This window comes from Denticeps clupeoides, chromosome 5 (genome assembly GCF_900700375.1).
Source record: "Denticeps clupeoides chromosome 5, fDenClu1.1, whole genome shotgun sequence".
Lineage (NCBI taxonomy): Eukaryota > Metazoa > Chordata > Actinopteri > Clupeiformes > Denticipitidae > Denticeps > Denticeps clupeoides.
Window position 1 is genome coordinate 29,460,292 of NC_041711.1, and position 52,628 is coordinate 29,512,919.

The 52,628-nt window shown below is 46.2% G+C and overlaps 5 protein-coding genes across 8 annotated transcripts in view; 3 read left to right on the forward strand and 2 right to left on the reverse strand.

Annotated features, from left to right (window-relative positions):
* Positions 1-3,038, forward strand: part of pnp4b (purine nucleoside phosphorylase 4b) — a 10,254-nt gene extending 7,216 nt beyond the window's left edge. Inside the window, exons 5-6 of the mRNA XM_028980352.1 lie at positions 1-117; positions 1,272-3,038. The exon at positions 1-117 is cut by the window's left edge and continues 74 nt beyond it. Of these exons, the coding sequence (XP_028836185.1) occupies positions 1-117; positions 1,272-1,489 (335 nt within the window). The 3' untranslated portion in view covers positions 1,490-3,038. The remainder of the gene's footprint in view (positions 118-1,271) is intronic.
* Positions 3,039-18,706: 15,668 nt separating this feature from the next.
* Positions 18,707-29,015, forward strand: calb1 (calbindin 1). The gene is made up of 11 exons (XM_028980012.1): positions 18,707-18,863; positions 19,062-19,138; positions 21,755-21,829; positions 22,726-22,806; positions 22,919-22,975; positions 25,235-25,312; positions 26,046-26,101; positions 26,223-26,262; positions 26,604-26,657; positions 27,483-27,554; positions 28,136-29,015. Exons 1-11 carry the CDS (start codon positions 18,785-18,787, stop codon positions 28,247-28,249), a joined length of 783 nt encoding a protein of 260 aa, XP_028835845.1. The 5' UTR covers positions 18,707-18,784; the 3' UTR covers positions 28,250-29,015.
* A 496-nt stretch (positions 29,016-29,511) lies between these two features.
* decr1 (2,4-dienoyl CoA reductase 1, mitochondrial) lies at positions 29,512-35,985 on the reverse strand. The gene is made up of 10 exons (XM_028980499.1): positions 35,853-35,985; positions 35,182-35,381; positions 34,912-34,969; positions 34,742-34,828; positions 34,415-34,562; positions 33,594-33,693; positions 30,970-31,042; positions 30,689-30,835; positions 30,223-30,285; positions 29,512-30,126 (listed from the first exon to the last, which is right to left on the reverse strand). The coding sequence occupies exons 1-10, from the start codon at positions 35,931-35,933 to the stop codon at positions 30,064-30,066; spliced, it is 1,020 nt and encodes a 339-aa protein (XP_028836332.1). The 5' UTR covers positions 35,934-35,985; the 3' UTR covers positions 29,512-30,063.
* A 472-nt stretch (positions 35,986-36,457) lies between these two features.
* Positions 36,458-38,713, forward strand: pmvk (phosphomevalonate kinase). Of its 2 annotated transcripts, none has more exons than XM_028981324.1 (5): positions 36,458-36,577; positions 36,645-36,708; positions 37,175-37,327; positions 37,409-37,538; positions 38,133-38,713. In XM_028981324.1, exons 1-5 carry the CDS (start codon positions 36,489-36,491, stop codon positions 38,309-38,311), a joined length of 615 nt encoding a protein of 204 aa, XP_028837157.1. In that variant the 5' UTR covers positions 36,458-36,488; the 3' UTR covers positions 38,312-38,713. The 2 variants fall into 2 exon arrangements, with proteins under 2 accessions (XP_028837157.1, XP_028837158.1); XM_028981325.1 differs by having other exon boundaries at positions 37,175-37,321.
* Positions 38,714-38,990: 277 nt separating this feature from the next.
* LOC114789780 (tropomyosin alpha-4 chain-like) lies at positions 38,991-50,428 on the reverse strand. 3 transcript variants are annotated; one of them, XM_028979157.1, is made up of 8 exons: positions 49,717-50,426; positions 47,441-47,574; positions 46,204-46,321; positions 46,024-46,094; positions 44,575-44,650; positions 42,903-42,965; positions 42,729-42,798; positions 38,991-40,425 (listed from the first exon to the last, which is right to left on the reverse strand). In XM_028979157.1, the coding sequence occupies exons 1-8, from the start codon at positions 49,846-49,848 to the stop codon at positions 40,343-40,345; spliced, it is 747 nt and encodes a 248-aa protein (XP_028834990.1). In that variant the 5' UTR covers positions 49,849-50,426; the 3' UTR covers positions 38,991-40,342. The 3 variants fall into 3 exon arrangements, with proteins under 3 accessions (XP_028834990.1, XP_028834989.1, XP_028834991.1); XM_028979156.1 differs by lacking the exon at positions 44,575-44,650 and adding an exon at positions 45,500-45,575; XM_028979158.1 differs by lacking the exons at positions 38,991-40,425; positions 44,575-44,650 and adding exons at positions 42,502-42,628; positions 45,500-45,575 and having other exon boundaries at positions 49,717-50,428.
* Between the last annotated feature and the right edge of the window lie 2,200 nt (positions 50,429-52,628).

The following is a 52,628-nucleotide window of genomic DNA, read 5'->3' on the forward strand; positions in this document are numbered from 1 at the left end:
CTGAGCTGGGCTACTCCAGCTTTGTACATGAGGGTGTGTACTGCATGGTCTGCGGGCCCAACTTCGAGACCGTCGCCGAGGCGCGCTTGCTTCATAAACTGGGGAGTGACACAGTGGGTAAGCAGCATCGTTTATTCTCTATTTCTCTAATCATACAGTGGGTACGGAAAGTATTCAGACAAACTTTTCACACTTTGTTACATTTCAGCCATTTGCTAAAACCATTTAAGTTCATTTTTTCCTCATTAATGTACACTCAGCACTGCATATTGACAGAAAAACACTGAATTGTTGATATTTTTGCAGATTTATTAACAAAGAAACACTGAAATATCACATGATCCTAAGTTTTCAAACCCTTAGCTGTGACACTTATATTCAACTCAGCTTCTGTTCCTTTCTTCTGATCATCCTTGAGATGGTTCTACACCTTCATTTGAGTCCCGCTGTGTTAGATTATACTGATTGGACTTGATTAGGAAAGCCACACCCCCGTCTATATAAGACCTTACAGCTCACAATGCACGTGAGCAAATGAAATCATGAGGTTAAAGGAGCTGCCGAAGTGCTCAGACACAGAATGGGTGTAAAGACACAGATCTGGCCACGGTTACAAAAGGAATTCTGCTGCACTCAAGGCTCCGAAGAGCACAGTGGTCTCCATAATCCTTAAATGAAAGACGTTTGGAACGACTGGCCATCCGGCCAAACTGAGCTATCGGGGGAGAAGAACCTTGGTGAGAGAGGTAAAGAAGAACCCAGAGGTCACTGTGGCTGAGCTCCAGAGATGCAGTTGGGAGATGACAGTTGTAGAAACCCAACCTTCACTGCAGCCCTCCACCAGTCAGGGCTTTATGGCAGAGTGGCCCGACGGAAGTCTCAGTTAAATGAGTTTAGCAAATGGCTGCAATAAAACAGAGTGAAAAATTTAAGGGGGTCTGAATATTGCCACTGACAAAAACAAGCAAATTACCCCTGCTGTTCTGTCTGTTGGGGCTCAGATTAGAGACAGGATTAGCAGATCAACAGCAATTCGTTCAATGAAGATAAACTGGAACAAGCTCTTTGTAATGTACTCGGCATTCCTCTCTGTGTGCATGATTGGTTAAATCGCCCAAATTGGTCCCCTTAGACCCATTGGTGTTCATTGGTGTTTAAAATTGATCCAAGGTCAGAGTTAAATATTAATTTATCTAATATTCTTTATTTCTTTCTCTCTGTTCTATAACCCTTACAAATTCCCTCACCCATCCAAACTCACCATCCTTAAGGAATGAGCATAATCCCTGAGGTGACGGTGGCAAGGCACTGTGGCCTGAGGGTCTTTGGACTCTCACTCATCACGAACATGGTGTCCCTGGAGTACAGCAATGAGGAGAAAGCAAATCACGAGGAGATTCTGCAGATCAGCAAGATGCGGGCCGAGATGCTCCAGAAGATGGTGCACATGTTTATAGCTCGCCTACAAGGGACGACTGATGGGGAGTAGATATAGACTCTGCAGTCTTAAATGGAATCTGGGGTTGGTTACAAAACAGAATAACAAAAATTTTGATTTAATTTTTCTTTATAGTACATTCATTTAGCAAATTATGGGACATATGAGCGGCTATGAATGAAAAACCATTATATATTTTATAACAGTCACAGTAGAACAGCCAAGAAGATCTGTCATGAAATGTAGTTGGCCCTGAATGTAACAGCTAGCGCATCACACAACCTCAGTCCCCATGTGAAAACCATTACACAACTACAGGAAAAGGTTCTTCAACCAGGAGCAACCATCTGTGTCCGTTTGAGGATCCATGTGGAGGTTCTGAGAGTCTAGGCTCCCTCACCCCATTTGAGCACCTTCTAATAAGGAATTTTAGCAGTCAATGTTTAAGCACTGGGGCCAGTTTATCCCCCTTTATGTTACACAGGATACAACAAGCTTTCTCCCAGTAGTTCTCTGAGATATTACGGCAAAATATGTTCCCCAGGTGATCGGTTTGACATGGAGAGTGGAAAGAAAGAGGTGGACATTTCTATGGCAGCAGTAACCAGAGTTTTTTTTCCAGCACCATCAATCACTGCTGCTACTGGTGCACTGTGATTAGACTTTTCCTCTGACTGCACTGAGCTGTGCTGGAGAGGGTGGCACATGGGCTACATCTCTTTTAGAGGCAAGGACACGGGATGGAGGGTTGAGGGGGGGCAATAAAGGTTAAGGTTCCCTGTGAAATGGAAAAAAAGATTTGCTGACCGAGGTGGATTGTTAACACAAGGCAGCCCAGAAATGTGCTGTCAAAGGGCTCCCATTTTAATGCACTAAAGGAAACTGAGACTAAACCGACGAATATTTTATAACATGGTTCAATGTCTCACTGTACTAAAATGAAAGCATAGAGTAGATAAACAATTAAAAAAGAATGCAATCACATTTTAAACACATAATATGTCTAACAGCAGAACAGTCTTGTGGCACAACAATCTCTTTCTACAATGGAAACCAAATATTCTCCAGAAAATTCCTCCCAATTCTATTCCAATAAATGTGTTGCACTACTTTCATAAGGTAGATATGGTATACACCTTCATTGTGTCTTTCTATGAAACACGTACACTGAAAGTAAATACGGGCTGTCTCTTTTCTTTACTGCCTTTTTAATTTTTATAGCAACACATTGGTTTCTGCAGTATAATACTCCATCAACCTCCTCCAGAGTTCTGAAATGTATATTATTTTTCAGTTGTCTCTTACCTTTGTAGCTATTCGTTGGACTTTTATTGAAATATTCATTGAAATGAAATATTTGGGTTTACTAATACACAATAATCTGCTAATTTGTATTGTATGGGTTAGGATGTTTAAATCGCATTAAATTGTATATGGCTTTCCTCTCTGAATTTGTGCATTCAGAAAGCAATTTTTCAAAGTTAAATTAATGTAATGACATCTAATTTGATTGTGTTCATGCTAAATATTCAGACTATACAAAACATTGTAAGCAAAGGTCATGCAAAATTTATAAATATATTTACATGTTTTCACAAAATGTATGTATGTATGAGGTGTACTCTTCAGAGTAGGTCAACCACTTTTGTGCTTCTTTTGAGCTTCACATCTGTGCATCACTAACTAAAACTCCATTATTCAGTGCCCCTGACTAGTTAGTAGTAGCCTAGTGGGTAACACAAAGTCCCTGAGCAAGACACTTAACCCTGAGTGTTTTCAGGGGGACTGTCTTTGTAAATATCAATCAATCCATCTTTATTTATATGCCGTTTTTTACAATGTACATTGTCACAAAGCGCCTAACAAATAGAACAGTGCTCAAAACCCAAGGGGAGCAAGCCAGAGGCAAAAGTGGCAAGGAAAAAATACACTCTACCTTGAGAGGAACCTAGACTCAGCAAGGGGAACCCGTCCTCCTCTGGTCAGCACTGGATTACAATAAAATAAATCTAGAAAATTATGGCATATAAAGGTTATTGCAGTCCTGAATTTGCACCCAGGTAGTGTGTTAGAGTCCTAGCAGGTGACTATCAGAGTGGGTCAGCAGAGGGCCAAGTAGGACAGTCTATGGAGGTCAGCCATGTCACGTGATCACTTCGAACCAGGAAACTCACCAGGCAGGACTAGAGAAGGATAGAGAAAAGAGAAGAGGGAGTTAGTAACAAATTATAGTAACTGAACCGAGTGAAAGTGAAGTGATTGCCAGAGATACACAGCACAGCACGCGGTGACACAACGAAATGTGTCCTCTGCTTTTAACACATCACCCTAAGTTGGCAGTGGGCAGCCATGACAGGCGCCCGGGGAGCAGTGTGTGGGGACGAGGCTTTACTCAGTGGCATCTCAGCGGCACCTTGGCGGACTGGGATTCGAATCGGAAACCTTCTGATTACGGGGCAGCGTCCTGAACCACTAGGCAACAACTCCTCCACCGAGAACTAGACGTTTCCGGAGGCATCAGCCATGACAGGCTAGACTGTACGTAAGTGTTTAGCCTGGATTTAAATACTGGTGTCATGTCTGACTCCTGTACATTCATTAAACATGACCAAGAAGTGGTCTAAGAGAACCGGGACATGAGGATGGACAATCCAAAAGCTCTGTTTAAGGGTCCAAATAGTGAAATGAAGTGATTGTCATTGTGAAACACTGCAGCACAGCACACGTGCAAATAATGAACTGTGTCCTCTGCTTTTAACCCATCACCCTTGGTGAGCAGTGGGCAGCCATGACAGGCGCCCGGGGAGCAGTCAGTGGGGACGGTGCTTTGCTCAGTGGCCTTCTGATTACGGGGCTGCTTCCTTAACCACTAGGCCAACCAATTCAGTTTTCTGAGATAGAGACCTAATGCAGAGACCAAGATTTCTGTGTGTTCATCTTAACTTTGATTAAGTTATCCTGAAAACAGCACAATTAGGTTTCATTAATTTAGCTTTTCTAGCACGAGGAACAGACACCGTCTCAATAAAGTGAAAGTGACTACTAGGGTCTCTGGTTGGGCTTATAGGTGACCAGCAGGCAGTTGGACAAGTCACACGGCCTGCTGCCTGGACCGTGCTCTTGGGTGTCAATTTCAAATAAAAAGACTATAGGTCAGAAATGAGAGCAGCACCCTCACTGGGGTGCCCTTATCCTGATCAGCTATTGCTGGGAAGTTGATCTGGATAAGGGCATTGATAAATGACATTAATGGTGAGCACAGCCCTATTTCTCATTCATTTGTGTCACGACTACGGACTTACGGGGGAAGGAAGCGCAGAGGTCTGACATGTTGGGAAGGGTTTTATTTATAAACAAACAATAAACTCAAAGAAACAATGGCGCGGTGGCCGAAAACGATTTAACTTAAATACCGATAAACTAAAACTAACCCGTAGGCGTGTGGCGATTGCCAGAACTCAAAACACATATGAATCAAAACCAGGTCAAGTTCGTGCAGAGTCCACGAAAATGCCAGCGACCCCCGAACGGGCGGAAACTTCCGGCATTTATGGGGCGTCAGGATTAAAGTCAGGTGTGGAGCCCAGCTGCAGGCAATCCTGACAGAGCCCCCCCTCCAAGGGCTACGTCCTCGGAGCCCCAACAGTACCATCAGTGGAGGCGGCGGGGTGGACGGCGGCAACCACAGGGCTCCTGCCCTGCTGTATCCTCCCCTTGGAGGACCCGGTCCCTCGGGCTGGCTCCCCGGCGTGGTCAGGCGTGGCGGCCCCGGTCCCTCGGGCGGCTCCGGCGTGGTCAGGCGTGGCGGCCCCGGTCCCTCGGCTGGCTCCCCGGCGTGGTCAGGCGTGGCGGCCCCGGTCCCCTCGGCTGGCTCCCCGGCGTGGTCAGGCGTGGCGGCCCCGACTCGGCCTGGCTCCCCGGCGTGGTCCCGCTTGGCGGCCCGGACCCTCGGCCTGGCTCCCCGGCGTGGTCAGGCGTGGCGGCCCCGGACCCTCGGCCTGGCTCCCCGGCGTGGTCAGCGTGGCGGCCCCGGACCCTCGGCCTGGCTCCCCGGCGGTCAGGCGGGCGCCCGGACCTCGGCCTGCTCCCCGGCTGGTCCCGCTTGGCGGCCCCGGACCCTCGGCCTGGCTCCCCGGCGTGGTCCCGCTTGCGGCCCCGGACCCTCGGCCTGGCTCCCCGGCGTGGTCCCGCTTGGCGGCCCGGACCCTCGGCCTGGCTCCCCGGCGTGGTCCCGCTTGGCGGCCCCCGGACTCCCGTACCTGCACACAATAATCAGGGCCGATCCATCTGGGTACGTGTGGGCCCTGTCTCCACATGTCCCCTCTGACACATCTTGTGTCACCCCCTGCACCGCGCAGGGAGATTGTCCCAAAGCCTCCGGCGACTGTTCCAGGCACCCCAGGCTGGTGCCTTCTGGGACTATGCAGCCCCTCTCGCTGCCCGGCCCTGGTGCCAAGGGGGGGGCATTGCCAGACCATCCGGCTAGCCCCTTCTGCGTCCGTTGGGACAAGCAGGCCCTCTTCGTGCCTGTCCCAGCTGGGTCCTCATGCCTACCCGGGGGCTCTATGGCGCTCCACCCCTCTGGAGGCAGACGCAGGCCCATGCCTGCCCCGCCCTCCTCACTGGCTACCGGAGGACCCAGCTCCATCGCTTCCCCACCTCCCCTCCCCTCAGGAGGAGTCCCCAACCCGAACTGCACCCCCCCAAAAAATTCTTTGGGGGAGCACCCCCCCCGGCTGGACTTAGGGGTACCTTGGGGCTTGTCCACCTCGCCTTGGACCAGCACATTCGGGTCAGGAACCTCCTCCCTGGGGTTCGGCTCCGCGGCTGGGTCGCCATCTGGTGGACACAAAGAGGGGAAGTGGGGGCGACATACGGACACATATGCCACACAGACACACACAGACAGAGACAGACAGAAGAGAGGGTCGTCTGGCTCCCTCTCTGGGCTCTCCGGGACCTCCTCAGGGGGCACAGCCAGGATCTCGGGAGGAGCGACCTTCTCGTCGCCCACCAGTGCTGGGTCTTCTTGCCCCGGATCCTGACTGGCACTGGATGTGGTGGAGGGGCAGAGTTCGATCCCTGGCTCAGGCCGATCAAACTCCGCCCTCAGTCTCTGTTGGAAGTCCCGAAAACTCCTGTCTGTCTCTCCCTGCTGCCAGAGGGTTGTGCTCCAGCCCCATGCTGACCCAAACAGACACGTGAGGATGGTAGTGATCTCGTCTGTGCCTGCTGCCCCACTGAAGGGTCCCGGGACAATTGGGCGGTCCCACACGGGGCTGGGCACGTCGCTGGAGATGGTGGTAGGTGTGTGGTGTGGAGGGGGGTGGACGTCTTCTCCAGCAGGTGTGGACGCTGGTGCTGCGCTGCCATTTTGCTGGGGAACGTCCGGGCAGAGGGAAGGCGGGTCGGCGACTGGAGCAGGAATGGAGGATTCCCTGCGAGGCAGTCCCGGCAGCGCAGTTGCTGGCTGGCGACCTCCCGTCGCCCTCTTCCACCAGCTTTCCTCACACTGCTGGGAGGGACGTGGGTCTCCACGGACCTTGTGACGCTCCTGGATGGGCGCGATGGGCGGAGCCATCCCGGCACCGCCTGCCCAAACGGCATCATCCTGGTCGTCGTCCGTATCAACCTCGTACCCCCGGAAGTCACATGGGTCATCACGGACGCCGCGATGATCTCGGACGCGCACGCTGGGCGGAGCCATCCCGGCACCGACCGCCCACCGAAAATCCACGTCATCATCGCTTTCGTCATCCGTGTCCTCCCACCGGTGACTCCAAGGGTCGTCCACCCTGCGGACATCCTGGACCCATGGCGCGATAAGCTCCCATGGGCAGTACTCTGGCCATTCGGGCTGGAGGCTGCCCACCTCCTCGCTGGAGGAACGCCGCCGTTGTTGTTGCCGCTTCTCACCCCCCTGGAAGTGACGTGGGTCCCCACGGACCTTGCGACGATCGCAGACTGGTGCGATGGGCGGAGCCCAACTCTCGTCTCCCGTGCTCTCGTCGTCGTCCGTGTCGTCCCAGTCCACGGGGAGCCTTGCCAGCAGAGCGCAGAGTTCTTGGCTCGACATGGCGAAGATCGTGGGGGTCGCATCTTCTGCGCTCGCTGCCCACGTCACTTCCTCGCTGCTGCCGACGCCAACGTCCTCGCTCCGCCCACTCACCCGCCGACGTTGTCGCTTCCGGGTTTCGCGGAGTTTCCCGGGGGTGACGTCATCACGCGGCGCCGCGTACCACGGCTTCTCGGGGAGAAAACGCTCCACCAGAACGGGCGGCGCGTCTCTCCCCTGGTGTCCGCGTTCGCCGCGCCGGGCTGCGTCCTTCGCGGCGTTTCTTCTCCTCTGCTTTCCACCTCTGCGCTTTTGGGGGGGTCGCTGGCATTCTGTCACGACTACGGACTTACGGGGGAAGGAAGCGCAGAGGTCTGACATGTTGGGAAGGGTTTTATTTATAAACAAACAATAAACTCAAAGAAACAATGGCGCGGTGGCCGAAAACGATTTAACTTAAATACCGATAAACTAAAACTAACCCGTAGGCGTGTGGCGATTGCCAGAACTCAAAACACATATGAATCAAAACCAGGTCAAGTTCGTGCAGAGTCCACGAAAATGCCAGCGACCCCGAACGGGCGGAAACTTCCGGCATTTATGGGGCGTCAGGATTAAAGTCAGGTGTGGAGCCCAGCTGCAGGCAATCCTGACAGAGCCCCCCCTCCAAGGGCTACGTCCTCGGAGCCCCAACAGTACCATCAGTGGAGGCGGCGGGGTGGACGGCGGCAACCACAGGGCTCCTGCCCTGCTGTATCCTCCCCTTGGAGGACCCGGTCCCTCGGGCTGGCTCCCCGGCGTGGTCAGGCGTGGCGGCCCCGGTCCCTCGGGCTGGCTCCCCGGCGTGGTCAGGCGTGGCGGCCCCGGTCCCTCGGGCTGGCTCCCCGGCGTGGTCAGGCGTGGCGGCCCCGGTCCCTCGGGCTGGCTCCCCGGCGTGGTCAGGCGTGGCGGCCCCGGACCCTCGGCCTGGCTCCCCGGCGTGGTCCCGCTTGGCGGCCCCGGACCCTCGGCCTGGCTCCCCGGCGTGGTCAGGCGTGGCGGCCCCGGACCCTCGGCCTGGCTCCCCGGCGTGGTCAGGCGTGGCGGCCCCGGACCCTCGGCCTGGCTCCCCGGCGTGGTCAGGCGTGGCGGCCCCGGACCCTCGGCCTGGCTCCCCGGCGTGGTCCCGCTTGGCGGCCCCGGACCCTCGGCCTGGCTCCCCGGCGTGGTCCCGCTTGGCGGCCCCGGACTCCCGTACCTGCACACAATAATCAGGGCCGATCCATCTGGGTACGTGTGGGCCCTGTCTCCACATGTCCCCTCTGACACATCTTGTGTCACCCCCTGCACCGCGCAGGGAGATTGTCCCAAAGCCTCCGGCGACTGTTCCAGGCACCCCAGGCTGGTGCCTTCTGGGACTATGCAGCCCCTCTCGCTGCCCGGCCCTGGTGCCAAGGGGGGGGCATTGCCAGACCATCCGGCTAGCCCCTTCTGCGTCCGTTGGGACAAGCAGGCCCTCTTCGTGCCTGTCCCAGCTGGGTCCTCATGCCTACCCGGGGGCTCTATGGCGCTCCACCCCTCTGGAGGCAGACGCAGGCCCATGCCTGCCCCGCCCTCCTCACTGGCTACCGGAGGACCCAGCTCCATCGCTTCCCCACCTCCCCTCCCCTCAGGAGGAGTCCCCAACCCGAACTGCACCCCCCCAAAAAATTCTTTGGGGGAGCACCCCCCCCGGCTGGACTTAGGGGTACCTTGGGGCTTGTCCACCTCGCCTTGGACCAGCACATTCGGGTCAGGAACCTCCTCCCTGGGGTTCGGCTCCGCGGCTGGGTCGCCATCTGGTGGACACAAAGAGGGGAAGTGGGGGCGACATACGGACACATATGCCACACAGACACACACAGACAGAGACAGACAGAAGAGAGGGTCGTCTGGCTCCCTCTCTGGGCTCTCCGGGACCTCCTCAGGGGGCACAGCCAGGATCTCGGGAGGAGCGACCTTCTCGTCGCCCACCAGTGCTGGGTCTTCTTGCCCCGGATCCTGACTGGCACTGGATGTGGTGGAGGGGCAGAGTTCGATCCCTGGCTCAGGCCGATCAAACTCCGCCCTCAGTCTCTGTTGGAAGTCCCGAAAACTCCTGTCTGTCTCTCCCTGCTGCCAGAGGGTTGTGCTCCAGCCCCATGCTGACCCAAACAGACACGTGAGGATGGTAGTGATCTCGTCTGTGCCTGCTGCCCCACTGAAGGGTCCCGGGACAATTGGGCGGTCCCACACGGGGCTGGGCACGTCGCTGGAGATGGTGGTAGGTGTGTGGTGTGGAGGGGGGTGGACGTCTTCTCCAGCAGGTGTGGACGCTGGTGCTGCGCTGCCATTTTGCTGGGGAACGTCCGGGCAGAGGGAAGGCGGGTCGGCGACTGGAGCAGGAATGGAGGATTCCCTGCGAGGCAGTCCCGGCAGCGCAGTTGCTGGCTGGCGACCTCCCGTCGCCCTCTTCCACCAGCTTTCCTCACACTGCTGGGAGGGACGTGGGTCTCCACGGACCTTGTGACGCTCCTGGATGGGCGCGATGGGCGGAGCCATCCCGGCACCGCCTGCCCAAACGGCATCATCCTGGTCGTCGTCCGTATCAACCTCGTACCCCCGGAAGTCACATGGGTCATCACGGACGCCGCGATGATCTCGGACGCGCACGCTGGGCGGAGCCATCCCGGCACCGACCGCCCACCGAAAATCCACGTCATCATCGCTTTCGTCATCCGTGTCCTCCCACCGGTGACTCCAAGGGTCGTCCACCCTGCGGACATCCTGGACCCATGGCGCGATAAGCTCCCATGGGCAGTACTCTGGCCATTCGGGCTGGAGGCTGCCCACCTCCTCGCTGGAGGAACGCCGCCGTTGTTGTTGCCGCTTCTCACCCCCCTGGAAGTGACGTGGGTCCCCACGGACCTTGCGACGATCGCAGACTGGTGCGATGGGCGGAGCCCAACTCTCGTCTCCCGTGCTCTCGTCGTCGTCCGTGTCGTCCCAGTCCACGGGGAGCCTTGCCAGCAGAGCGCAGAGTTCTTGGCTCGACATGGCGAAGATCGTGGGGGTCGCATCTTCTGCGCTCGCTGCCCACGTCACTTCCTCGCTGCTGCCGACGCCAACGTCCTCGCTCCGCCCACTCACCCGCCGACGTTGTCGCTTCCGGGTTTCGCGGAGTTTCCCGGGGGTGACGTCATCACGCGGCGCCGCGTACCACGGCTTCTCGGGGAGAAAACGCTCCACCAGAACGGGCGGCGCGTCTCTCCCCTGCCGTCCGCGTTCGCCGCGCCGGGCTGCGTCCTTCGCGGCGTTTCTTCTCCTCTGCTTTTTACCTCTGCGCTTTTGGGTGGGTCGCTGGCATTCTGTCACGACTACGGACTTACGGGGGAAGGAAGCGCAGAGGTCTGACATGTTGGGAAGGGTTTTATTTATAAACAAACAATAAACTCAAAGAAACAATGGCGCGGTGGCCGAAAACGATTTAACTTAAATACCGATAAACTAAAACTAACCCGTAGGCGTGTGGCGATTGCCAGAACTCAAAACACATATGAATCAAAACCAGGTCAAGTTCGTGCAGAGTCCACGAAAATGCCAGCGACCCCGAACGGGCGGAAACTTCCGGCATTTATGGGGCGTCAGGATTAAAGTCAGGTGTGGAGCCCAGCTGCAGGCAATCCTGACAATTTGGATGTTGCCATCATATGCTGTAGTGAGTAGTAGCCTAGAACAAAAGAAGAGTCAACCGCATTTGGGAATATTAAATTTGGAATATTACAATATTCGATTCATAAAATCACATAATGTTATGCTAACATACAAATTCAATAGATCAGATGACCACGCTGTATTGACAATAAACACAATCTCTGGACACATGATGTGTGTTACTTGCTGCGTTGCTGCATTCCTGAGGTACAACGTCTTGCTCATTTAACAGGCATGACACTGACAGGTAAGTGTGTGAGAGCTATATGGAAGTGTTAGGTGGGTGGAGTCAATGATGATCTACTGCTTAGTATGCAGGTAACTGTGATCCGGTGGAAGTGACTGACAGGCTTAATGGTGGTGGTGCACATTTATAAGGTCAGATTAATCAGAGTACCTCGAGGTTTGTCATTTTCAGACCTGACTGGATGCAGCAATAATATTTTATACCATGATACTGACTAAATCACTTGCATATGCCCCCTGATCAGGAGGAGATCCTTCATCGGATTTGCTGAAAATTATAATTAGCATCTGCCTGATTGAGTATGAACAATATTTTTCATCGACACAAACATTTAGGAAATCTGTGTCAGCAAAGCATGAAAAACATTTATTTCTAATTGTAAAAAAGCCATACCATCACAGGATTGTTTGTCTGTACACTTAAGAATGTTGTTAATGACATTGTCTTTTTTCTGAGGGGGCGTTGTTCTGCCGCTTATTAAAAATTCTTCAGAATTGCTTGAACATCTTGAAAACCCAGTCTGCTTTGTTTTTGTGTATGTGTGTGTGTGTGTGTGTGTGTGTGTGTGTGTGTGTGTGTGTGTGTGTGTGTATAACAGTACTGTATACATGACTGAAATTTCTTTCAATGAACCAAACAGTTTCTCTAGCAAAGGGCAATAACATTAAATCACAACAATTAAATCAAAAGTATTTGCTCGCTTAAATACGTAGACACCAAGTACAGTTTGTTAATCTATTAGACTAATGAAAAATGTTGTCTCATTGTTTGTCTCTCTTATAATGCACTTCCGTTTATGCTGTTCATTCATATTCATCTCATGTTCTCTCTGGATCTGGAATTAATGGACTGTCACAGCCTGGTGTTTGTGGAAAATGGACTCACATCAGTACAAAGAATTTGCTGGAACTCTGTATACTGAAGTGAATAGCCTGATGTTGTTATTCTGTTTGTGTCAAACTCAAAAGCCAAGGTTATTTGTAAAGGGCAGATTTATTCTTTGGTTGCCATGCTTCATGTACTTGTTTTTTTTATCTGCTCCATATGCAGCCATTCATTTACATTTACATTTTACAGCATTTATCAGACCCCCTTATCCAGAGCCACTTACAATCAGTAGTTACAGGGACAGTCCCCCCCTGGAGACACTCAGGGTTAAGTGTCTTGCTCAGGGACACAATGGTAATAAGTGGGATTTGAACCTGGGTCTTCTGGATCATAGACGAGTGTGTGACCCACTAGGCTACTACCTCCCTTCATGTTATTTAAACTATTATACAAATCACAAATGAACAATGCTGACATTTTAACATTGTTGATAACGAAGCCATTTTCCCTCCAAATGCCACTGAGCTGTTTGAGCAGTTTCTAGTGAAGTGATAAAATGATTAGTTGGGCAAAATATAGAAGATCACACAGGTCTGCAATTAATAAATGACATTTTAAGGCTTAAGGAAATAAATCTCATTGGAACGCGGATAACCATCACCTTTGGTGCAGCCAGGATAGGCGCCCGGGGAGCAGTGTGTGGGGACGGTGTTTTGCTCAGTGGCACCTCAGCGGATCGGGATTCGAACCGGCAACCTTCTGATTACAGGGCCGCTTCCTTAACCTCTAGGCCACCACTGCCCCATCTGAGGATAGCTGAGAAGATCAAACATTCACTGCACACGCTGCACCAGGAAAGGACTCCACACAGCCCTCACACAGACTCTTCATCCTCCTACCATCTGGAAAAAGGTTCCGAAGCATTCGGGCCCACACTGCCAGACTGTGCAACAGCTTCATCCATCAGGCCATCAGACACCTGAACACTCAGGGAGTTTCCACTCTGGACCGACTAACACGCTCACACGTTCAGAACATTACTTCACTCACATTACTACTGCAGCATTTGCACATTTGTTACTCTGCACCTTCATTACTAATTTCACCGTCTGTCTTCTTGGTTGTCTACATGTTTTGTTTGATGTTACTCTTGTTACTCCTGCATTGCTTGACTTGCACTGCCTGGTGGGGCAGTGGTGGCCTAGCGGTTAAGGAAGTGGCCCTGTAATCATGGCCCTTGTGTACAGAAACTACAACAGAGTGAATAAAATAGATGTATTCATTGTTGGGGTCCTAGTGGACCAGAATTGATCTCTTCATCGATGGTAACTTAAGCACGTTGTAAGTCGCTCTGGATAAGGGCGTCTGCCAAATGCCGTAAATGTAAATGTAAATGTAATCAGAAGGTTGCCGGTTCGAATCCCGATCCGCCAAGGTGCCACTGAGGTACCACTGAGCAAAGCACCGTCCCCACACACTGCTCCCCGGGCGCAGGTCATGGCTGCCCACTGCTCACACAGGGTTAAATGCAGAGGGGTTAATGGGTTGATGGGTTAAATGCAGAGGACAAATTTCACTGTGTGCATCGTGTGCTGTGCTGCTGTGTATCACATGTGACAATCACTTCACTTTGTTTCCCACGTTTTTGTACTTTATGTAGCAGGGTTTGTCAATGTCACACATGTGCACTTTATGTCAGTCTTTATCTGTTACATGTAGTTACATGTAGTTTCACTATGTACTAGACAGTAAACTAGACATGTAAATACCTGAAATGACAATAAAGCTCAAATTGAACTTGAACTGCAGTAGCAGGTCAAATACGACACAGAAAAGTGAAGCCTCAATACCTCTCAGAACAGATACTGAACGCTGGTAACACTCGCTGACCACATGGCGGTAAGCGAGAAGCTGCGGCGAGGGCGCTTTGTTTACCTGTCCCCGTGCAATGTTCCATTTGTTATTTATAATTGCTGCTGTGTGACAGATGAGCCACTGTGAGCGAGGTTGGCCCATGACCATACCCCGAGGGGGGTGTCTGCCCCATGGTCAGGTCACACTCCTGACACTGCTGCCGCCTGCCAGGACAGCAGGCTGTCAGGTCGCTTTGCCTCGCGCCGCCCCTGTCAGGCCCGTTTGTCTCCTTCTTCACGGTGCCGCTCCAGCTCTGGCTTTAAAGCTTCTTCCGAATCGATGCGTTTGCTGAATTTGGCTTTGGAAGTAAAAAACACAAAACAAGTCAGATGAAATGAGACTAGTTCTTCACTTCTGTTGGTTGCAGTGATGGGAAGGTTACTTTTAAAATGTATTCCGTTACAGATTACAGAATACATGCCCCAAAATTTTGTATTAAACCCCTGTCCTGTGATCGTGTGAATGCGTCCTCCTTCATGCCATGTCCAGCCCACCCGTGGCAGTAACGTATTCCGTTAAGTTACTCAATGTGAGTAACGTATTCTGAATACTTTGGATTACTTAAAATATTGTCATGCTTTTTACAACTATATGAATGTAGCGATCACAGATAATAAAAAAGCCCTGTTTTTTCCCTAACCATTTCTTTATTTATATAGCTGAAAAGTGGAAGAGGGCGCTGGAACAGAGCGCAAACTTGAGGGACTGCGCATGCGCAGATCCGCCAGGTAGCACAACTCGATAGGCAGCATGTTTCGACAGAACACCTGTCTTATGTGTGGTCCACGCAGCGTGGAATTGCCAAAATTAGAGAGGAGATAGAGAGGATGCCTAACACATGAAACAGTAAAAAAAAAACACCATGTAATCCATTTATTAAAAAAAACAAAAAACTGTATTCTGATTATCACTCATTTAAACGGTAACTGTAACAAAATACAGTTATATTCACTCACATCACTCATATTTTGTATTCTAAATACGAAACGCCGGTACATGTATTCCGTTACTCCCCAGCACTGGTGCCCTTTATATTTCCGTCAGTGGCAGGCCTGTCATTATGCTGGAGGCTTTTTGCGAATGATTAAGCGGTCGTCTTCTGCAGACCACCTGTTACCTGAACATCCGTCTGGTTGCGGTTACTTCCAGTGATACTCCAACGACAGATGTGACAGAAGAGCATATGAAAGTGTCTCAGGAGTCTCCCACTGACGTCCCTTCCATCGATTCATTTGCTCCGGCCCGCTGCCGAACCGACGCGTCGTGACTTGCTGTGAGGACGACGCCCGATTGTAAACAACCGATGTGCGCGTCCCAGTCTTCCCTGGGCATGAAATGAGCTCTCGGTGGGGCCGACAGAGACGCAGGTGTGAAGAGGACGGTCCAGCCTCAGTGATTCATGGCCGAGGGCTCTAATGACAACAGAGTTGCCAGGCAGACAGCCGTCTGTAAGGGTGAGAGGCGGTGGCAGGGCCCGGCTTCATCTGTCTGGGACGCGGCGTCATTAAAAACATATGGGCTGCAATTACCACCCGGGTCAACGAATATGTCGGCAAACCGCTGCTGTGGTAATAAGATAAGTGCTGGAAATGTGTGTCGTGGTCTAGGACCATGATGCAATGCCTCGTAATTTATCCACAGCTTCTAATTCCCACACAGTAAAGTACCTTTAGTTTATGGACAGGGATGTAAGGATTTATTAAAGACACGTAAGTACTAAACATCAGAAATGGCCACTGAAGGACAAGTTGTAAAGCACGTCAGGACAGGCAACTGGCAAGCTTGCAAACTCTGTGTCCATAAGGTCTCAGATGTAACACAAGCCGGTCAAAGCTGCTGTCAGAATTTGCAGTGAAGAGGGTCTCCGTACCGTAGATGAAGACAAAACCCTCTTCAGAACCCAAGAACAAAAAGTTCCCCCCAGAGAGGTATCATGTCTTCACACGGAGGGAGACCGAATGTGACCGAGAATCATGTTCCGCCTTTGCGCTGTATATGTGGCTTTTCAACAGATTCTTTCATGTCCCCCACGCTTTCACTCAGACAAGGTCTTACCTTTAAGGTGCCAGAATCTTTGAAGAAATTCAATTTTCATTACAATCAAGAGTTGTTTATGGTACAATTGGCACTGATAAGTGCACTTCAGTTCACCAGAGTCCAGATCCTACACTTAAAAAATATCAGACCTCTCCTAAGCCATTTCAATTCAAAAATTGGGAAAGAAAATCCAACTGTTCATTTACAGGACACACATATGTGTACAAATTATCTTTCAGCAATGACATGAGTACACATGATGAGACATTGAAATATGACCAGCTTTAATCCTATTTTGGTATCTGTGCACAGTTTTTGTGCTGTCGAGCGTGTGGTGTTTCTATGTATAGTGATGCTGGAAAACAAAAAGAAATCCAATATGATGGAGCCTGTCAGTCTGTCTGCCAACCAAACCCCCCTTTCTAGGATTCCAAAAGAGCAGATGAAGAGTCGGCAGATTCTCCTCTCCTCTCCTCCTTCATCCCTGATAGATGACCCAGTTTTTCTTTTACGTCATGGTAATGTTACAATCTTCTTGCGAGTTATAGCTCCTTATCGTGACCTCTGGTCCCAGTTTACAGGGGGGGGGCTGGATTTGCTCACCAAGGTTGTTGGGTAATTGTGTGTAAGCATGTCTGTGGGTTTCATTTGAATTCTTTTCTTTTTAATGAACCTCATTGCTGTTTTGTCAAAACATCTGAACCAGGGCTGTTGCAATATTTGCCTCAAGTTTAAAGGGGGACCCAAAAAAGCAGAAATAGTTTGTGCTTCCAAATAAGGCATCGTCTAAATCTGCTGGAAGCAATGTATCATAGAACTGATAGATGGAAATGCTGGCTTTGCTGGTCTTTTACAAAACATCTGTTGAATCTCTAAAAAGTCTATTAAGCATAATTCAATCAATCTCTTCAAAAATTACACTGATCTCAGATGCCCATGTACTATCACTCACGCAACTCAAGGAAATTTAGAAAATTTAATTTTTTGTGCACAGTCTAGATGCCTAATAAGGAAAAACAAGTCCTTTAGTCCCTTTAAGAATGTGACAAGCTGTTGCCAATCCAACTATAATATAACTAGTCAGCCACCAATTGTGCAAGTTCTACCACTTAAAAAGATGAGAGAGGCCTGTAATTTTCATCATAGGTATGTCTCAACTATGAGAGACAAAAGGAGAAAAAAATCCAGAAAATCACATCCTCTTATTTTTAAAAGAATTTATAAAAAATTAATTATGGTGGAAAATTTGTATTTTTAAGTGGTAGAACTTGCACAATTGGTGGCTGACTAAATACTTTTTTGCCCCACTGCATATACAATTTGTCCCTTAAGCACTGAAGCTGGGTCTAGTAGATCCTTCCATGATGTTCAAGCGCCTTGAAAAGGTCCTGCCTTGAACTACTTGTCGCGGCTGCCGTGACCCCTCCTGTCCACCAGGTGGAGCAGAGGCGTACTGGACCATGTTGCACACCACACCCAATAGAACACGTGGTATAAAAGGGTAGCCGTGAACTCATTTGTCGGCACTTCTCATGTTTGTTGTAAGCCTCTCCCTGACTGACCACGCCTCCGGACCTCGCCTTTTTTTGATTACCCTCTGATCCATAATACTGATACTGACACATTCTTCCATCCACAACCACGATTCTGACATTGTACCCAACATCCACGACTTCCAGGCCTGCCAACCATAATAAAGGACCACGGTCATGAAGGCGATACAACTGCTGAATATGAATATTAATAAGGTTGCTATCCTGTTCTATGGAGTCACATCACCGCCATTAATCAAATGTGCACAAACCGAAATCCACAAATGTATGTTGCGGCCACTAATGCATACAGTACAGGCCAAAAGTTTGGACACACCTTCTCATTCAACCACTTACGTTGGTAGATTCTCACTGAAGGCATCAAAACTATGAATGAACACATGTGGAGTTATGTACTTAACAAAAAAAGGTGAAATAACTGAAAACATGTTTTATATTCTAGTTTCTTTGCTCTGTTTCCTGCTTTGCTTACTCTTGGCATTCTCTCGATGAGCTTCAAGAGGTCGTCACCTGAAATGCTTCTCCAACAGTCTTGAAGGAGTTCCCAGAGGTGTTTAGCATTTGTTGGCCTCTTTGCCTTCACTCTGCGGTCCAGCTCACCCCAAACCATCTGGACTGGGTTCAGGTCCGGTGACTGTGGAGGTCAGGTCTCCACTTTTTGTTAAGTACATAACTCCACATGTGTTCATTCATAGTTCTGATGCCTTCAGTGAGAATCTACCAACGTAAATGGTCATGAAAATAAAGAAAACACATTGAACGAGAAGTTGCGTCCAAACCTTTGGCCTGTACCGTATATCAGCTGTTCTCGTCGGGACGCGCGCCACGTGCACGCGCACGCGCGCGCGCGCGCCCCCCGGAACGCGGGCACCTGCGGCGCGGGCGGCGCGGGCGGGCGGGCGTCGGGGGCGAAGCGGCGGCGGCGGCGGCGGGAGATTAAATACGGGGCGCAGCGCATCAAAGCGCCTCAGTGGAGCAGCGGCGACAGCAGCGAGGAGACCATGGCCCGGGCTTACCTGCAGGGAGTGGAGATCTCAGCCTCCCAGTTCCTCGACATCTTCCACCACTACGACAACGACGGTAAACTTCTCACGACCGCGGGCTCGACGTTGCGTTGGAGGACGCGTCTCTCGGTAAAGGTGCTCTGGTCCAGGACGGACCAGGAGCCCCGACTCGAACCGGATTCCTTTAGGCTTAAACGCAAAATCCACATCTTCTCGCCGTCACTTTGGCCCGACGCGTGATGTTCTGCTCATTTGGCGTTATGCGTGTTTGCAGGTAACGGATATATCGAGGGAAAGGAGTTGCAGAACTTTATAAAGGAACTTCAGCAAGCTCGGAAACAGGCAGGGCTGGTAAGTCACCAGATTCTGGAGCAAATAAGGCAATAAAGCAAAATTCTTAAACACGCACATTATATATGTATGAGCCTGTCGGAATATACGTTAGGATTTTAATACATATATGTATGAGCCTGTGGGAATATGCGTTATGATTTTAATAAGCAGCATACTTGATGGTACTCAGATGTCACATTCTTCTAATTAAGAATGAATTAGAAATGAAGATAAATGAATATATGAATACACAATGTCAGAGATACGCGATGCTCCGAAAGGCTGCAGCTTTTCCAGCAGTCAGCGATTGATTATATTACTGCTGGTATCAAAAATGTCGACAATCGCTGACTGCTGGAAAAGCTGCAGCCTTTCGAATCTTTTGCATGATGTACATGGTGTGTCTTTCATCATATGATATGGAGTGTGCATGTGTCTGTGTGTCCGTGTGTGTCCCTGTGTGTGCGTGTGAAGGTCATATAGATTCCGAGCTGCATGTGTGTCCTGCAATATCCCTGGAGAACATACAGGAACGTCTCTCTTTATCGTCTCTTTCCGGCTTACTTATAAAAATGAGCGGTGTGTTTGCTGGGGACAGCTTCACATTCATTCTGCTGCAGGGACGTGTGGACGTGTGGCGAAACAGACATTTCATTACGTCCGATTAATGGAGTGCAACAGGATAATATATATCTGGATTTTATAAGAGGACGTGAAGGTGAATTATTATTATTTTGACAGATCATTAAAAAAAAAGAAAATTCACCTTTCTTTCAATCCGGTTAATAAACACATTGTAGTCCTCTGACCCCTGCAATTAATTCATGAGCAGGAATAATAGCACGTCATTTGCAAAAAGAAAAAAAGCCCTTTAATTAATCTAATGGAGAAAAAAACATATTGAGGCTTAATTTGGAGAGGCTAATGGATTTATGTGGAAATTAGGAGTGCAATGATGGATTAATATGCCATGTTGTGTAAGATTGCCCATGGAGGTGTGGGCTTTGTTTGTTGCGTCACAGACAGAGCAGGTGCGGTCAGTCACTTCCAGAGATTAAACATGGGCGAAATTCGGACTTAATCTCTCCCGGCCCGTGTCCACTTCGGAGAAAATTTTTCTTGCCCTGTAAGCTTTCACCGCAGTTTTAATCCTCGGTGGTCACCATCCGGGATAAATATCGTTAAAATGAAAATGTCCGGTCTCCCAGAGCCTCGGACCCCATGGCTATTGGCACAAGTGAAAGAAGACATTGCCAGCCACTTATGTGACATCCATATTTATGAGTGGATTTTACAGATTCATTGCATTTTTTTAACATCCTTCCACAGCCAGTTGACACTGTCATTTCTCATTCAAAGATTTTCCCTCAGCAACATATTGCTTTTATCGATCCATTCTGGAGGACCGCAACATTCTGAAAATATGGAATAACTGGTGCAGTTTAACCTAGGAAAGCTGTTCTTCTGCTTTTTATGTGTCATTTTTTTCCATGTTAACCTTTCACCTGTTAGTCAAAAGATTTTATTTTTGTTATAGCACTTTTCTCTAGATATGCCATTTTTATTGCATATTCAGATAAACCCTGGATAAAGTAGAACAGCTACCTTTTAGGTCATCATATGCTATCCGTAGAAACTTTAACGATAGATTAAAAAGACATTTTGTGTTATATAATTTTAGTGTAGGGTTGAAGCCACAGGTTCAAACCCAGCCTGCTACCATTGTGCCCTTGAGCAAGACACTTAACCCTGAGTGTCTCCTGGGGGACTGTCCCTGTAACTACTGAACACTCTGGACAAGGGCATCTGGTACATGTGAGTTGGAACATGATGGAACAAAGTACAGCATCTGATGGGTGGTATCTTTCAGGCCTCTTCCTGTCAATGCAGGCTTTATTCTATAGTGGGAATACACTTGCCCCACATACTCCATACTCATATTAAGTTAAGTGAAAATACTCTTAATTCATGTTTCTATAAATTATATCGTATGATCAATTAAGTCATTTTTTATACTGTACTGTTTCATCTGAAGTTTCCTAACGTTAAGAAAAATTGTGAGATTTAGACTTGCTCAATATAACCCAATAATTTAATGATTGTAGAGAATTAGTAAAAACATGTTTAATCTCCACTATAAGCTGCACTGTCTGTCCCCTTCTGAATGGGAGAGATCGGGGTCTTTAGGAGCCAGGTAGTTATTGTAGCTGGAAGGTCCCTCTGACCCAACAGGTCTGCTCAGGAATCCTTTCATCCTGCAGAACAATTCTGCAGTTCCTCTCTTCCTTCTATGAACGTGAAGAGTATTATTGTAGGGAAAAGAATAAAAATAAAAGGCTGAACAAATGTAGTCACTTATTACTGCTGTACAGACATGCATCAATGCCAACTTGACCATTCTGGACTCTGGATCTAACAATATGACTCAACAGTGATTTGTGGGTTATCTGTGTGTCCATCATTGAAATACCAATCTAGTTATCATTGAATAACTTGCGTTCACCATCGTGTTCATAATCAGATAAACTGCTCTCTCTCTAAAGTGGCTACAGACATCTTTTAAAGTGGAGCCACAAACCACTTTATTAACCATTTTCTGATTATAACACTTTGCCAACCTTCTTCTGCTTGCAGGAATTAACAGAGCAAATGAAGGCCTTTGTTGAGGAGTATGAGAAAAATACTGATGGGAAAATAGGAATTGTTGAGGTAGGAGCGTCTTATTACAACCCTTTCTGACTTAAAGATGACCATTGACATCTGCACAGGAATGGCCTTTATAATGTCTTGGTGTGGATGTGTGGTACCTCCTGCCTGTGTCTAATATAAGTAGTGCATAATATCTCAGTGTATTTGACAACATTGGAGTTCAGATTTGAAATAGCACCATCATAAAGCAAATTGTGAGTGATCGAATGCCTCCAATGTAATAGCTCAGATTGGACATTATAGAATTTATACATCGTAACATTAAATGTCACTTTAATATAACGTTTAACCATACTAATCCCAGCATAGATACACTTTACTGTTTTATGAAACAGTGAAACAGTGAAGTGTTAATTTTCATAAATGGCCTTGGTGTTGTCTTAATATTTCTGCACATTTTAAACCAGTAAAGGATTCAGCTGGAGAAAAAAACGAACATTTCATCTAAATTTGTAAGAATTCTCTGCCCTGTTCATAAATTAACACTGACACAGTACTGAATAGGACTGTGTAAAATGATAGTAAAATGATCTTGAGCAATTTGTCATGAGCAAATAACAGGGATGATGGATAATGGAGAAGTCCCTGCAGAAGATAAGGGAATTATTTACAGAGTGGCCGTGTCTGCAGAGCATACGGTACATTAACTCTTAGTAATTACCAAGTTTTAGGGTCAGACACATCTGAAGAATTTTGAAATATGAAGCAGCACTGCAGTAAAATTGATGGCTGGAGCGATGCAAACTGAAGAGATGTTCGTTTTGGATGTGCAAAACTTCCCGAGTACCTGTGTTTTACACCTCTGTGACTGTAACTCTCTCTCTCTCTAGGAGAGAAGAGGCAATATGATGTGGATATGAATTTAGATTTAATACAGTGTTTGTTTTTTACCACAGCTTGTGCAAATATTGCCAACAGAAGAAAATTTTTTGTTATTTTTTCGGCAACAGCTGCAATCCTGTACAGAATTTATGCAGGTATTCCTCTCTGCTCCGGTGGTGCAAACCTACAAATGATTCAAAATAATAAAGAAGTGGCACACTAGTCAGAGAAGAACTGATTTTATCTGAATGCATCTTTTCTCTGCAGGCCTGGAGAACCTATGATGCTGATCACAGTGGTTACATAGAGGCTGATGAACTGAAGGTGAGACAGAATTGTTTCATAGCAAGCTGGGATGAGATTGTTCTGCGTTGGTACATTATTGTCCAGTGACGGGTCCTCTGGGCACCCAGCCTGCTTGGCTCGATTAGATTGGAGGGCCAAATGGCATTTCTCTCAGCTTGTTGTAACCGTGGTAGTAGAGTAATTGTGAAAATCGAAACTGTAGGCCATTGCTCCTTACTGCCCGTACCCATTTTCCCCATCCACTGCTGAAGCCGGTCAATAGTGGCATGTCAGTCATCGCCTTTCTGAAGCGGTGACAAAGTCAGGAGATTGGTATGGAGGTTGTAATGCCCAAGTTATAAAGGGGAAAATTGCAAGTTGAATCGTGTCTCAGAGCTAAAGAAAAATTTAATTAAGAGTTTAGTAATCATACTATTATTCATTTAAAATTGAACCAAAAGGGGAAAGCCTAAAAAGAAAAATGACAGAGGCTGGAGCAGTGTTGAAGCAATGACAGTGTTGCTTATTAAAGCCATAGAATTAAATAAGACATGGCAATCATGGACAATGGTGCATGATTAGGAAATCCTTGTGCTGCACAAGGGCCAAGATGCAAAACAGAAAACCACTGATTATGTATATTTATATATACTGTACATGCAATTCATAATTAATGCTCTGTGTCAAAACAAAGTACCTTCTTCAGGCACTGCTGCATCCTTAAAAAGGACACAGCAATTAACAATTACACGATCGGCCGTGATTGGGCTTTGCATTTGAAGCAGGAACACTTTCTGAAACTTAAGTATAGAATGTACTTTTAAAAGTAGAAACTGTCGTCGTACATTCCATTTTTCTGATTGGACACGGTTCTTTGATGTCTTTGGTTGGCCGTGTGCTTTTCAGAGGATGCTGCTGAGGATGCCAGCATCACCTCAAGGCGAGATGTTATGGAATCGTATAAAAATACGACGTCAAAAGAAGAGGCTGGAATTTGGACAAGATATGTTTTCGCTTACATGTCACTCTTTGTCATTTTTGCTACACTGCTCGTTTTTACAGTTTCGCTTTTCGAGCACTCCGCCCCATTTTACGTTTACGCTGCCTGATTATTTGGTTGGGTTATCTGGCACAATTCTCTCATGTGGGCGGGGGTTCAAGAACACGCAGAGCAGCATCAGCTATTAGCCATCAGATATGGATCACATCATAATCTTCGTATTTAATCAATACTTACAATCGGTTAATTATGCAGTTGATTGTCTGCACAAATTTCGTTCCATATATGATGGCAAATGGCTGTTACTTACTACATCTCGCAGTGATGGGGTTCAGAGTTGTGACGGGAAGTTCTCTTTTCAGAGTGCCTCATATTTTAGCTTACTTGGCAAATATGCTTTATCAACACACAAAGCATTCATATTTGACCCTTATGGCTAAAGAATGAGGCTACGGATGCCACAAGAGCCAAACTTCCCATCACTAGTTCCGGGGAACAGAGCTGTCACTCAAAAACCTGCTGGCCAATGAGGCGAAGCCCCACCCACATGAGAAAATTGTGCCAAATGTCCAACCAAATAATCAGCCAGCGTAGCTGTAAAATTGGGCGGAGTATCCAAAAAGCCAGCAGGGAAACTGTAAAAATGACCCGCGTAACTAAACATCTCACAAGCAAAAATGAAAACGAGCGAGATGTAAGCAAAAGATGTAGCTTGTCGAAATTCAAACCTCTTATTTTATTCTTTTTTGTTTGATATTGCCATAAATCTGATTCCATACGAAGCACAATGAGTAAACAATGTAATGCACACAATGTTAATTACCTTCTGAAAATCCAGTTGGTGAGCAGCTGTCGGATTTTTGGCCAGTGACTTAATAACCGAGCCAATCTGCCACAATTCGGGCATGCAGTGTTTCCTGCAGCTGGCTCAGTCTATAGAACTCAGCATCTATTCTCCTCTGTCTGGAGGCATGTTTCAGCGTTGTACTGACATCCCTACACACATCTCATTGCTTCTATGTAGTTGCTGCATTCATAGGAATGGCTACTGAATAATAGAGAGAAAATGATCCACGTTGTGCTGTATCATGACCACTCCAGGAAGCAGCATCTTATACAGTTCCTTTTTATTAGACTCTGGCAACTTTTCAGGAGTGCTGCTAGGAGCAAGATGGCTTTATATTGTTGTTAATCGTGCCTACAGTGAGCATACACATTTTTATGAGAATTGATTACCAGGGCCACTGTAGTGAAGCTGCACATCTTGAGAACGAACTTTTAATTCCTTTCATCCACAGAACTTTTTAAAAGATCTCCTTCAACAAGCGAAGAAGCCGTATGATGAGAAGAAGCTGGAGGAATACACACAAACCACGGTGAGAACATAGAAATAACCAGGACCCTGTAGCAATTTTCCTTCTTGCACAACTTTTTCATTGTCAAAGTCACTCATAAATCCTTACACTTGCCCATTTTTCTCCAACTTCAAGGACAAAATGTTCACCTGCTGCCTAATATATCCCATAATGTGTCGTACCCGGTGCTGCTGTCAGAAGATAATCATGTTATTGCTGATTGGTGTAGGTCTGGGCATTTAGGTGTAGTTTGTCAGATGAGATATTTTTCCCAGTCCGTGTTTCATGATGACAGTGAGTTAAGCAAAGACCTGAAGATTATAGAGAGCAGAGCCCCACGCCACCTTTTTGAAGTGAGTGTGGTTGGCTGTTCATTGAGTGAAAAGATCGTGTTTTTATTGATTTACGCTGTCGGCTGTGTTTTGGGAGGGTTGAGGAAACCGATGGACATCTAAAATATGCTGCATTGCGTCAGAGTTGCTCATTCAGGGAAGAGAAAGATACAGAGAACCCATGCTAATGTGGAAAAAACTACCACATCAGCATTCAAAATCTGTTATATCATCCCATAATAAAACAATTATTATTTAGAGACAGATTTATTCATTGAGAACTGTATTTGAAAAGATTCTTGTGGCGTGGGTGTTTTTTTTTTTTATTTTATTTTCATAGTACCAGTTTCAGGTATGCATGACCTAAGCATTATAGAGGATGTGTGTTGTTTATTGAAAATTCTTTTTTTTCTCCTTTCTAGCTGAAAATATTTGATTCCAACAATGATGGCAAGTTGTGCCTGTCAGAAATGGCAAGGTTTGTTTCAGCCCGAAATGTAATTTTTAGCTGAAACATTTATGTGAGAAAGTGCGAAATGAAATTAAATGATATTTGAAATGATACTTTCTTGATCTTGAATTGATATTTTCTTCCACAGATTGCTACCAGATCAGGAGAACTTTTTACTCAAGTTTCAGGTGGGTGATGTGTCAGACGATACCCCTATCGATTGGCTTGAAATCATTTTTATGTATTGATGTAATAATGTGCATTAAAGAACAGTGGCACCAGGGCCTATAGGCTTTTTATACTGGGTTACGTGGCTTGATTTAACATGCAAAAATCACTCCACCTCCACCTTTCTTACATGACACTGGAGAGTAAATTAAGCGTTCTGGCTATTGTGTTTTTATCAGTAATCATTGTGAAATGTTTCCGATTGCCTGTGCAATAAGTTGAGTGGTCAGTAAGAGCACATGTTCGTAATTCAACCCGAAAGGTCCAATCCTGACTGAGGCTTGTGCATTTTCTCCCACAGGGCGTTAAAATGGAAAGAAAAGAGTTCAACAAGATTTTTGAGTTATACGACAAGGTGGGTCACAGTAATTTGGTGAAGTCATGCTGTGAGTATGTACAGCCCACAGACACTGCGCATGTACAGATTTCCTTTTTTTTTTTTTTTTTATCAAGACTGATTGCAGCCTCTGTCAGAGGCCATAGATCAGTCCGAACGGCCCTCCTCCCGTCTTTAACTATATAAATGTACAGGAGGTGGCCTCCATCAGTATGCAGTGCGAATGCATGCCTGGAAATCACAGCAGCACTGTTGACCGGCGTGTCCCTGAATAGGGCAAATGCACCCCCCCGATGACAGCGCCTCTGATGCGTATTGATTGGCAGGTTAAGTTGCGCACACGCCCTGCAGCTCCCCGAACGCGCAGGGAGGCGAAATGGATTTTATAAAATAGCAGCCGCTCGTTACGGGGGCGGCGACAAAGGCCCAGTGTGAATGACAGCCGATCGCGATTTCACGTGCATCCGTTTCTGCCACGCGCGCCGTGTAATCGAGCTCCGTCACAGTTTATTCTGGCGCCTCCCGTCACCGTCACCGTCACACTTCTGCAGTAGAGTCTCTGTAGTCTTCCAGTTGTTCCTACATCACCCGAAAGCCCATTTGTTACCGCAGTGCCGTTTGCGGTTTCGTTAGATTTTTTAATATTTTTGTCTGCTTGCCTTTTTTTGCCAAGCTGCAGATATAGAGAAGCAATAGCATGTCATCCCTCAGACTCTGCGTGCAAAAGCAATCGTCAACGCTTTCCACCCCTGGTGAAATGAAACTTTTCCTCATCCCAGAGGCAGATTTAAAGAAATTTGCCGGAGGAAGACCGTGACATTTTGTTTCTCTTCTCGTTCACAGGACAGGAATGGCTACATGGACGAAAATGAGCTTGATGCCCTGCTAAAGGACCTGTGTGAAAAAAACAAGAAGGTGAATTAAAAGTACATTTGCCTTTTTGTTTAATGCGTTTGTGAACAAGCGTCACACACTAAAAGTAGAGTAATGGTCAGGCACAGCCAATACTGCGGTAAACATTCATGTGGTCACAAATCAGTAAACTTTCTGCGTGATGATTCATTTACGTATGAATGTTATACCTGTGCGAGATTTATTTTAGAACAATACGGCCAAGGTAGATCAGTTCAGAAGGGTCCGTAACTCACAGTGAAGGATAACCTCGAGTAACACTGTCACAGTTGGGACTATAGGTGACACAATATTACTCCCAGGAGAGCTCTTGACAGTCACAGGTTCAAACCCCACGTACTGCCATTGTGTCCCTGAACCAGACAGGGGTTCTGTAACTACTCTGGATGAAGGAGTCTGCTAAATGCCATTAATGTAAATGTTGTAAATGATACATGATGTACTTGTGAAGATATGTCATTGTTGGATATGTCACACAGCTATGTGACAAAATATTTGTATAGAAGGAGTATTGCCTCCAGACATTCTGAAAATGTTGAGTTATAATCAAGGCAGAAAATAACAACACCTCTGGTTTCTCTCAGGTTCTAGAAGTGAACAAAATTGCCACATATAAGAGCGCCATCATGGCCCTGTCTGATGGGGGGAAGCTCTACAGAACAGAGTTAGCACTGGTGCTCTGTGCCGAAGACATCTGAGACCCTCCATCCCGTCAGTCGCCTCTCTGCAGCACATGCAACCCACCAAGCCCAGCCCCCCTCTCCGCTCACTCGTGATGTGTGTGAAGATAGTGACAGTGTAGGGTGTTCTTTATTGTCTTATTTTTCTAATATTTACTTTTCTTTTCTTTTCTTTTTTACCTGCAACGTCTTGCTAGAGGTGTTGAACGAGAGACCAGTAGCACACACTTTCCAGTTCTTTCTATACGGTTTGTAAATGTACAGGTTTTGTAATGAGTAAATTATTACAATAGCACAGAACCTGCACCCTGCACAGCGCCCGAGACGGCATTGTAGCGTCGGCTCGTCTGTGGGTGGACAGATGTCCATGAATCAGTCTTCATCCAGAGTCTCACAAATGCAACTGACTTCTTCACCAATGGGAAACTTACACTAAATTACACTAAATCAAGGGATCACACTGTAGTGCAAGCAATACTGATGGAACCGATGGAATGTGCTCTGAACCGACCAATAGAGATGAATTACAGGATCAAATGGAAACGTTTAAGGTAAATTTACTTTAGCAGTGCATGTTCAGTGGTGATGGAACCCTGCCCTAACCCCACCCCAGACCCCTCCAAGTTAACAAATCTATAAGCACATGTCTGCAAACATGATTGACCCCCTGGCCTGTTAGTTTACGACATGAAAACTTTTGCACTGTCAAGAAGACTACATGCTTCACTATAAGCTGAACACCATATACACTGTGTAAGAGATCATTAAACTTACTGAGATGAGATGAGCTGTGTGTGTGTGTGTGTGTGTGTGTGTGTTGTTTATTAGAAATACAGGACTTTGGAGCATATAATCGAATATACTGTGGAGTTAGGGGTCAGTGGTGGCCCAGCAGATAAGAAAACTTTGCCGGTTCGAATCCCGAACCTCCAAAGTACCACTGAGGTGCCACTGAGTACCGTCCCCACACACTGCAGGCCCGGTAGATAAGCGACCACTTACGCAACCAGCAGGAATACAGCGCTTCGCTGATCGTTACTGCAGAACAGAACGGTGGTATTTAGCTCTGGGTGTTACAACTACACTGAGACACCAACTGCTGTGAGGTTTTGGGTTTTTTTTTTTTGTGGAACTGAGAAGCCCCTCAACATTTCATGCCAGCAGACAGTGGAGAGAAGATGGAGGAGCAGAAGAGCACAGTTACTTACACAACAGTTATAATCTACAAAGACTATAGAAATGGCAGAAGCATTTAAGAAAAACTGAGACATAAAGGTGGATAATCTTACAAGAACATATTTATTTCTTTTGACATGTTATAACATACGTTGAAAAAAATTACAACTAAGAGATTTGTACATATGTTTCTAGAACACTGTTGTATCTTACTAAGATGAACACAGTCATAAAACATGATGTTTAGATTTTAGAACTTCATGTTGAGAAATGAACATTCTGCTGTTTCCCTACAGTAATGTAGTAATCCAGTATTTCAGAAAACTCAAAAAGGGCTCAAAGTTAGTAAACTTGCCCCATGCTGGTCTCACCACCGTTAGAATAAACCCTGTCCACTTAGCGTTCCGTCCGGAGAAACAGCAGCGTGGAATGGAACATCTCCTGGAATTGAGCACCATGATTTACAGAATCCCCTCCCTTATTTATTCATTTAAAGTACACTCTCACATTTGTGAAACACATGCTTAATTACAACCCTAATGATTACAATCTTTTCAAGCCTCCAACAGAATCACAACAAGCTATTTGCATGAAAAGTATGACTTGAAGAATAATGCAGATGTCGCCTTAGCAATCCGATTGTTGTTCTTGGGGCTTTAAGATTCATTTTTCGTTTTCCTGATCATGGATTCAAATTCCGACCACTGGTCCTTTGTGACCTGTGAACGAAGAACAGGCAAGGAGTGCTGAGGGTCTGAGGAGGATCAATTGTGGCCAGTTTTGCTCTGGGGAAATGCTTAAACATTTCCTTTTACCATTCTCAGGTGATTGAACTCTCCAGACATGAGCACATATTCTCCACCATCCATTCGAATGATCTGGGGGTAAAAAAATAAACTTCCTAAGAAAGCACTTCTATAAGCACAATAATAATAATAGACTATTATTGTGCAACTGTTTTCTAAATAATATTACACATATACAGATGTATAAAAATAGAAAACTATACATAAACTAATATATATTTAAACACAAATATTCCACATTTAATTGTAGTATGATCAACCATATAAATCCCAATATAGTAGGATCCATATAAAGCTGACTGGTCACAGTGGATGGAGAAGTGATGCAGAGCCCTGCCAGCAGCCCCAGAGCATCTGAAACCAGAGCGCCGCAGTGGGAGATAGACTGGGCCGTGACCAGCTCAGTGCAGTCGCAAGGTCAGACAGAAAAAGGAGGGAGGGAGGGAGAGAGAGAGAAGAAAAGAACCCAACTCACCGCCCCAGACACCCAGCTGGCGTAGTCACTGCAGAGGTAAGCAGCAAGGTTGGCGATCTCTCCTGGAGTGCCCAGCCGACCTACGGGCATTCTGTCGAGCAACACCTGTTCGTACACGCCAGCAGGGTCCAGGCGGCTGAAGGCACCCTTCGGGGGAGACGAGCAGGGACACCAGACATCAGAGAATCACTCAGAACATTTAACTGACAAATCAGACCCTAGTACACAGTACAAGAGTAAAGAAACTCTATGTGATGTGTGGGGTGGCGTAGAAACGACACCTTGGTTTTAATTGGCCCTGGCTGGATCACGTTGAATCTCAGGCCATATCTGCCCCATTCTCCAGCGAGCGACCTGCAGCAAAAAAAAAACAGCCGAGCAGCCAGCGGTGAAAAATGCGCTCGCCTTTTCTCATTAAACCCTCCTAATGGGCCGATCCGGCTCCATGTGTAGTTATCTCCAGGAAACCAAACGCTTCTCAATTCGGTTTATCTAACAGCGGCAGCGGAAGCAGCTAAAGCGTGGCGAGAAATGACAAGAAGCTTTCCAGGGGTCAAACCAAATCACTCTAGGAAATGACTGTGGAGATCCTCCATATAATATATGTATTTTTTTTTTTTTAGAAAAATTAAATCAAAACCATGCATACATGCTGTATATCGTTACAAAGGAACAGCGGTCAAAGACAGCTGCCCATCAGGCTGGTGATTTATCTAAACATCACAAATTTGTACAGTTATGAATGCACTGATCACCTTAACCATCTCCTAAAAGAAATGCATAAAGTGGTTGTGCGTAATGACCTGACTGGAAATGTGCCTGGAACTTCCTCAGGACACAGGCCCGGTGAAGGCCTGCAGTCAGCCAACCCACATGTCATTTTAAACACAGAATTGTAGAATTGGGTGAGAGAGCAGTCACTCAATTTGACGAGCATGTTAAGTAAATAGGACGTTTCTGTAGGAGGTCATGTCCGGAAACACACTTTATGACGGAATTTATGCACCACTGAAGAAAATTAATTGCAGAAGCTCACAGGGGACATTGGTGGCTTCCGCAAGACAGCATGCGCTTGAAGAAGAAGAAGAAAAGATTTAATGCTCAGGATTCTGAATAAGATTTATTTGCCTATTTCTCCCCACTTGCTGCACATATCCGCATGGAAATTTATGTGCAGAAATCATGAATACTTCAATAAAAAAAAATTGCTGTTCACGTGGTAAAAAGTATGTAGTTTTTATGTGCATATCTAGAGCCAGTGCCTACATCAAAAGTTTTAGCGATGATTCAGATCACGTGAGCATGAGGCTGCTGAGGTGGCCAAACAGGATGCGCCTGGAGCGGAATTCAGATGAGAAATAAAAACATGCACTCTATTGCCAAAAGCATTGAGACACTTCTCTTAATAAATGAATTCAAATGAATCACATACACGTCCACAGGTATATACATAAAATCCTGCACCTAGGAAATTTCCTCACTACGAAATATTCCATGGACAACTGTTAGCAGTATTACAAAGTGAAAGAAACTGGGAATAATAGTAACTCAGCCACTCCCAACCCTGCGTGACTTTTGGATTAGCTCGAGAAAAGTGTATAGAGCTCTTTGTGGAATGGGTTTCCAGGCTTCACCAAATGCAAAGCAAAGCAAAGCCTCGGCGTGGGGTCGTTTTCCCAGTGAAAGGCAAATCAAGACAAATTCACACTTCCAACTGAATATGAAGAGTTTGGGAGCGGCCCTGTCCCGTGCACAACACTCATCAGTGTACAAAGCAGCGTCCAGCTTGGTGTAGAGGAACCTGACTGGCCTGCACAGAACCCTGACAGAACACTTTTGGGATGAGTTAGAGTGGAGACTGCGAGCCAGGACTTTTCATCCAACATCAGTGCCTGACCTCACAAAAAAAAAAAAATGGCCAAAAGGTTCCATAAACACTCGTCCCGAGGAGAGGTGAAGCTGTTACAGCTGCAGAGGGTCTATGGATTAAGAATGCAAATGTCATTAGAGTTCATGTAAAGGCAGTGAGGTAAAATTTTTCCTGTGAGACTAATTATTAATTCAGGGTGGAATTCTACTAGCAAAAGAGGGGGGGAAAAAATTATACACCACGTGGAGTACAATCCAACTGCAATTTTACTGTTTGCCCTCTGTCCACACCTGCCTCTCACCCTTCAGACGGCATTAACATCTGTGTGAGCGTGAGTGTGTGTAGGGTGTGTGCACACCTTCTGTTCTTCCCTGCTAACTGCCTGTCTGAGGCAGCAGAGGTAGGAGCTAAATGATCCATTTATCATTGTAATGCTTTTCTCGTGCACCCATAAATAGAAAGACAGGGGGGCGTGTCCACAACGCAATGGGCCGGCAAAGACAGCCCTGCCCTGGCAGCCCAGGGTTCGGCTGGTCGAAGGGACCGGAGTGTATATTATTTCCCCACACTTAAACAAGACCACTAAATTAGTGAAGTGATTAAAAATGCTTATGACAAGTGACCTCAGGGTAAATGACCTCTTGGTTTGTAATGAGATGGCTCTTATTTTGAAGAATACATAATTCTTTCATTAAAAGTGTCGGTAAAATTCATGTTTTTTAATGAGCTGCCCATACGTATCAGGTGAAGTGAGAAGTGTCCCTCTTGCTGACGTGATCGAGCACGTTCCATCCATCTTAATTTACAAATGGAGGAGAGATCGGAGAGGGGCTTTCACATTTAAAATGTAAATTAAAAGTGCTGGGACCTTCATTATGCTAATAAATGCCTCACTTTAAAAATACATTAGCGTAGCATGCTGTTTGACTTGGGAGACATAAAAACATCTCCCACCAGCCTGTGACAGCCTGTTGTGTTGACAGCAGGAAAGCTGGTACACAACCACCCCAGCCTGTTGGAAAAAGAGGGACGTACATGCAGAGGGCTTCCACTCCAGCTTTAGCAGAAGCACTGGGCACCACAAATCCAGAGCCAGTCTCAGCATAGATGGTGGTGATGGCCAGAAAAGCTGCCCCTAAGGCCAGAGAAAATATATATTCCATAATAAATGTATGTTTACAGAGCATCCAAAAATAATTAGACAGTCAGAATGTTAAATGAGTGAACCAGACGGGAAAGATAATAGCTATTCCAGATTGTCGCATTTTGGCCAGGTGGCTAAATAAATGAATCTATTTAAATGAATACATCATATGACTCACATTCAAATTGCTGTATAGACAGTGGTTTACTAGCATGCTCTTTTTCAAGTGCAATCTGAAAAAAAAGCATTTTAATTTTGGGGTAGGTAATAACCAACGACTAATAGAAATGCATAAAAATGTATTCAAGACTATGTATGAAATAGCACAGGCTCATATTAACTCTTTTTCCATTGCAAGGCACACAGGAAACCAATTTTAGTGGTTTTTGTCTTTCATTCATCACTGTTTTCCAGGAAGAGGAAAGGGCCAGGATAATCAAGGAACAAGTGACTCCACTGAAAGAATACATCCAGAAGCATCCAAAACAACAGATATGGAGGCCAGAGGGACGGGGCAGTGTGCAAAATGTAATTACGAAGATATCTCTGACCTGTCTTTCATTACTGTAGTCAACCTTTGGATCTTTACATTTACTGCCACCCAGTGGCGTTTCAGGGTAAACAGGATTGTTATTAAATGTGAAATCGTATTAAATGTACATCAAATAAAGATTATAGCCTTATTTTAATTCTGTTAAAAACTATCCCTCACCTTTTCCAGCTTTTATCAGGCGCTTTCCAATTTCCAGAGTGACGTTGGCTGTGCCGTTCAGCACAATGTCAGTGATGGTTTTCCAGGCGTTGGCAGAAAGTTTCTCTGAAGGGGAGATGAAATTACCTGCAGCGTTGTTGATTATTACCTGAGGACCAAAACATGAATTCATACTAATAAATAAAAACCCACTAATATCATTCTTTGGTTTCACTCAATCTAAACTACCACAGAAAGCACAATATAGAAGGCCGAATATCATAAAAACAACAACCTAAAATCTAATTTAAACTCCAGGATACATGTAGAGTGTCTGGACCTACGTACATCAGGGAGACCAACTTGACTAACAACAGAATCCACGGCAGCTCCCACTGATGCCGGGTCCCTCACATTGCACTGTACAGCATGGACCTGCAGTGACCAGATCAACAGCGTCAGTACGACACAGAGTCTACTGGACACACAACAAATGTGTATATAGAACTAAGATTTACCTTGTTTCCCGTTTTGTGAGAGATTTCATCCGCAGTCTTTTTCAAAATATCAAGCTTTCTACGAATGCAAGATTAAGAAGCTGTTACATTTGTTTCATACTGCTATTGATCACCTGAAGATCAAGAAGATGAGTGGTTAGAATGAAAATATTCTGGAAGGGCTGTCATCTTGCTCCTGGCTTTCTGATCCCTCAGTTCTTAATACTTACAAGCATAACGGCTCCTAGAGCCCTCGACAGAGCCAAATGCCTGATGATCACATGACCGTACCTGCTTGCAATGACACATTCAGCACCAAGGGCTGACAGAGTGGATGCCATTCCCTTCCCTAATCCCGTGCCTCCACCAGTGATGAAGGCCACTTTGTTTTTGAACGTTCCTGGCAGGAGCATGGGCGCTTCCTTGACGGGGAAGAACGAGGCTTGGGGTGGCACTTTTTGGCACAGGGCATGGCTTCCATTAGAGAACAACTGAAACAACAGGCAGAGGGAAATGTCATAAAAGTGGTAGTAGCCCAGATGCAAACCCCACTTACAACCATTGTGTCCCTGAGCAAGACACTTAACCCTGAGTGTGTCCAGGGGGGACTGTCCCTGTAACTATTGATTGTAAGTCGCTCTGGATGAGGGCGTCTGATAAATGCTGAAAATAAAAATGTAAATAAGCGCAGAAGTGGTTGCGCAGAGGTCAAAGGCGAAAGTAGGTGAAAGGTCAGGGTTACTTCGAACTGACAGCAGGTGGCGGTACAATGTGTATAAATGTATGTAATTAATCCAGTTATATGAGCAAATGATGAACGAGCCAGACAGCTGTAGATGTGGACAAAGTTTAAATCGTGAATTGACACAAGGGTCGAATCTTTCCCTAGACACGCGCCACAAACAACACGACAGAATTTCATGAGCCCTGCATATTTTAGAGTCTCACACTTTAAAGCTTACCCGAACATAAGCTAGATGTTTAACTGGTGAAGCTATGTCTCGTTGAATCACAGAAATACGTCCAAGCAGTGAACTTGCCATCTTGTAAAATAAGAGCTGGTCACCCGATCAAACCATTTACCAGGTTGTCGGTGGGCGTTCCTCGCTAAGACGTTTCCCTATTATATATTCCACTACAGTTTTTAAAGAAATATTATATTACGAATTCAGGTATACAATTAGCTGATGGAAAGCGCCTTTCCTTGTCTGGTAAATGGGCCAATATTTATGTTGAAACGCATCTGAATTTCATTGACCCCCTGTCGTTTCAACATCGGAGGTTCATGAAACCCATGGCGTGACGCTCACCCCATAACCAAAAAGAACGATTAAACTCGCCCTATTATAAAAAAAAACTAAAGCATCTGAAGGTGTGCTCACAAGAAATAAGGATCTTATGCTGCAATTGATCTGAATTGATTTGATCTTTGATATCATACTGTATTTAAAGACTAAATGGTATAAATAAGTGCCTGAAATTATTTCTCGCGTACGTCTATGTTGGCAATTACGGTAAACGTTTCAATGGTGTGATTGGACAACGCCGCTAACAGGGAAGTGTTTGACTGCCGCGGTACGGTAGCCGCTCAGGTGGACATGGCGGTGGCGGGTCCTGTGTTAATATTGCTCTTTAGTGGCAAACGCAAGTCGGGGAAGGATTACGTGACCGACCTGATTCGGGAAAAGTAAGGCCGTTCGCCGCCTGTTGTGTCGTTTCTGGTGAATGCGTCCTGAATCTGTTTTTCCACGCAGACTTGGTGCGGACGTCTGCTGTGTTTTGCGTCTCTCGGCGCCCCTTAAAGAGCAGTATGCACAGGTGGGTCCGCCGCTTTTAACTCGAACTTCTGGTGTTCTGTCGGAGTATCTTGCCTTGTCAGAATTTCCTACCGCAGCCTATTTTAATAACGACTGATAGCTGTACAAATGAGATGTGCAGCTTGTTTATATAATAATTATACTATTATACTGTTCATAAACCACAAGTAGTATGTTGTGATTGCTCGGAAACACCCATCAGATTGTCCTACCACCAGTGTTTTACCTGTTTGAATACGACAATTTATTGACCAAAAAGCACAGGTATGTTCTGATAGCTAAGAAACACAAGTATGTGATGCTGTCGTTGCCGTTTTTTTCCTTTTACTACTCCAACTAAACTTGAATAGCGGTGCGAGGGCAGCGTGCGTTTATGGGCGTGCGCATGCGCAGTTGCCTTTGGTAGGACGTTTCGATGAGTCGGATGAAACGATAGAACACCGGCGCACTGTGCTTGTCTTTGCCAGGAACGAGGGCTGGACTTTACGGAGCTGCTTGGCGCGGGGCGGTATAAGGAGCAGTACCGCGCGGACATGATCCAGTGGGGTGAAAGGAAGCGGGAGCAGGACCCGGGCTTCTTCTGCCGCCTGGCCATTAGGGACGCGACACAGCCGGTGTGGGTGGGTGCCGGAGGCTGAATTCGGTGTCGTCGAATGTCCACAGATTGCGTGAGGGCTTTGGTCTCCTGTGTCACGCTGCAGATCGTCAGCGATGCCCGACGCGCGTCCGACCTGCAGTGGTTCTGGAAGGAATTTCCACATCAGTGCCACTGTGTTCGTGTTGAGGCCTCGGAGCAGAGCAGGGTGAACAGGGGCTGGGAGTTCACAGCAGGTATAGATGCTGTACACACATTTCTATACTATTTTATCTACATTTACAGAATTTATCAGACGGCCCCTTATACAGAGCGACTTTGAACCAATAGCGACAGGGACAGTCCCCCTGGAGAGGGGGTTGAGTGTCTTGCTGACCGTGAAGTGAAGCTTTAACCCATCACCCTTGGTGAGCAGTGGGCAGCCATGACAGGCGCCCGGTGAGCAGCGTGTGGGGACGGTGCTTTGCTCAGTGGCACCTCAGTTGTTCGCGGATTACGAGTCTGTTTCCTCTGAGTGCGAATCGGGCAGCAGATGCAACTCATGTTCCACACTGCTGTCATTTATTGAGGGGCCTAGCGGTTAAGGGATGGGATGGTAGTAGCCTAGTGGGTAACACACTTGCCTATGAACCAGAAGACTACGGAGTCACAGGTTCAAATCCCACTTACCATTGTGTCCCTGAGCAAGACCGTTAACCCCAAGTTGCTACTGACTAAGTCGCTCTGGATAAGAGCGTCTGATAAATGCCGTAAATGTAATATAAGGAAGTGGCCCAGATCCACCAAGGTGCCACTGAGGAAATAAAATGTATAAAATTCTCTTCTTTTAGGAATCGATGATGGAGAATCAGAATGTGGCTTAGACCACGGAGTACAATTTGACTGGATGATCCATAATGACGGGGATCCTGCTGTGCTAGACGAACAATTAAAAGAACTCTTTTCACTGGTTTGCAAGCATATCACAGAGAACACAAATAATTCCACAGGAACCGCCCCAAAGACGTGACAATTGACAACAGAGACAGCAGACTTGTTTTATGTAAACATGTTCATGATTGTCATTTTGTGACATGGTACACACAACGAAATGTGTCCTCTGCATTTAACCCAACCCCCTTTGTGAGCAGTGGGCAGCCATGAAATGCCTGCAGGGAGCAGTGTGTGGGGATGGTACCTTGACCGTTCAGGATCTGAACCCACAACTTTCCGGTTCCTTATCGGCCACCACTGCCCCTTCAATGGAGAGCTGTTTGTACATGGTCTGAATGTACATGCATGAATTATTGTGTTTGGTTTCAGAATAAATGCATCTTAAAACTATACATGATATTGTCTATAATCAGACCTGAGTATATTCCTTTCTGATATAATTTCAAATTCTGGGCAATAAAGACGACTACAACCCTTGCACAGTTTTAATTTATGCTACTTACCACTAGGGGTCAACCTGTGTAATAACTGGATAATGGATTTTTTTTTGCCACAATAGTGTCAAAATGACAAATGAGTCATTATTGAGGAACATTTTTTTGCCCTAAAATTGTACTATCTGGCTTTGCTTATAGTCATATGTGCATCACCCTTGCATAGTCACTGAAATGAATTCTATTGATACGTGAAGCATACTTGTAATGTACAGTATTTTGCTAAGTATTTTTGACACAAAGATAAACAGAGTCAGTGAAGCTTGTAATGTCAATAAGAATCATGGTCCTTTTTATTTAAAAAAAAAATCTTTGTACTTTTATCGTGATTATTACAATGAAACACTGCTGATAAACTGTTTACATCTTGAAACCCAGGATTTTAATTTCCAGTTAAAAAAAATGTTAATAACTTTTTCCATCTTAAATGTTTGGCTTTCACTTTACTTTGCAAAGAGAAGAGGGGAGAAAAAAAAAAAAAAAAAAAAGAGAGAGAACAGGTTACACTTATGAGATGTTTGGCTCATACCCTTTTTCATTTGTTCATTCGCCCTTCCCTCTACATTTGCCCCTTATCGTTCCTTTAGGCAGTGGAATGTGATTTGCTGATCACCCCTCCTTCACTTCTGCCTTCAAGTGATCTCATCCAAATATATTAAAACTAAAAAAAAAGGCTACAAAAGGCTTGATTTACCCCATGACCTTCAAGGCGTATATGATTTGAGAAATACTACAAAATGAACCATGCACACTACCTGTTCTTAAAAATAGCAAAAGCAAAACAAATAGGAACCGTTCAGTGCTTCTAGGATAACATGGCTGATTATTCATGGGGATCAATACCTTAAAACTGAGCCACACAGAAAGAATCTCCCTTATTTCAAATGCAATCCCTCTCCCCTCCCACCCTCATCACATATTCCTACTATAGCATGAACGCTTAGCTAAAGTGACAAAGAAAACATGGTCCCACACTTTAATTGGCACAGTCACAAATATTTTGGTAATAGTGCTCCATTAAAGTAGGAGAGCGTTAGTGGGGTTGTGTAGTTAAGAGGTGCAAAGGGACATGTATAGGAGATCAAAAGAGAAAGACAGAGGCTGTTAGTCCATTCAAGAGCCTGAATGATCCCATTCTTGTGGCAAAGGAAATGGGTCATTTTGCTGTAGATTTCACATGCTCTAAAAGCCCCATCCCACAGGACCCATGTTGTCCCATTTCTCAGGAGCAGACAGACCTTCAACTAAGAGATGAGACTGTGCAGTAAAAGCTGAGAGATGAACCACTGCTTGCCGCCATTATACTAGAATGCAAAACTCAGCTGTGAAGTATCAAATCGCTATGGAGAATATCCACGAAAAATAAACAAGAGGCAACAGAACATATACTGAACTTTTTGATATTTAGGACCACGTCAAGATTTGTTAGACATGGAGATGAGGACACAAGCGAGGACCGGAGCAAGTGCTACCTTCACCGAGGGTGCAGGGAAAAAGAAATCTAAATGTATGCATCTGTCCTGAACTCTAAGCCAGTCACCTTGACCAGATGGCTCTGGTGACAGAGAGAAGTGACCAGGTTACAGAGGGGAGGGGAAAGTGAGTTTGAGGGCTCAGAAGCTGTTGAGGTCTTGCAGAGTCTGGTCCAGGGTGGCATGGATCTTGAGATTTTCCTCCTTGGCGTGCGCCAGCCTCTCTGCAAGAGACACACAAAGAAGACTCATGAATTGCACAGACCATGCTGCTTGCTGCATGTATTATACTCCCCCACCCTCCCTGGAAAATGGTCCTAATGTCCAAAATTAGCTTTCACCTGACTTCCATTTACTTCAAATCGGTTAAACCACTAACATGTGTCCTGTCCTAGACAAATACTGGCATTAAGCGAGAGCTACACGCAACATTTCTGAGATTCCATTCAACATGTCTGAGTGCGCACACACACACACACACACACCTGGAATTTCTGAGGTAGTTAAACAGAGCGTGCTGATTAAGGGTTGTGAATTGACCATTGTTGATGAATGTGCAGCCTGTTTAAACAGAAAACATCACTTCCCAAGCCAACTTGCAAAAGGAATTTAATCATTAACTTGAGTTGAACTGATCCATTATCAATGTCCACAAAGCGATTCTAAAAATGATAGTAGTGACCAACACAAAGCATCCACTGGACCATAGCAACAGCGCCTCATCTAGCCAAAGCCAAGATGTGCACCCAGTTCCAGGGGGGATGAGTCCACCACACTTTCTGTACTTGCTTCACAGTCAACGACACTTCCTCTCCTGAATCACGTGACTGCAGCTGAGCATGTGAGATCTACTTCCCTGAACTTCGGTAGTCTGACACAGTACTTAGTCATTTGAAAGGTTGCGCAAAACGAACCTTCAATGCAAGCCAATTCTTATTCTGCCTAGTTCCTTTGTCAGTGGTCATGTACAGACAAATCCAGACGAAGGAGCAGCAGCGGCTTTAACTCGGGGCAGGAACCATATTTGGTCAGGAAGAAGATCAGTGCGTTGTTCATGACACCAAAGCTGCAAAAAGTGCGCTCTCCTCTGTAACGACCCAATGTTCAGAGCACACTGCGTTCTCTGTTCAACGTAGAACACACACACACACACACACACACACACACACACACACACACACACACACACACACACACACACACACACACACACACACACACACACACCACACACACACACACACACACACACACACACAATATAGTTGTCCCAACAAATTCAGAAGTGCTACTGGAAAATATGCATCATAAAACGACGTGGAATGGGTGGACGGGGGGGGGGGGGGGGGGGGGGGGGGGGGGGGGGGGTTGCAGACAGTGACCACAGTCAGAGACCTTCTTTCCTCTTCTCTTCATTAAATGTGGAGAGACCGTAAGTCACAGTGTTCAAAAAAAAAAAAAAAAAAAAAGGGACAAGGGAGCAGTGACACGCACACGGTCCAGATGAACTGAGACAATGACAAGCCAGTGACCCAGAAACACAGGCAACCAACTACCTCCGTGCCAGAAACGCATGCAGAGAGACAGAGAGGGGGAGACTGTGGTGGTAGAAGAGATTCCAGGGAAAAGGCAATCATGCCAAGATGGTGGAATCACGTTCACTCTCTCTAGACACACTTCAGGAAATTAGTTTGCGAACAAAAGGAGAGAAAGAAGTATGGGTGGGGGGCTGAGGGTTCAAGACGCACGCCACATTCCAGCGTTCTGGAACACACACAGCTACATCCAGAATACGAACAAGGTTCAACACGCTACACCTGCAAGGCACAAGCACGTTCTGTGAACATCTCCAACCATCCTCGGCGAGGATGCATAATGCCTGCACAGTAGATCTCAGCATCCCAGCAGGGGCTGTATTTTATATGGACACCAGATTCACCAGATTCATCAAAACATGAATATCCTGGGGCTTTGAGCACCAACCCACGCCGAAAGAGGTGCCGTCGCCGTATGCAGCGTCCATGCAGAAACTTCACTGTTTTGCTTGCACTATGTTGTTGCCAAGGAAACAGCTTTGTGGAACTCTGTTTAAAGACTAAGGCAAGGCACAGCCAGGCACAGGCGTTCCGGTCTCAGATTTACACACAGCAGCCAGGTGATGGGACTGACTGCGTGTGGAATTAGTTCAACGCGTACGTGCAGTTAAGGCACATCGGTGCCGATAAAAGTCTGACAGTGTCACAAACACAACCTCATTTTATGAGAGTGGGTTAATAAGAATAAAAATATTCTGAGTTTTCAATCCTGACACACAACACTCAGCACACTGCAAACACAAGGCTTGGCAGAGTATTTAAACATAGGGCTTATCATATAGGGCATGGTCCAACTCCACAGTAATGGACTTGCACTTCCATGACTGGCCGTCTGTGGGGGTGTACACAGTGTGAGAATATGGTAACAAACTGAATACTCCGTTTGGCTCCATAAATAAAAAGAGAAAAAAAAAAAAAAAAGGGGCCCCTACCTTCCAGATCATCGATGGTCCTCTCAAGTTTGGTCACTGACCTCTCAGCAAACTCAGCACGGGTCTCAGCCTGCAAAAAAAAAAAAAAAAAAAAAAAAAAAAATGCAAATATTATATATATCATTTTTTAAGTTGTATAAAAGAAATAGTAGCTAAAATTAACAAGAACTTCACCTCCTTAAGCTTGTCAGACAGGATCTTTATCTCCTCCTCATATTTGTCTTCTTTGTGGGAGTACTGGGGAAGATGGGACACAGAGAGCCAATCAGAGAACCACACGTCTCAAAGCACAGCAGTTTCATTCTTCAGCTTATTAGACTCATGCAATTTCAAAGAAAGACACTTTGGGGGGAGCTGGTCCTACAGCTGTCTGCAGTTACGTGCGCCCTGGCTGCCTGACATTTTTCTCTTTGTTCAGCCCCTCTGGGCCTGGCTGGCATGTGCTGCATGATTAAAGCCACATGTGTCTTAAAGGAACAAAGCGCGTCCGCACACAACACACCTTGCAGAAGGGGTCACACCGTGGTTCTAGATAAGCCAGAAGAACACTACTACACTGACTACAAAACTGGATATTTAACTCTCACATATACATATATATATAAAAACAATCTTTACGATCATAACTTCTGAATCCAGATTCAGTTGTCAACCTATCTGATAACTTTTTACATCCAATGTGGAATGAGACTGCTACAGCATAACCGCCGGCAGGAGGATTACTTTTGTGACTACTTCCAAAACCACCAACGCCCTGCAGGCCAGAACAGACGCCCTGGATGGGGGGTGGACGCTGTAAATCAGCCCGCTGCCGTGTTTTACAGTGAATGAGAAGAGGCTGGCGGTAGGCTGGGAGGATTACATCACTGGGCAGGACTGAACAGCTCTGCTGTTTTTCTCTGTGCGCGTCGCGTAGGGCGGAGAGCTGCCGTCACACTGGGGCGTGGCCCAGCACTGCCTCGCAGCTGCGCGGCCTGGCTGAGACCACGGTCCCAACCAGAGGGGGGACAGTGCAGCGCCACTCGACCCCACCCTCCTGTAATACAAGATAAGGGGCCTCTCTTTAAAAGGAAGAGGGCGGAGTGTGTATTTGGTGCTGGGGGCCTAACGCAACTATGCAAACAAGCATGAAACAAGGCTGCACACATCAAGGCTGGGTTGTCACAGCACTTTGAAACGTGTCTGCCATAAGATGTCAGAGCAACACAGACTAAATACACCCCAAAAGAATGCCCCAGGATCAGGTGCAAACAGGTTCTGGGACATGTTTCAAAGTTCAGCTCCTTAAAAGGCACACATTCAGAACCATTCAGAAAGCACACATAGAAAGAGCTGAAACACAAAAATCACATTTCACGCCAATAAAGGTTAATCATTGCCGCGATATAGAACATGAATGCATGGGAGGTTTTGGCCCATGGGCTGAGGTTAATCATTCTAGTCGAAAGTAATGAAACAAACTAAAACTGACGCTTGCTCAATACTTCAAGACAGAAGTAGCAAATGAAAATCATATTCATGCACCCAAGTAAATACTCAATTCAAATGGGGAAACATGCACAGAAATTTTTTTTTTTTTTTTTTTTTTTTTAAACTGAACCACGGGGAAGCTGAGCATCAGTTTTGGAGGGAGGCAGATGAAAGAATCCTGAAAATATACATTTTTACCATCAGTTTAAAAAAAAAAAAAAAAAAGTCTCTTAGTTTCTCATCCCATGAGGATTTGTGAATCTGAGAGGCAGCTCTATGAGCATCAGGCTAAAAACAATCTGCACCCCCCCCCCAAAGACTGGACTGAGCCATTGAAGAAGTTCCAAGATAATGCGTGCAGCCCCCTCCCTCATACCTTCTCAGCCTGGGCCTCCAGGGATTTTAAGGTATTGGTGACATTTCTCAGTTCCTCCTCCAACTCGGCACATTTGCTGCAGGATTTTTTTGTGCGTTTTTAATTTTGCATTTCAGTTTATTTTGGCAAAATAAAAAGAGGGAAGGGCAGGAAGTGTGGGAAAGGGTGAGGGGAGGGGACATGGGAGAGTGTGAAGGAATGGGGGATATGGGATAGAGAGAGGGGCCAGAGGGAGAAGGAGGAAATATGATGATTGAGTGGGGGAAGCACAGAGGGGGCCGGTCCAGGGAGACAAAACAAAAGACAAAATTTACAATTAGGATATATAACGTAATGAAAAAACATGATCTTAATCCTGGGGAATGAGGAAATAAAATGGAGGGGGGGGGGGGGTCCAGTGGCTGTTAATGTAATTGGGCTGTAGTAAATAGAAAAAACATGATGGGCCATTAAGCATTAAAGTTGGTGTAGTTAGTGCCTGTTTTGACCTTTACAGGAGGTAAAAAAGATGAAGATGGAGAGTGGTTACTACATGATCAAGCAGGCGAACAGAAGAGTGTGAGGGGGTGGGAATGAAGAATCAGCAGCAAATGTAGGCAGCAGCAAGGCAGTGGAGGCACTCTGGGTGGTTAACAAGGATGGAATTGAAATCCTGAGACCCTGTGAGGATAAAGGCTGGGTGGCTTGGCCTCCATTGCAACCACAAGCTCTAAAACTCAAGTCTCCTCCTTACTATTTTTTTTTTAGTTCACCATTTCCTAAAGTGGAGGCGAGGTGGTGCAAAAGGCCACAATGAGGAAGGTGAAGACATTTCGATCACCAAATCAGAACTTCGAGTTGAGGCTGAGAACTTTTGTAATTTGAACTTCACCACCGCGGACTGGCGTATCCAGTGCAGGCGCGCAGGCCGGAGCGGAGGCAGTACCTTGTCCTCTGCGGCCTGCAGGGTCTTCAGTGCCTGGTCGTAACTCCGCAGCTGCTCCTCCAGCCTCCGCCGCGTGCTGTTAGTGGAGGGAGGAGGGGGAGGCGGAGTCACATGACAGGGAAAGCGCATGCAGACAGAGGGGGGGTAAAGGAGTGGGGTCATGGTGGGCTGGAAACATGCACAAAGCCTTTGCACAGTGGAACTCGGATGGAGATGTGAGATGCAATCGAGTTCAGTTAGGTGATTGTGGTAAAAACTGATTAGATGCTAAAAAGAAACTCGCATGCAGACGGCAAAATGACATTGTGCAAGTATGTGTAAACCTATGTCTAACATGCGTGTTGGTATGATCGTGTGAGTGGGCTAACTGGTTTAATGGCAGCGTAAACTGCACATATAATATTCATGCTGCTTCATGGTCACATGTTTGAAAAACACTAACGTAATAAATGTCTAAGTGACCTTCAAGTCAGTGTTATTTGTGTGTATGTCCACAAGACACAGGGAAAGTGAACACGACTCACGCTTCAGAGAGCTCTGCCCTCTCCTCAGCGCGCTCCAGATCTCCCTCAATGATCACCAGCTTACGAGCCACCTGCACATGTACAGAGCGAGAGATGGATGGAGAACAGGCTTAGCTCCTGCCAAAAAAAAAAAAACAAGAACGGTGGGGGAGGATGTATGGGTGGAGTGGGCTAGTTCACCTCCTCATACTTGCGGTCGGCCTCTTCAGCTATCTGCTTGGCCTCCTTAAGCTGAATCTCCTGCAGTTCCATCTTCTCCTCATCCTTCAGGGCCCTGTTCTCAATCACCTTCATCCCTCTGTGGGAAAGTAACAGCGTCAGGCGCATGATCAGGGCAGGCATCTCCACGCGGATACAAATATTTTACTAAAATGTTAGTGCTAAGAAGAGTTCTGATAAGGGCTTCCGCTTCAATGACACGGTTCCATGAATGCATACATGAAAACCAAAATAACTATCATTCCAGATTATAATAAAACCAGTTAAAACACATCGCAAAAGCATCTGGGCATTGTGCAAATGACGCTGCAGTAGGATTTTTGTTCATGACTGAACACGATGTGGAAGTGCTAACATTTCACCCTTCTGAGAGTCTCTATTATCTCATATAGAAATCCCATTAACATGTCTGCATGGTGCCTAGTCATGAAGGCTGATCTGCTGAAATCTGTCGAACTCTCCTCAGAACTAACATTAAGAATTAACTTACTCTACTTCTTCCACAAACTAAAAACATCAAAACAGCATTTTGTTCACATGCTTGGTCAGCTTGTATTTAAATGCAAGTCCTACAAATCTACCGGTGATCAGGCAGATCAGGTCCAACTCAAGACACCGAAAAATCACCAAAAGCATCCATTTCCCCACTTTGCAACATGAAAACCAACTGGCGGGGCTCCAGACTAACTTTTTTTTCTTAGGCGCACCAAATTTCCGACGGCATCACATTCAACAACGCAGTTTTATAGGTTTACTTTTTTGCCCTTTGTAAATTGCCGCTCATAAAGGCAATACGGACTTGTAAATGATTAACAAATCCGGTTAAAGTTCTTTATTTGAAGCACAATTCTACAAGAAAGGTAACTTGGTGAAAATACTTTGGTGCTTAAAGTGCTTCACTGAGCTGAAATCAAAACAAGGCCAATTAAATAAATGGAAAATCTAAATAAAAAAAAAGAAAAAAAAAAAAAAAGTTAAAAAAAAAGTGTGGTCACATTTGATGTGGTCCAGGCTAATCACCTCTTTTATGATCGTTCCCCAATATGTGTCGGTTGCTTACACCTCGGGACTTTATGCACCGACGCATTTTTGTTGCACCATTGAGAAATTAGATCACACTCTTGAACCCTGACAGGGTTAAAACTAGCCCCCAGCAGTCTGCCAGCCACTAGGCAGGAGAGGCCGTGGACCAGCCCACCTTTCACTCTCGTCAGCAGCTTTCTCAGCCTCCTCAAGCTTCTGCAGCGCGGTGGCCAGCCTCTCCTGGGCGCGGTCCAGCTCCTCCTCAACCAGCTGGATGCGTCTGTTCAGAGAGGCCACCTCCGCCTCAGCCTGAGCATGTGTGGAGAGCAGTGGGAGAAGAGGGGGGAAAAAAAAGTGAGATATCAGAAAGAAAAAAAAAAAAAAAAAAGTTTTAAACTGAAGGGCAACTGATTTTGAATAATGAGGAACATGGAGGCCTGTGTGAAATGCTTGATTACATGTGGGGTAAATGAGGATTGCAACATTTAAACGTTTCAGCATGTTGGAGCATCTGCTCTCACCGTTTCACCTCAGGAATGGAGTGAATGTGTGAAGGAGCAAAAAAAAAGTGGTACCAAAGTGGCGAGTTTAAAAAGTGTCTCATGGGGGGAAAAAAGAACAGTGATTATCACATAGCTGAAACAGAATTAGTAGGAATGAAACGGGGGTTAAAACCAGAGCAGATGGGACCAACTGGTATGCAACTAAGTAGGTCAGAACCAGAACATGCATCTAAGAACAATAAGAACAGAACAAAAGCACAGCCTATAACGTGACAACAGCGCTGACTGCAGCGCACTGTGACGGGCGAGACGCTGCCACCATGGCACCATCAAGAACAGGCCTTCGTGCCACCACAGCACCACAACGTGATATTAGTCACCAATCGCCGTAGAAACATGCAAGTCCTCCCCTATACGGTTTGTGTTCATACTAATGACACTTGCGTTACAGAATTTCCTGTATTTCTTTTACAATTCATTTCACAACTGTGAATGTTGTGAAGTTTCAGACCAACAGCTAACAAGAGACAAAAAAAAAAAAAAAAAAATGCACAAGAGCTCTAAAATATCCTATCTAGTCCAAACTACTTAACCTATATGTGCTTTAAATGCAGCATGTTAGCAAAAAAAACCACAGCAGATAAAGTATCTGACACAGAAAAGACAAATGCATAACTGGCGCTCCATCGGCCCAGTAATTCCATGCCATTAAGTCTGTGTCACTTCCCTTCTGGCCTGAGCCCAAAAAAACCTCACAATCAGTTGGCAAGCAGACCTTCCGCAGCATCAGAGCATGACTACACAAGTTAAGGGTGCAGCCCACGTTCAGCAGCTGCCTTTACTGGCAGGGCCATCACAAGCCAACGGAGAAATACATTTGCCCCATTGATCATAGGCAGCTAATCATTAGCAGAGTGGAGCGCAGTGATGCTAACCGGCCCGGCGACATGCGCAGGCCTTGAGGCGGTTATGACTTTCCTGTGGAATTTACCAACAAAGGAATGTCAAATCATATTCAGAGTCTGAAGTAGAGGGAGTCAGATATAAATTAAAAAAAAACATTCAAGGCGTTTATCAGACGCCCTTATCCAGAGCGATTTACAACCAGTTGTTACAGGAACATTCCCCATGGAGCAACTTGCTCAGGGACAAAATGGTAGTAAGTGGGGTTTGAACCTGGGACTTCTGGTTCAGAGACAAGTTACTCACTATGCTACAAACACCATACACACACACACACACACACACACACACACACACACACACACACACACACACACACACACACACACACATATATATATATATATATATATATATATATATATATATATATATGTGTGTGTGTGTGTGTATATATATCTCTCACACACACACACATATATATATAAAAATATTTTATAAAAAGCAGATAAGGTGATCTTAAGTGAGGGTGGTAGGAGCCTAGTGGGTAGCACGCTCGCCTATGAACCAGAAGACCCAGGTTCAAATCCCACTCACTACCATCGTGTCCCTGAGCAAGACACTTAACTAACAATGAGAAGACACCAGCAATTCTCATTGGGTTTCCACAGATTGTGAGTTACAAAACTAAGGCCTAACTTGTCTAGAATAGAACATGCGACATACTACTCAATCACAAGCCAACTGGCCTCACCAGGCCGACCACCTGCAGGCCCTGAAGTGCTGTCAGAAGCACCACCAGAGCGAAACAAACGGCCCGGCCACGCCGACAAGCGTTGGGCGACCAAGTGACAGCGCGACTGCGGGCGAGGCCGCTGCGGTTTGCTGTAAACACCCAACCGACACCGCGTCGCCCCGGGCATCTTTAACGCGGCTCGTCGCGGCCCAGCGGGGGACTCGTGCGGCCATTCGGACCAAGCGCCGCGTCCTACTAATGAAAAACGTTTTAATTTTTTCTTTCATTTTACTGGAGAGTGTCCTTTACCTGCTCCCTCGCCCGCTTCTCCTCCTCGACCTGTCTCTGCAGGATCTCGGCTCGCTCCTCGGCCTCGTCCGCCTGTTGCTGCAAAACTTTAATCTTGCGCTTCACCGCCTCGACGCTGTTCGCTCCGGCCATTTTTTTTTTTGTTTATTATTTGATCGAAGTTAGTTTTCTGACTAAAGAACTGCTCTTAAAGACGCGGGCAAATGTGGCAAAAGGCGGACGCTCGTGTGCGAATAAGCGGCGGCGGGCCGCGGAGTCGGGGCTGAGAAACTACGCCCCGCAAACAAGTCCGGACTGGAAATCAGAGCTGAGCGGCGACTCCTCAATCTCGGCGGCGTCCCAGAACCAGGCGAGATCCGAACCGGGCGGAAACGAGCGGCCACTCGATTACTCCGGCACTGGGGAAACTGGCATTAAGACGCGCGGAAAACACGCCGACGGTCGATAAGCCAATTTGGAGTAGCCAGCTAACGAGCCGCGCCGCTAATTTACCGGATACGACACGCCGAGTCGACACGCTTTAATGTCGTCTTCACGCCGCACGACAGAAACAAAAAGCAATTTCGGCGACCTGGGCCACGTCGCAAGGAAGACTAAGAAAGACTATGGACGCCAAGGACGGCCTCTCTCGTTTCTCGCTATCTGCCCGCCGCCCGACGCACGTACGACTGGCTGCGCCGCCCCGTCTTCCTCATTTCAACCGGCTTCCGGTGCACCCCGCCCAGCGCCGCGCAGGAAGTGACGTTGCGCCTCCCGCCATCATGGCGGCCTTCTTTATTACCGTCGTTTGTGTTGCCAGCTAGAGAGCCCTGCGTAGACACATTCAATTCCGCTGCAGAGAAAACGTCCCCACGTCCCTTTAACCTTAAAAAAAAAAGACTGGTAGAAATATCAGAGCTCTTTTTCTAAGGGAACTCGCCTCTGCTCCCTCTGCTGTAACCTTTTGGAATAACCGTACTAAAGGCCTGGCATGGAAATGGATTTGGGAGTATTCCCAACAAATTTATTTTTGAGACACAATGTTGTTCTGAGGCAATGAGTTTCACTCTTCCACAAGTGCTACATGCAGTTCTGCCAGGTCACGTGGGGGTGGGGTACGATCATTCAGTCTCTGATTCAACTTGTCCCAGACGTGCTCTATGGGGTTCAGGTCAGGGGACATTGATGGCCATACCATATGAGTAACTCCAACTTCCTGAAGTCGAGCTTTGACAATTCTGCCACATAACAGATATGTGGAAACAGAAACCCTAGTATCCTTTACAACTTGTAAACATTATGTGTTATGTGGTTGTTGCATAACATGTCTGAGTGAATAGGTCCTTGGGTACCGGTCATCATTGCGGTCTGTCACTTGTGGGGCTCCACTCCTGGGTCTGTCATGAACTCTGTTCTGTGTTTTGATGCAAGTCTGATGACACTGATGACACTTTGAGACACACCAAGTTCACAAGCAACACCTGACCGCCTGCCACCGACCCAAAGGCGCATCATGACCAATGGATGCTGCTTATCCATTAAGTGATGTCATGTTTTCATGGCTGTTTGAATGATGAACTTTTATACCCACAGAATGTTGAGAAAGGTTGGCACATTGAGAAAGGTTGTCTCTTGATATTGGCCCCAATATAAGTTACACCTGTACACAATGAGACCGTTACATGGAAAACACAAAATGAGGTGTGTCTATCACCCCCGATACAATTGCCTCAATATCCCAAAAATGTCTGAAGTGAAACAAACATCCACTATTGTGAGTAGTGTATTTGGTCAATAGCAAAAGTTCTCCTCAATACTTTGTAATGTAACCTTGTTTGGCCCATTTTCTCTAGGTTTTCTCTAGGTTTTCACACACTGTAGCTGGTATTTTGGCCCATTCTTCCATGCCAAACTTCTCAAGAGCTGTGATGTTTTTGGGCTGTCACTGTCCAACATGGACTTTCAGCTCCCTCCTCAAATTCTCTAATGGATTGAGGTCTGGAGACTGGCTAGGCTTTGTAATGCTTTTTACGTAGCTACTCCTTCTTTGTCTGAGCAGTGTGTTTGGAATCATTGCCATGCTGGAAGATGCAGCCACATTTCATCTTCAATGGTATTACTGATGGAATAACGTTTTTGGAAAAACTCATGACCCAATTCATCCTTTCCTTAATCGGATCAGTTGTCCTGTCTCCTTTGCAAAAAAACAGGAGGGCCTTTCGAGTGCTGCAGGATTTGAATCCATGTTGATGCAGCGTGATACACTGCAGCACACGGTGACATAACGTTTGTTTGCTCAGTGGCACCTCAGTGGCACCTTGGCGGATTGAGGTTCGAACCAGAAACCTTCTGATTACGGGACCACTTCCTTAACCGCTAGGCCACCTCTTCCCCGGTAAAGGTATTTTTTATACAGATATTTTTTAAACAGGTGCCATTATTACAGGTAATGAATGAAGTATAGAAGACCTTCTTAAAGAAGAAGTAACAGGTCTTTGATTGATTCTTGCTTGATTGTAGTTGTAGCTTGATTATTTTCTGCACCATATACAAAGAAATTATTTAGAAATCATACCGTGTGATCTTCTGGATTTTTTTTACATTCTGTCTCTCATACCTATGATGAAAATTACAGACCTTGCACAATCGGTGGCTGCCAAATACTTTTTAAGCCACATTGTATGTATACATTTTTAAGCCACATTTTTGTATAATATACTTAATAATATACTTATAGGCATGCTTTCCCCTTTCTGAATATACCTTTTTCCTCATATACTTTTGATTACCTTATGTACTGATGATGATGATATATTCAAAGTCGTCACAACCTATTGTAGAGTAACATTATGCTGCACTTTTTTGAAGTTTGGTGAACATCTTTACTTCTGTAAGACCCTAAGATGTTTTTTCTAGTACTACTTAGTTTTCCA

Bases quoted from the DNA above. Each gene is read 5' to 3' on its own strand.
- calb1 (XM_028980012.1), top strand. From the start codon at position 18,785: ATGGCCCGGGCTTACCTGCAGGGAGTGGAGATCTCAGCCTCCCAGTTC. The intron at 18,864-19,061 runs GTAAACTTCTCA...GCGTGTTTGCAG, and splicing joins CCACCACTACGACAACGACG to GTAACGGATATATCGAGGGA. The intron at 19,139-21,754 runs GTAAGTCACCAG...TTCTGCTTGCAG, and splicing joins CTCGGAAACAGGCAGGGCTG to GAATTAACAGAGCAAATGAA.
- decr1 (XM_028980499.1), bottom strand. From the start codon at position 35,933: ATGGCAAGTTCACTGCTTGGACGTATTTCTGTGATTCAACGAGACATA. The intron at 35,382-35,852 runs GTAAGCTTTAAA...CTGTTGTTTCAG, and splicing joins AACATCTAGCTTATGTTCGG to TTGTTCTCTAATGGAAGCCA. The intron at 31,043-33,593 runs GTACGTCCCTCT...TTTTTGCTGCAG, and splicing joins GGAGTGGAAGCCCTCTGCAT to GTCGCTCGCTGGAGAATGGG.
- pmvk (XM_028981324.1), top strand. From the start codon at position 36,489: ATGGCGGTGGCGGGTCCTGTGTTAATATTGCTCTTTAGTGGCAAACGC. The intron at 36,709-37,174 runs GTGGGTCCGCCG...TGTCTTTGCCAG, and splicing joins TTAAAGAGCAGTATGCACAG to GAACGAGGGCTGGACTTTAC. The intron at 37,539-38,132 runs GTATAGATGCTG...CTCTTCTTTTAG, and splicing joins GGGCTGGGAGTTCACAGCAG to GAATCGATGATGGAGAATCA.
- LOC114789780 (XM_028979157.1), bottom strand. From the start codon at position 49,848: ATGGCCGGAGCGAACAGCGTCGAGGCGGTGAAGCGCAAGATTAAAGTT. The intron at 46,322-47,440 runs GTGGGCTGGTCC...ACTTTCCCACAG, and splicing joins GCTGCTGACGAGAGTGAAAG to AGGGATGAAGGTGATTGAGA. The intron at 42,799-42,902 runs GTGAAGTTCTTG...TTTTTTTTGCAG, and splicing joins TGTCTGACAAGCTTAAGGAG to GCTGAGACCCGTGCTGAGTT.